This window comes from Phalaenopsis equestris, unplaced genomic scaffold (genome assembly GCF_001263595.1).
Source record: "Phalaenopsis equestris unplaced genomic scaffold, ASM126359v1 Scaffold000277, whole genome shotgun sequence".
NCBI classification, from domain to species: Eukaryota; Viridiplantae; Streptophyta; class Magnoliopsida; order Asparagales; family Orchidaceae; genus Phalaenopsis; species Phalaenopsis equestris.
In genome coordinates this window covers 19836-81019 of record NW_018164719.1, presented here as the reverse complement: position 1 = coordinate 81019, position 61184 = coordinate 19836, and the positions used below count along the sequence as shown (strand labels likewise).

Genomic DNA, 61184 nt, shown 5'->3' with positions numbered 1-61184 from the left:
ATATATATATATATATATATATATATTTCTAGGAATAGTTGGAGGCTAGTATACGAGCCCCGAACATTCCACATGCACCTGAGAATTTGAGTACTACACCCTACGCTCGGGGGGAATCGAACCCCAGGCCAGAGGGGACTAACAACAGACAAGCAGATGCCCGACCAACTGGTTCTGAGTACGCGCGCATATGTCTATATATATATATATATATATAAACCTCGAATGAAGTGTGGTTTGGTAATACAAAAGAAAAGGAGGTGAATATATTACTTGGTTGGCACTCTAAAACAAAGCTCGACCCAACGCATAGGCCAACCAGACATAAACCAGTTGATGGAAATGGACGCAAATTACAATCTCTTTTCTGAATATGATCATGAATGACATCAAATCATCACCTAATCTCTTAAGTCACCTCTATATATCACATACCCCATTGTCCCTCCTCTCTCCATTCTACCAAAGTCAGAGAAAACCCTAACTACAAGTACTGAAGAAGAGAGAGATGGCTTCCATGGTCGTCTCCTCGCCAACCTCCATTATTCTTACCCTCATGTGCTCAATGCTCGCACTGCCTTTGATTTCCAGCTCGAGCTTGACGAGACATTACAAGTTTGACGTAAGAATATTTCAGATATATATATATATATATATATATATATAATATATATCTGTTTGATGTACATATATTGTGAGTGAGAATTTTTAATATTTCAGATAAAATTGAAGAATGTGACTCGTCTTTGTCATACGAGGAGCTTGATCACCGTTAATGGCCAATTCCCGGGGCCTAAGATTGTGGCTAGAGAAGGAGATCGAGTGGAAGTGAAGGTGGTTAATCATGTCTCTAATAATGTCACCATCCACTGGTATACATTGCTTCCTTTATTCTTAATTTAGTGCTATAAAAGTTGTTAGAGAGTTAAGTTATTTGAGTTTCATATTATGATTACATTTATTACCTTGTCCTGAAACTATTATATCAAGAGTCTTTGATGCATTTGAACTTTATGTACAATATTATTGTACACCATTGTATGCACAAATATTATACAATAATATATAACAATGCATCCAGACTACACGCAATATTCTCTCCAGTTTTTACACTTATCTATATCTAACTTGTATTAAGATGTAAAGTTTAATATGTATATATATATATATATAGAAAAAGTAGTATTTAATTTTTGAAAATGCAAGACCAAATTGATCTCATATCTGCAATATTTTAAATGATCAAGCACAAAAATGCAAGTAATATATCTACCTTGAAGAAGAAAAGCTGAATTTCACATTGAAAAAATCTTCAATAATTTTTTTTTATGATGTAATAATAAAGATTTGAATATTAAATTTGTAAATACTAAAATTCAGATATTAGATATGTAATTATATAAGAATTGTGGTGCATGCAAATCCCCTTTAAGAAAAATATGACTCAGAAGTAAAATTCAATCACTCATTTTAATATGTGGCTATAACTTTAAATTATAAAAAATAAAATTTGTAATATTTTGGGTTGGTGGCTATTGACTTTTGGCGAGAGCAGGCATGGGGTCCGGCAGATTCAAACTGGCTGGGCTGATGGGCCGGCATATATTACTCAATGCCCCATTCAAACGGGCCAAAGCTACGTGTACAACTTCACAATAGTGGGCCAACGTGGAACTCTATTCTGGCACGCCCATATCTCATGGCTTAGAGTCACTATTTACGGACCTCTCATTATTCTCCCCAAGCTTGGAGTCCCCTATCCTTTCGCAAAACCCTACAAGGAAGTGCCCATAATCTTCGGTAACATTGATTAATTTTATTTTTGTCTTTTGTTCCTTTATAAAGTATAAGAAAATTTAATTGTTGTAGAAATTTTCAGGGGAATGGTTCAATGCGGACCCTGAGGCTGTCATAGCCCAGGCCCTACAGTCTGGTGGAGGCCCAAATGTTTCTGATGCGTACACCATCAATGGCTTCCCTGGCCCACTTTACAACTGCTCAGCAAATGGTTGGGTTTAATTACTTAAAACATGCTCAATTAAATCTAGTTTATTTTCAACTGTCACTTATACGAAGAATTAACCAAATGTAATGCCAAAATTGCAGACACCTTCAATCTGAAAGTAAAAGCCGGCAAAACCTACCTTCTCCGACTCATCAACGCTGCACTCAACGACGAGCTCTTCTTCAGCATCGCCAATCACTCCCTCACCATCGTCGAAGTCGACGCCGTCTATATCAAACCATTCAGCACCCAAACCCTCCTCCTCACTCCCGGCCAGACCACCAACGTCCTTCTCCACGCCCACCCTCCCTCTCCCTCCCCATCCCCATCCGCCCTCTTCCTCATCGCCGCTCGCCCTTACGCAACCGGACAAGGCACCTTCGACAACACCACCACCTCCGCCATCCTCCATTACCACGACCTCTCATCGCCACCAACCAACCATACCTCCCCTCTGTTACTCAAACCCATCCTTCCTTCCCTCAACGACACCGCATTCGCAGCCAATTTCACCTCCCGCCTCCGCAGCCTCGCTTCTCCTCAATTCCCGGCTATAATCCCTCGTTCCGTCGATAAAAATTTCTTTTTTACAGTCGGTCTCGGCACCAACCCCTGTCCCAAGAACCAAACCTGTCAGGGTCCCAACGGCACCAAATTCGCAGCTTCCGTCAACAATGTATCCTTCCTGCTCCCGGCTTCCAATGCTTTGCTCCAAGCTCACTTTTTTGGGCAGTCGAAGGGGGTTTACACGACAGATTTTCCGGCGAATCCTCTGTTTCCGTTTAACTACACGGGGACGGCGCCGAACAATACGTTGGTGAGCAATGGGACAAAGGTGGTGGTTTTGCCATTCAATGCGAGCGTGGAGTTGGTTTTGCAGGATACGAGTATATTGGGGATTGAGAGCCATCCCTTGCATTTGCATGGATTCAATTTCTTTGTTGTGGGATCTGGATTTGGGAATTATAATCCGGCCAAAGATCCGGCCAAGTTTAATCTGATTGATCCCGTTGAGAGGAATACTATTGGGGTGCCTGCGGGAGGATGGGTTGCTATCAGATTCTTTGCAGATAATCCGGGTAACTAGTCGCATAATTAATTAACATATATATGTAAATTTATTAGTTTTAGTTTGATTTATTCCTTTTAATTTATATATGTAAATTATATATAAATTACATAGTTTTTAAACAAGTTTATAGATTAATTTTAGAATTCATCGTATTCATGGGTGCCACCTAACTCTCCTATGTTTTCATATACGGAACACCCAAGTTTTACTTTTTTTACATTTATGCCATGCAAAGTCTTTTTTATTACATAAAAGTAATATTATTTTAATCTTTAAAAATAAAATACATCTCTTCATACATAGATATGGTGTCCTCTATGTAAAAATTAAAATTTAGGTGGTATGTCTGTAAATCTTCGAGCAACACATTTACAATTATACCACACTGCTATTTTGTATTTAATTTTTAACTTTTGTTTTCAATTAGCATTAGAAGTGCATACATGAAGGGCAATATATGTGACAGGTGTATGGTTCATGCACTGCCACCTAGAGGTGCACACGAGCTGGGGGTTGAGGATGGCGTGGGTTGTTCAGGATGGTCCATTGCCCAGCCAGAAGCTTCTTCCTCCACCGTCAGATCTTCCCAAATGCTGATCATTGACTTTTTTCTAGACCATTAATTCCAAGTGCAGGCTTCTCCGTTGACAGTTGATTTTTGTTTTTCTTAAATTTTTTTTGCGTATTAAATAATCTCTTATGTTTTGACCCTTGGAAGTGTGCTCAAGTGTGTACTGAACTGTAATTTATATATTTGGAAGCTAGCAGGAGAGAAGATATACTGTTTCCCATAATCCTTGAGAAGGTGTTGTTTGTAATTTTCTGTTTTGTTTTGTTTGCTTTTGCAATTCTTGTCCTTGAAGGTGAAAGAAATGTCGGCCAAGAACTTTTCACGTGTCACCTCTACTTTCTATTGTAAAGTGTAATTTGTTCGTAGATTCACGCCATCATATAAAAGCTTTAAGAGGAATTTAAGTGTACAGAAAATAGAGGTAAGAAAAAAAAATAAATAAAGAAAATAAGTGGAGGTCAAATATGTAAAAAGAAATTTACATTCATCAACACGTATAGTCTCTAGCTATCTTGCAGTAAGTTAATGAGCTCAATTAACAATTGGATTTGAAATTGAGCTTCCACTTAATGGTTGGAAAAGACCTATCAATAGGCATTGATAGTTTTAGCTTTTAGACAAGGAAGACTTTGTATCACATGGGTGCCTCAACTAATAATCATAGTCAATTTGTTTTCACTTATTACATGATTCCCCACTAATCATAGAGCTTGATATAAAATAATAGGTTGTAGGAGATCCATAGAGTTAGATTGAGCATCTAATCTAATCATGATCATTAATAATTAAATGTTAATTAAAAAAAAAATTTAGTATCAATTTAAACTTTATTAAATTTAGTAGAAAGGAATATATTTTATTAGTATAGGCTTTAAAAGTAGCTGTTAAAAGTGTTGGATTTAATTTTTGCCAATGTAATAATTGATTATAACATTGAGGATTTGATTATGGGTTGGCCAAACAAAAATTTCTTAAATTCAACTTTAATCATTATAGCAATATTTCAACCTTCGGGAAGGCATGGCCGATTAGTTTCCTCTTTTGAAATGAAATTCTTAAGTTTGCCAAAAAGAATAAAAAATCAATGCATATAATGACATTAATACATCATCCATAAATTATAATATGTATGAGCCTCGTTTGACATAATTTATTGCAATTAGATTAATTTGTTTTTTATAAATTTCTAATAAGTTGTATTAAAGGTTGTATTAATTTATTAGGTTTTTGAAATGAAGATGCATCATGAAATCTTTAAAGAAAAAAATTGGATATATATTTTAAATAGAGTGATTAATTATCACCTTTATTAAGTGGTAAGTATTAAAAAATCATTTTTAGTCCTATTTTGAGAATTTTAAAATTATTTTAAAGAAAGATATCTTATGACATGACTAAAAGTTTTATATTGAACAAATGGTTTGTCGTTGGAGAGACAATGCAAATAAATAAAATTAAATATAGGCCTAATAATAATAATATAATTTTTAAAAAATTAAGAAGAATGATTAAATTCTAAATTTGAAACTCTTTCTAAAAAATGTGATTACATCAAAAAATTTGAAGTTATAGTGGGAGACATAGTTTAAATCTTTCAAAATTGCATATATATGTTAGCTCATCTAAGATGAGCTAACATCTTTATAAAATCTTAAAGATGAGAGATATATAGTTTAAATCATTAAAGATGAGATATATTTCTTTATTATTTGGGAGTGTTGCTTAGCCATGCATCATCTCAAATACATTAGAAGTTTTTTTCTTTCTGAGGCAAATCTGTGCCACTCACAACTTCACATCATGTTAATAAAAAAATTACAAAATAGTTAACACAAGTGCAATGACAAGAAATAAGGATCATTGGATTTATAAGCTTTGATATATAAAGAGTAAACAAAAAAAAAAAGAAATAAAGTAAAAAAAAAAAAAAAAAGCTCAAAATGGACCAAATGTGAGCTCCTTGTAGAATTATATGAATCAATAAGAGCTTGTATGGCTATGTAGTATTATGTCTATCCTTGGACCTAAATGATGGCCGTAGAAAAGAGGGAGTTTAATAATTGTGAGAAGACAACAATATACTTGAGCTAAAAGGAAGCTCAATAATAGTGAAAAGACTAACATTTTTAGCTAAATCAGCACCTTTAAGAGATATCAATATGGTTTAATATTAGTTCAGAAGTAAAGGTGGAAGCTTAATTCACATTAATAGATCCCATAACTATAGTAATAGATTTAGGATAGTTGTTTAATTTTTCTCTTTTTTGGGTTATTCTCGTCGCTCCTTTAAAATTTTATAGAAACATTTTATGGCTTCACTAATTATTATAGCAGCCAAACAATAAATACGCCAACTCAGCTGTGTACAATACGAAACAAAATTTAGCAAAGCATTTGAGCTAAGAGAAGCAGTTCATTTCAAATTCAACCAAATAATCCAGAAATTGAGTTCCTAAAAGAGGCCAAGGTAAAGTAGTACATATTGCTCAGCCAAAAGCCTAAAACTATTGGAGCAATCACTTGACTCAAAATTTGATGTATAAAATCACAGTTAAATCAGCCATATCAAACAGTCTAAAGGAAGAGAATAGTAAACTTCAAAATTTGATAAGCAATATTAAAGCCAACATGTACAAACCAAATTGAGAAAGGTGATTTTAGAAAATATAACATAGTTATTACATCCATCATGTACCAACCAAATTGATTAAGAGATTGTCTTTACATTTTAGACGCAAGCTATTACAACATATTTTGTTAGAACCTCCTTTAAAATAGATCAAATTGCTCCAATTAATTTTAGTGTGGCTTTTATAGACATAATTGTAAAAAAAAAAAAGATTAGAAAAACATTTTTCCCTCTCCATAACTAATGGCAATGAGAATCTGTTGTGTTGTTGCCTTCACTGACTTCAGCACAGTCCTCTAAAATGCAGCTAGTAAAAGGAAGAGCCCTTAAATATCATTTATAATTAAAGTAGATGCTTTAGTGGCCGCGAAACCAATTAAACTTAGGGTTCGTTTGGGGCAGCTTGTGAGTTTCAGGATAAGCTGCTTATCCTGAAACGTGGCCCGTAGGCCGGCCGCAGGGGTCGACCCGCGACCCGCGTTTAGTGTAAAAACCCAAACGCAGTTTCGGATGAGTTGGTGAAACGCGCGAACCAAACGGGAACCAAACAGTACGGCGGCGTTTTGAAACGCTGACCGCACTTATAAGCTGCCCCAAATGGACTCTTAATTGACACATATAGACCATTGACATCCAGATTCGGAAGTGATATTACAAGTAATATATATAACATGAATTTTGTTTGTGTGCCAATCAAATTTTCCAATCTTTCCTTAGCAAATCCCACTTATTTTTTAACTGTATGCTATCATACCATCTGCATCTACTTTTCATTACATCTAACATCTCTACCATGAGATAAATCTCATGAAAAATTGAATAATAATAATAAAAGATGCCGGGGGGCTTCAGTCACCATCTTATCATAAACCCTAAGCCTGCAGAATCAGGAGGAATGAAGAAGAAGATTGAGCTCCATTAATGGCTCCTGCTGTTGAAGATAAAGCTCGGACATATGGTCGCAAGTCGTAACCATTCCCATTCACAAAAAACAAGCATCCAGTATTATGACACGTAGTAAAAGCAATAATAATAATAAACAATATGTAACATGCATGCACAAACAAGTCCAGTTGTTCCGTCGACCTTACAAGCAAAGATATAATTTGCAAGTTGAGGATAATGTCAGTATATGTATTTAAACTTTGGTTCTGACTTCTGATTAAGTGTTTTATACGTGCATTTATGATTAAATTAGCTTAAATATCTAAAAAATTAAGCTAATATGAAATTGATAAACCGATGCATCACAAGATTGACATTTTGAAGTGTTTTGAACCATGAAATTGATATATTTGTCTGTGTCATGATCATATTATTATAAAAATGTGAGTTGGGTTTTTATTGTAAATTTGGATAATAGAGAGTGGTTGATTTGTAAATAGGAAGTTTAGGGTGATTGCTCCTTTTGTTAAATTACACTAAAACAAAAGATTTCATTTTTCTAGTATTTTCTTAGAAATTAAATTAAATCTGACTCTCAACTATCGTCTCAACTGCTGCCGACAGGTGAAATAAATTTAAGCCAAAAAAAGAAAAATAAAAAAACAGAGAGAGATTATTTTATTTTTGTTATTTTTTCAGAATCAGATATTCGAATAATAAATATATTTTACGAACAAGTGCCGACATGATTCGGAGCGGTTCATTCGGTATGGCTCCCTCCACCGTGTGTTGACCGTTGACCTCTCCTCTTAAGGCGAGTGGGCCCCATTTTTTTTTTTATTTCGCCGCATATCTAGATCAGAGGGCAATTCCGGGAAGATAATGTATTAAATTTGGCCATAATAAATTTATAACAAGTGGAATTTATTTTCGTGATTAATATTTAAAATATGAGAAGTAAAATTATCATCTTGAAATAAACTTAGAGGAAATTAAAACTATCGAAATCACATTTTAATGTAAATACTACACATTTTAGTTACATATCATTACAAATAGTATTATTGAATATTTATTTCGTATGAAGTATAGTTTCAGACAGTTTCTTTTGGTGAACATTGAGTGTCTTAATGATGTCGGAATCGCGCGATCTTGAGCTCATTGGATTCATCTATCTGCGACGCTTGATTCAACTATAAGCTTATCATAATTGAATTACGTTTGACCTTCCAAATACGAAATATGTACCAAAAGCTTAAGAAAGTGGTTTGACAGCTTGATTTCTCATGGATTTGTCCAACTTTTGTATTATTGGTATGTCTATTCAAGTCGGTTAATTTAACTGCAAGTTTTTTGAAATCAAACCTTAGGATCATTTTTAACCAAAATCTGATGCTAAAAAAATATTCTCGAGATTATATCACATGATTCATGTCGTATGATAAATTTGTTGATGATGAAGAGAATAACCACAATTGAATTACAAATGAAAGACGCTCATATGTTTGTATAATAAGCTATTTTCACGAATATCTCATTTGATCTATCAATTTCGAACGAAAGATGCCCATATATATGTAACTCTAGTTTAATCAATTTCGTTCTTTTGTTGTTAATTCTCACTTAATATTGCTATTATTATTTATTTTACAAAAGAAATTTGTTGCTTAGTGCTTGTAGAGCAAACATTTTAATTTAATAGGTTGGATGAAATATTAAAAATAATTAAACATAGAAAATAAATAAATAAATTATAATGTACCAATATTTTTATTTAAAACCATTTTTAGTTAGCGTTGTCATGTGGATGAATAGGTTGTATTTGGGTCTAAGCTAAACTTGACTCAATGTTAAAATATATGACCTAAACCCAAACCATTTACTCCCACAAACTTACAATAGGGTTTTGGAGCCTTCCCCAATAAAGTAAGAATTTAAAAATGATACAAAGGTAGAGGCCTGGAAACTTTGAAATTAGATATTGAAAAAAAAAAAAAAAAAAAAAAAAAAAAACAATCATAGCTAACATCTTACTTGATCATAAAAGCAAATAAATGACATAAGTTAAAGTCACCCGAGCAAACTTAACCAACTGTGACTGAATAAATATTCATAAACTTGTGACTTGCATTGTCATTCATGCCCCAAATATTAAAAGAAATACTCTATTTGATTGAGATATACATGCTAGAAAGTAGTAGCACACCCATTTTAGTTTAATATTCTTAAACTTGGAAGAAGAAAGCAATCATTTTTGTATTAATTGTTTAATATTAGTGATGATCACATTAACAATAATAGTTCACCTTACAGTACGAAGCATCCAAAGAAAATCATTTTTGTGTTGGAAGGTAGCAAATTGTGTGCATGGATGATATTCATGAAAAAGATTTAAGCTTTGAAAACAACTTCCTGCTTTAATGAACATGGTCACAATAGGATTCATTCTTATTTGTAGGTGTAGTGTAGGAGGTTAAAGATTCAATCGATTAATTAAGAACCTCAGACAAGTAAGTGGAGGCATGAGGCATGAGATGCACTTGGGGTAGATTTGCGTTCATGTACAAGTTATTTTAAGTTTCCTATTTGCTAAACTTTTATATTCACATCCAAGTAGTGTCATACATCTGAATTATGTTTTAGATGAATCAAAATTTTTCCTCCCTTTCTAATTGGGGCCACAGATTAATCATTTCACTGCAATAAATTAGCAAAGCGCGGAAGTCATAATAATCCCAACAGACGCCGCGATCCGGTGGTGGCTTTTAATTCATACCAGAGCGTTCTGCGTGGCTGTGGATGGTGTTCCATGTTTGTTGTGCCGTGGAGGATGGGCTCACGTAGAACTGTGGATAACGCCGTGCTGCAGCTGAAGTGGGGAGTAGAGGACGATGGAAGACACGCGGATGGGAAAAGAATCGGGCCCGTATTACTTTTCGATGGACCCATGCAAGCATGCAACATAGCAGAGAGGACCAACAATAGGAAATTATTGTATTCGAATTTAGAAATTTGATTAAAAAATAAACATTTTATACTAAAATAGTAACAAAAATATTTCACTTCAATTGAATATTTTATAGTTCTCATTTAAAATTTATTTTAAGTTCAAAAGTTTAATAAAAACGTTTTCAATATTGTACTGAAGTGTAAATATTTTAATTTTACAAAAAAATATTTAATTTATGTATGTGTGTGTATATATAAATAAATTTTTTTTTTGGTAAGAAAATTAATAGGCAAATACAAATACGGTGATGCAGCCTTAAATGATTTAAGATAGTGTTAAGATTAAATTCCCAAAGAAGTAAATTAAAAGAATCTGAAAAATACTTTTCTTCCTTCTTCCTCACTCTGGTTCTCCTAGTTCTGAGGGAAGCTTAGCTGGGAATGGACAATGACGTTTGCATTGGGAATAGGCTCCTAATTTATAAGGACCTTGCTAGATTAAGAAATTGTAAAGAGATTAAAGTAAAGGACAGAAGATGCCACGGGTGAACCCCACTCTTCACCATCACACTTCACAGGATCTTCTGTGCTCCAACTACGCTCTCCTCAAAAACCACCTTTTTTACGCCTGTTATAAATAACCATAGCCGTGATAGGCTCACCCACTCTTCTCATCTTTCTCTGTTGTTACATCCCTCCCCGATCTAAAGCAGAGGACATAGATTAATGGAGCTATGCATGGATGAAAAATGGAAGCTTTCCAAGAAAGAGACTAGAAATAGTGCAAGCAGTCGAGATGCGCGTTGCGGCGGCGGCGGAGGAAGTGCTTTTTTGAAGAGATCTTCAAGCCTTGCTGCCGTGAGAACTGGCGGCGGTGGAATCGGCGCGCGTTCCCGTTCATTCACCGGACGCTGCGCTCACCTCGTTAAAGAGCAAAGGGCACGTTTTTATATCATGCGGCGTTGCGTCACCATGCTTATTTGTTGGCGCGACTACTCTTGAGAGATCTGATCCTCCGCCGGCCATCGCCGGAGCCCTCCCAAGATACAAGACGCCATGCAAGTAAAAAAAAGTTTAAACTTTGAAGAATGCTTGCATGAAAAGAGAGAGGAGAAAATTGGAGGGGTTCATTTGTACATAGTTTTTTATATTTTGTTATCTTTTTTGCACTTTCTTTTGTTTTTTCATGAAATTTTGTTCTCCGGTGATGGAGATGAGGGGCTGATCTGCAAACTCTAGTTTCAGGTAATAGATTTTAAAAAAAATGGAGGGGGCAGCGTCATGCTGCTTCTCTCTGAGCTTATGTTCATCGTTTTGGGTAAATTTTTCTTGCATTCTTCACCTCTTTTTTTTGCGTTTTTTTGACAAACTTTTCTGCAAGTAATCGATTTGATTGATGGATGGATGGGTTTGTAGAACGACCCAGACATGGAAACGAGTGGTTCTGCCATGATCGTCCTGACAAAGTTACTTGCACAAATATTGGTAATTTAGTAAAAAAATTATAATTTTTTTAAAGAGTATTTCGATTATAGGCGGAATTATGCTCTCTCAGTCTTCAGGAATCTAAAAATGTGCATTTCGGGAAACGATGTTATGATTTAATAAAATAAAAAAAATTTAATTTTTATGACATTATTAGTTTACATATCCAAATATAGTAGCATTCAGGATCTCCCAATATTTAGTTTTTTTTTTTATGGTGTGGACAACAATTAAGCCATGGGATCCATGACAAATATTTAAATAAAGTTTTGTTGGTACACATTTCATATCAATTTTAGTAGTGTTGTTAATGACTCATTTATATTGGTTCCTCTGCTTGTACTATTACTTCAACAAATCTTTGTACGAGCTATGCATGATTCCCCACCCCCAATTAAAAACTATGTAAGCCAAAAAAACAAAAAAGAAAAAAAAAAACTATGTAAGATTGTGTAACTTCTGCATAATTCTTTGACTGATTCATTGCTGAGTAAAGTGCCAAAATAGACTCAATTAGTTAAGTTTAATTTTAAAATGATACAGAATATTGGCTAATTTAAATTGGTAAAAGCTATTTTGATTTTTATTCTTTTCATTATATTGTTAATTTTACAAAATATTTTCTTCAAGATTTAAAATTAGAAATTGGTTTTTAAATTCACGATTAATAATTTTGATATTTGTGTTCGTAAAACAGTATTTAAAAAATACTTTTTTTTTTAAAAAAAGGACGTTTTAAAAAACTGTTAAAGTAATAGTTCTTGGAATGGGAGCTTGCGTGCAGCGAGATGTACGACGCAGCGTCGCTCATGACGTTGATCACGATGGATGCCAGTACTGCGTGGGTCCCACCGACATGGAGCGGGTCCCGCCGCCATGGGTTTAGGCTGTTGCTTTGACCTCTTTCTGCCGGCATTGTTGACCCTCACATGCTTCAGTTCCCCGCTCCTGAGAAGAAGAAAAAAAAAAAAAATGTATTTATTCATTTTTAAATTATTTTACAAATATAATTAAATTTATAATTGATAAATAATTAGTTTTCCCAGTTGGGAAAGCTGAAGGATGGCCTACAGATGTCAGATCAGCATGTGGTGTGTCTTCTCAGGACAAAACGTCCAATTACATATCAATTCTGATTGAGATTTTTCAAAAATAATAAAAAAATTCAAATGGGATTCAAAATCATTTATATAATTTAATCAAATATATATTTTTTTCAGTCGTACCAAAAAAAAAGGTTCAGTCGCCTAAACTTGGTAGCAGGATAAGACTTGAGTAGACCTGATCGATGTTGTTTGTAAGCAACTGAAAATGCTCTTAAAACAGGTAAGAGGAAAAGGTGATGTATTATTTTAAGTTTTATTTGATAAATATGATAAACATTGTAGCAGCAAAGGACATCTGAGATTGGTTTACTTGCGCACACTCGCAAGTCTGTTATGCTCGTGGATATGCACGTGTCTTGATCTTTCGCGGTTAGCCATGGAATGGTAGCCAATTTTGAGACTTTCGGCCACACAATTGAGAATATATGCATGCGTACGTGATAGAGTGAGGTGCGATGGAACCACTCATCTAATTCCCTGTTTTATGGTTTTGCTTCCCCTGTCTGCTGAAGGGGTTTTGTAGTTTGTTTGAGTTAAAAGAAAAAGGAGGTGGAGTTGCCCGACCTACTTATATGATCAATCAGACTCCTAGAAAAAAAAGAAAGCGGGGTCCCTCGACCTGTTTATGCGATCAACGGGCTTCCAGAAGAGAAGAGACAGCGTCCCCCGACTTGTTTGTGTGACAACAAGGTTCCCAAAAGAAAGAAGGCGGAGCCCCCAACCTATTTTGTGCGATCATCATGGCTCCTAGAAGAGAAAAGACGGAGTCACTCGACCTGCTTGTACAATCAATGGAGCTTCCAAAAGAAAGAAGTTCAATTCCCCTAGCATGTTTGTGCGGTCAACGAGATTCAGAGAAGAGAAAAGGTGGAGTCCCTGGGCATCAATAGAGCTCTCGTCTTGCATTGCTGATGAACTTTTCAGAAAGGGTTTTATGTATTATTCTAGAATTTTTCAGAGTGAATATTTCGCAACGTAGTCATGTTTTTTCATAGTAGACTTTTCACACTACTTTCACACTATTTTCAGGAGAATTTTTGTGTTGTTGAGATGCCTATATATGGAGAAACCAATCCCCTTAAAGATTAGCAGAAGAACCAAAATTTTGAGGAGGCGATAACAATAGAATCTTAAGTTGAGCTCACCCTTTCTTCAAGAGCACGAAAAATTGAAATTACAAAGATTAACTATATCCTTATCACACATAAGAAGAGCAACTCGATACACGACGGATTTACAAGGTTTTCAACAGAGGATGTTGGCATTTGAAGAAAAGAACAAGAAGTTGTACATATCTTAATGACGAGAAGGATGCTCTGGTTTGTCTGCACATCTTTATTTTGTATGATGCAATAAAAAATTTAAAATTGTTTATGAGGTTTCTTTTGCCTTTTCTTTTTGAGCTGTTGTTGTCCTTTTGCGATGCTATTAACCAACTTCTAGGATGATATCACACGATTTTTGTGTTTTCATTAAGAATGTTTAAATTTTTTTACTTTATTTTACCAGTGCACGTGTGCTCAATGACCATTGCCTGCAATAGAAGAAGTCAATTGTAATTCCTGAAAGATGCAAGTCATGTTCTAAGTTACATGGTCATTAAACAAATGCAGGAAAATGAGACATTAACCTACATCACAAAAGAGTTGAAGGAGAATCTATCAGGGATGCAAAAACTTTTTTAGGTTTTATAGTCGAAAATATTTGACCTCATTAATTTGTAATAGAAAAAGCCATATGAAATATGCTAAGGATGGTTGCTCTATCGAAGGTTGTTAGTTGGAGCTTCTGTTTAATGACCATAACCTAATTAGAAAGAGGTTGAAGGGAATCCAATTAGTACTTTTAACGTATTTAAGGTTGTTAATTGAAGTTTATGTTTGACAACCAGAGCATGTGATGGAAGAGGTCAATTCGAGTCCCCCTTAGATCAATTAAGCACGTAATAAAGTGTAAGAGACGCTATTTATTTCTCGTGATAGAAGTGTATTTAAATTGAAGCATACTTTTTTCTTGGAAATATGATTATACTCATAGTAAGGAATAATGTTTGTCAACTTATTAGTTATTACTTTTAATTTTGTTTTCCTTTATTGGGAGTGTTGTTTACATGAGCCAGTAAAACAACCCATTTATTGAATCTTGAAGATATCCAATTTTTGATCGAGTTAAATAATAACTTCGATATGGTGGGGGCACCAAGAAAGCATTATTTGTGAATCCCCCCACCCCCCCAACCCATCTCAATGTTGAAGTGATTCTTGAATACTTGTTGTCTGAATGACATGTGGGATGACCACCTCACCATATTCGTGCCTAAGACTTTAACATGAATAACTTTTAAAGGCTGCAATGAAGGTTGGCCTCTGGCCTGGAAAAAATTGTGATAGACTTTGTGTCCGAATATAATGCAAGCCTACACCACTACAATCGTACCTAAGGTATTAATGTTAACAAGTATTTGAGATTGCAGTTAAATTTGTACCCCACATCAAAGATTCCTTCAGAAATCATTTTCAAGAGGTGCAAAGAAGTCTCAGTGCGGTAGAGTAATGAATTATCTCCGTAGCATTGTAAGAAGAACCAAAACACACTTGGGTAGTTAAAGAAAAGCAAAAGGAGACACCTCAATTTTTACGGATAAACTTCTAGAAAAGAAAAATAAAACTGGCATTACCCGATTGACATTATTTAATATGAGTGGTGAGTACACAAGTTCACTTTTCTCTTGAATTAGGGAAGGTAGAGTTACAATGTTGATCCTTATAAATATACGATAGTAGTTGATGAGCCGAAACTTACGTCGAATTAAATCGATTCTTCAAGCAAATATATGTGTCAAGTAATAATGTTGTTAAAGAGTACCACATATCGATCCCTCAAGAAAATGGTAAAGAAGTATTATGATAAACGAATCACTTATTTACTAATGCATAAACCTAGTTTAACATGATCACAAACGAAAGCTGATTTTTCATAAGATCCTACTCAAAACCGAAAACAAAAGATAATGACGTTGGAAAAAACAGAAAATAACAGTGGAGAAATCTTATAGTTTTTCAATGGACATAAAGCTCACGATCTTGTAATTTATGTAATATGGTGGTTGTGGACATCCTACACTTTCCTCTATGTGATAATTGTCAATAAGAATAGAAAGTCCACATTATATCTATGTTTAGATCAAAAGAAGACAGAAATCTGTGAAGTGGAGGTCTTCTCATTCCCTATGACATGCCACAATTTTGTTTTGACCCCTTTTTAGATTACAAAAACCAAATAGAAACAAAGAGGCACTTCTTGATCAAATTATTTTATTTTTATTTATGCAATCGCACATATACATCAAGTTCATGCGTCAGATTGTGTTTTATTTACGCTACTCTGCCACAGGTTTCCCGCACGAGCGCACCGTTCAATTAGCCATGCACGTGCCGATCGCATACGACTCCAAACACCTTTAATTCCAAAGTGCACCACGTCACATCCTGACGAGCATACTGCGTGCGCTCCTTTCACCTTTAATGATTGCATAATTAACCTTTTATAGAGAGCGCTCGATACCCCGAGAAAGGATTGATTTAGCAAACTTAATCGACACTCTTTACTTCCTAACCATAGTTTAACAAGAGTTCGTACGGTTTCAGATGGCAGGGGATATGGGCATCCCTCGGACGTAGTGACTCGCACGTGGGAAGAAGACGACCGGATCTGGTGTTAATAATTGTGATTCGACTGGAGGTGAAGGTGTGGGGTCTATGTACTTTAGATTGGGCCGACGGGCCGTGCGATCTTATATGGTGGACTGGTACGTGGTTTGGTCCACTGTTCCATGGAGGGAACAGTGTTGGGCTGATATGTACTGTCCGAGAGATGAAGATGTGTTCTTTTCTACGTTGGGCATAGATGTATATCGTTGTTGAAATATTTTTGATATAATAATATCTTGTCGGACTAACTAAAATTAATTGAAGCTTTTGATGAAATAATGTTCAAAATCTTAAAGAAAATATCCGCAAAATGCTATGCAGCATTTATTTTAAACCTCCAAATTGTCAGCATTTGTTAAGCATGCTACCATCATTTAATATATTAAATAATATTTTAATCTCTCCTATTTTCTAGACTTAAAAAGAAGATCAATAAATCTTCGTATAATACAACAAATCTTACTGAAGTATTTTCATTGTAGTTAATCACAGGACCTTAGTTTATTCTTTAACTAATGGCGTTAATCTGGTGAGATAATACAATGATAAGATTATTATAGTGACATTAGACCCCCATTCATTTTTGTGGTGATGAGAAATGTTTAATAACCTTAGTCATTTGGGCTAACAAAATCTGCAAATATAAGCTTTTAGTGAAAAATTTATAGAAGATGCACATATAAATAACTAAGCATTGCAGAATACAGTTGGTGAAGATCATTATCTAATGCGAGCAATTTAAATGTTTAGGACCAATTAAATAAATAAAATTAAAAGAGATTTGACTTAAGTTGGGCTCTTATAATAAAATATAAAAGTTGATTGGACTATAATGTAAAGGCCCAATGCTAGATTTGTAGAGATCCATATGAGTTAAACTCGTTAGAGGTCCAATTCTACTTTTGTAATGGCCCATGGATGGGTGATCATTTAGTTACGTTAGTTTAACACCTGTTTGGTGGAGAAAATACATATGGACTACAATCCGGGTAGGTTTCAATGTGATCCACGATAGCATAGTTGTATTCAGACTGTTGTCTAATCGTACAATCAGCCGCATGTAATATTTTTTTCCATTTCATTAAAGTATTCTATTTAGAAAAAAATTAGAAAAAAGAGAACAATTTGTGATACAAAAGTGTATGGACTAAACAGGGTTGTGAGGTATTTATTGTAAAGAAAGCTTTATCTAAAGGTGCATTTGAATTAGGACAAATACATTAATAGTAATTATAAAATGAGAACCCTATTATATTTTTTAAATCATATTTAACTCAATGAGAGCCCTATTAGCAAAATATGATTTAAAAGTTGATATAAAATAAAAAAAAAATGTTGTAAAATACCTAATTGGAAGAGTGAATCTATAAATTTAAATTTCGAACAGTTTCAAATAGTTTGTTACAATAATTAAAAACATAAAAAATGATAAAAAAAAAGCACTACAAATTAGATTTAACGCTTTGAAGCGTACTTCAGTGAAGTATAATGAGTGGCAGTTCACTTCATTTTGCACATTAAAAGCATCTTTAAAAAAGATAATCTTAGAGAATATTTTAATAATATTTTCAAATCATGGTTATAAGCCATTTTATTAAGGCTCCATTTGGGGCAGCTTATGGGTGAAGCGGGACGGACCTTCATGGGTAGCACTGAATTCGTATGCAATTACTTCGTGACTAAACACAATTGTGAATGATATGTGTAGCAAAGAATTCATATGGAAACGCCGATGGGATATTTCTTTTTCGTGGGGGACGGGCCTTGCGTTCTGCATCTGATTATCGTGTTAGGGTAAGATTTCCTCCTCTGCGCTTCGTTCGCCCTCCCGATCTCGCTCTCCCCTTCCCGTTCTTCCTTCGTCCTTCTGCAACTTATTTGTTACTGAGATTGAAACCGAGGTATATTTTTGTACCGATCCAACTCTCTCCCTCCCCGATCTTCGTACTGCTCCTTCTCGCCTCAACAAATGAGGTAGGTGGATCAACACAGTTGTGCAAGTAGAGAAAATGCTAGAGGGATTCATTCCCTCAAAGTTCGTATGAATTTTTTGGCACATTACTCTTGCTAGAGGGAATTGTTATAACTCTCATCTTTTTCTCCTTCTCTTATATCAAGCTCATAGGTTAAACATGGTTTTTCATTACCGTTGGAAATTTTCATGGGTAGCACCGAATTCGTATGCAATTACTTCATGACTAAACACAATTGTGAATGATATGTGTAGCAGACAATTCGTATGGAATTATTCATGACTAAACACAGTTGGGAAACAGATTGCTTTTGTTTGTGTGTGCATTGGCAAAACATTTTAGTTCACGAGTTTGCATTTCAAATGTGTATGGTTGCCTAAATAATGCAGTTGAACTATTGTTACCATGCACTTGATATCGAATTTGGGTTTTAAATAACATTTTACAATAGAGAGCAGTTGGGAGGAGAATTGCTTCTGTTAGCATTGGGAAATCTACATGCAATGTACCTGTTAGCTTTTGTTTGTGTGTGCATCAGAGAAAACATTTTGGAGCAGCTTGATTTTGTTTGTGTGTGCATTGGCAAAACATCCAATAGTTGCTGCAATGAGTGCTCTCAATTTTTCGATATTGAGAGTTCATGACTTGGAATTTTTCGATATCCAGATGCTTAGAACACTGATTATAATAATGTTTTGATTTTGTTTTCCCTGTATAGGCACAAACAAAAGCAATCTACTCCCAATATGTTTGTTACTTGGAATACTGTTTCAATTCATTTGAATGTTTAGTACTTTTGTACCCTTACAAATTTGCTTTATAAAACTATCATGGATTGTCTTCTGTGGATGTAGGTCATTGGCCGAACTTCATAAACCTTTCGTTTACTTGTTTTTTTTTTTTCTATTTGTAAATTGCAACGTTGTGGAAATTATGTTGGTGTCGGTGTTTATTTATAATTTATTATTTCTTAAAATTGCATAGGATTACTTTATAATTTGTGGAATTTATCTCGATAAAGTTGGGCTATTTTTTTACACATTTAGAAAGTACTTATTTTCTTTTGTTCTCTATAGTTTCAACATGTCTAAGACGACTGAAAGGGGGTCTGTTCGCAATGTGGGATAAATAAGTAATAAATATTTTTTGCGATCTATGTATTAAAGAAATTGAACTGGGGAACAGACCAACCACATATATTAATAAGAAATGTTAGTAAAATATTGCTAAGAGGTTCAAAGAATTGACTATAAGAGATTACGATAAGCTTAAATTAAAAAACAAATGAGACCAATTGAAGAAGAAATGCAAAATATGGAAGGAGCTGAAACATAGATCTACCGGTTTGGGTTGGGATCCCGTTAAACAAACTATCGATGCTCCAGATGAATGGTGGGCTAAAAGATTATGGTGGGCTAAAAGATTGGATTGGAGGTAATAAATACAAACTTGTATTGTTAATTCCATTATTTTTGGTTAATTCCTAAACCTCTCTAATTCCACTCAATGTTGCAGGTCATGCCAACAACCAAAAAATATAGGTAGTGCGGAATTGTGCCAGAGTTCGAGAAAAAACTGGACATAATATTTAAGGGGGTTGTCGCGATTGGAAAGAATGCATTCAACCCAAGTAAATTGGAATTTGCAGGAATGAGTTCTAGGATTATGTTTAAAGGATTGTTACGACTGGAAAGAATCATTTATTTTTATATGTGAAGCTTAATTTAATTTTATAATCTGACAAATTATATTTTTGATTGTTTTATCTCAGTAGCAGTATGAGCTCTAGGATTTCAGGGACCTCCTGAGTTGTGTTGTGTAACTGCGGACTACCGGCTCCCTTACTCACGTCACGCCAGCCACAAAACAGTGAGAGATAGTTCTATAGTTGTCAGAGGGGTGTTTCAACAAGATGCGGTTTCTTCCGTTGGGCCGACATTCCGACATACTCCCATGTCGACAGTGATCGTGTTACGATGGTTTCCCAAGAGGACAGTGCTGTTGAGGATAGACAACGCCAGAGTTTTAAATTGAATGTTTTAACATTTTTACTTGTAATTGTGAATGTCTTTCTTCTTATTTTATTTGTTTTGATACTCATGAAGTGGCGAACAATGTATTTTAATTTGTTGTAACTGAACTGTAATATTTTGAGACATCTGTTTTATCTATTATTTTTCATAAACAGTTCTGTTGCAAACAACTTAACCAAACAGGGGCAGAATGCAAACAGGGGCCAAACAGGGGCAGAATGATCATTTATCCAACAACAGCTCCCATTAAGCTGTTCTGAATAAACTGTCATAAACAACAAGCCAGTTTATTTTGATAATCTGCAGATTATCAGCAAATTATAAATAATCAACAGCTATCCCAAACAGACCCTAAACCACCGAGTAGATCTCTCCTAATTTTTAAAGTTAGTAGAGCTTAGAAGGAATTTAAACTTACGTTTGATTCGTAGGCCATGTTACTAATATTACTATGATATAGAGCCTAAAGTGAGGATTTGTAGAGGTTTTATGCTCTTCATTGACTATAAAAAGAGCCTCCCTCTATTTTTAAAATTCAATGAAGCTTCACTTTCCTCCTTATATAATTACCTAATCGCCTCACCAATGAAAGTTAAATATATCTTGGTAAAAGGAATAAGAATCATGATTACCCAACTTTTCTCCATTCAAATATATTGGACTTGTCCATGGGATTATTTTTTGGCAACAGTTTTGAGTTAAGGGATCACTCACTTAGCCTCTTAAAAGCTCAAGTGACGGAGCCATCGATTCAAATACCATAAGCCAGTTAGACAATAGTTTAGAGGTGGGAATCAATAAGGACAAGTTGAAAATATTAAGGCTTCAAAGGAGGAGTGCAACCAAGTGTTGGTCACTCATCCTTGACTTTAATTGTGATCGTTAGCATTGTTCCACCCTCTCCACCAGAAGAAGTTTCAGCACTTGCAGCAGGCACAATGATGCTACTCATGCGGTCAAAGGACCCGAAATAGTGCAAGTTCATCAGCAATATGGATGAAGTAAATCGTTTTGATTACCAAGAAGCTGAGAAGGACAGTAAATAGCCAACAAAAAATAGATCTATGCCAAAAAGGCAAAACGATTAAGCAATATGATTGAGTTGCAAACTCCGTAAAGTCTCATCAACAAGATTTTCATCATAAGCTAGTTGCATAAAAAGTCATGCTAGTCACAAAAAAGATCATCATTTTAATCTTCATTGACTGCCTATAACTATTAGAAAGCCGCTACATTTTGATTGGTGATATTTTTTACTAGCAAGATAGAAATGTTATTAGCAGTTTTCCGCTGGAACATTCAAGATCTAGCAGTTTTCCGCTTGAACATTCAAAATCTCACATATCGAGAGCTAGAGCTCAAAAATTGGGCAAAGAAAGAACGAAGAGGATTAAGTGCTACATCAAAACAAAATTTAAATTGAGTCCCAACAATGAGATCAAAATTTGTCAGACTTGTGATCATTTGAGTGCCATTCCTACAGCCACCAATAAAAGGGTGGATCGAGAACTCTCAAATTAACATGTGGATATCTCTAACACCAACACTTATTAGATGTGGAAAAAAGAATATTGTCGACCCAATCATTAGAATTAATCAAAAAAAGATGACAGCATAAAAGAAATTTGTTAGCTGTATTAGCTCATTAATATATTAAGAATTGATTTTGATGAAAAAAAAGAAATAAAATGGAAGGCTTTAATATTGAAAAATATATTTTTAAATGATTTAGAGTTGCAAGGATTACAATGAACATATTGACTACCGAGACAAAATGTTAAAAGATGATGACATTAAGCTCATTCAACATTCAACATTCAACATTCAACATGAAGAAATAGTATTTTGAGTATTATTATTTTTTTTTATATCTCAACTAGGCGCGCGCACACATACACGCGCATTTACAGACATATATACATATACATGTACATCAAAGCTTAAAGAAAGTTGACATAAAAATAAACAAGAGTATGAGGTCGCCATGAAGAGACCAATAAAGTAAATCAAAAAAATATTGAAAACATGGTGTAGGAAAAGGAAATAAAGTTAGGAGAAAAGCAATTCAAAGTTGAGGATGACGATTAAAGTGTGAGGAAACAAAGAATTCGATTTAATTCCCATATGAGACATTAAGCCAATTGGTTTTCTTTCTTTTTTTTTTTTCCCTCACACACTCAAGTAAATGCGCGCACACCACATGTATAAGATCTTGAACCCAAGACCTCTGGATTGAAAGACAGCACCAGACCAAGGCAGCCTTGTATTTAAGCAATTTGGATGTGAGCCGGTGTACGCATATTTTCGATTAATTCTCTTAAATGTCCAAATAAAATAAAAATTAATTGTCATTTTCAAAAAGGTAGCCCCACCTCTCACCACTCTACAATAATGTTAAGTAGGACAAAGTGAAATGTGTCATTTACAAGTAGAAGATTCATTGGACGTCAAACATCACCTTTATGGAGCATGAAAGAGTGATCAAGAGACTGTTATTGTGATGAGAATACCAATGACTTGTTGGCAGGTTTCCACCAAGTGATTTCTTATCTTAAAAAATAAGCAAAAATAGACTAATAAAGCAAAGAAAAATAAATCTCAACCAAAGTGGGCGTCGTTATTCTTCATCTTTTGTTGCGAACATTGGAACCTCCGTGTTTTAATGAAAGCTCCATTTCACACTTTTCAACTATCTTATTCTTCTCAGATTTTTTTAGGATGATTTATATATACACCACTCAATCTCTATGTATTTAAATATTAAATACCTAAACTTCCATTTTTAGATACATGCCATATTACCTATGCATGAAGAAAATGCATTTAACATTTCAAAATTTAATTAGTGGTATATTTGATTTGATATGAAGAATTTAAGTAATAGAAAAAAAAAACAAAGTTTTTTAAGTATTAGATATGTAAAAGTTACCTAAACAAGAGAACTGAATCCTCCTGTGAGGATTAATGGGTTCAGAAAAAGAGTGGTGACGGCTTAATCATGCAAGCTTCATATGAAAAAAGTGGTGACGGCTTAATGGGTTCAGAAAAAGAGCAAGGAAAAGATAAAATCCTCTATCAGAAAGATGAGCCTATAGAAAAAATAAATCCCTCCATGCTTGAATTCTACTAAAATTTGCGTCTTTTAACCAAGAAACATACACCAGCATGTAAACAACAACCAAAAAACAAAAAAAATCTGAATTCAAAAGTTTAGATAAAACTACTGTTTGAACATAATTGAAGCAACTTTTGAAGTTATCTGAAAGCACATGGAAGAATCATGCCGCACAATACCACAAAGCATAGTTGCAGCTTCGTTCAGCATAAAGTGAAATTAAAAGCTGATAAAAAGGTTTAAAAGTTAACAGAGACAAGATAAAGAGATCATCAGCGCACCTACACCATCCTTTCCAATTCAACCATCATAAAAAAAAAAGACGACTACACAGCAATTTTAGATTAAGATTCAATAATTGGAACGACATTTTGTTTTAAGAAAACAAAATGGATAAAATGAATACCTTTAAACTTCACGGGTAAACTGGAAAGCTTAAGTTTCTTCAAAGCCACCAGCCACATTTATAGCAGAAAAAAGGCGCAACTTTTTTCCAGATTCTTTGTATTTACATTAGATTTATATAGAAAAAAAGATCAGGCGTTCTGCATCTTCTACACAATGATTTCTCCTCTCTACTGAAATTGAACAAACAACTTGAATAAAGCTTATCTAAAATAATGTGGTTCTCACTAACGCCTCACAGAAAACTCACCTCTGTTAGACCTGAAAGGCTCTGCTTCTCCGGGTCCTATCAGAAGCTGAAGAAGCAAAATCTGAACTGGGACGAGAAGGTGCAGATCGACGTCTGCCCAAAAATGAGAACATATTACGAAATATCCGTCCAATTCCTCCTCTCTGTTGAGACCTATTATCTCTGGAAGCCCAGGAGATTCTCCTCGGTGCAAGGCCAGAATTAAACCCGCCGTCCATCTCAGTATAAACAACCGGCAGCTGTCGCTCCCCCGCCCTTATCCCCCCAGTAAACCTCCCAACTGCAAACCCTCCACCAGGAAGTCTCCATATAGTAAGTCCCATGGTTTCATCCTCGCCGACGGCTGACGGACTTCGGTCATCTCCGTGGTGCTCCGTCATTCCTCGCCCCCTTATATCAGTGGGCATCTCATGCCTGCACACCGGGCAGGAATTCCGCAGCGAGAGCCACGGCAAGATGCAATCTTGATGGTAGATGTGCTTGCAGGGCATCTCCCTCGCTTCAGCTCCGAGATCGAACGGTTCCATACAAACGGCACAGTTGCAATCTTGCGAAGCAGTGATCTCGATCGTCGGCATAGACTCGATAGCAGCCTTGGAAGCCGGCGGCTGCTCAAATCCGCGACCCGTAAGGCCATTAATCTCGATCTGCGCAAGCTGGTCTAGTAGCCGCTCCAAACCGGATCCCATCAGAAACCCAGACATATTCGCTGGAAGAGGACGAAGGCCAGACCCCGCCCCATCGTCGTAGTAGAGTTCAAAGCTGCTGTTCAAAGGGCGATCAGCGTCGCGGCCTCCACCGCCGTCAGAAGGGCCACGAAGAACGATCACAGGATTGAAAGGGGAGCGGTCTCCGGTTCCGTTTCGTCGGTGGCGGCGTATTCGAATGGGCTCGGGGTGGTTTTCTGGGGAAGCCCCATGGCCGCTGAGAAGATAACGGCGTGCGAGACTCGGTGAGGACTCAACCTCCTCGAGAAAACCACCATCGCAGTCGGGACAGACGATCGCATCCTGCGGCCAGACGCTGATGAAGCGACTGCAGCGGTAACACCAGTATGAAGATCCCGTCGCCATTACCGGAGAAGAAGGCATCTAAGACCTAGAACCGTTCTAAGATCCGAAACTCGATCCACTAGAATATCTTGATTTGTATAAAAGAGTGATAAAACTTCGGAATATAACCTAAAATTGATCGAAAAATATCTCCTTTATCGCAACTGATGATTGAGTATTTGAAGACGCAACACTGAAGAAAATAAATGGCGGCCGGAAGAAAACGAAGAGGCGGTGACAGAAATCAAAGAGCCACCTATCGGTTTCTCGAGCCGAAAAGAATTTGGAGAGAGAGTAATGTCTTGTGAAGAAGAGGGAGGGGTTTTTATGCGACTGCTCAGTACGGCAGGCCTGGCGGCTCGCTTAACGACGTTATGACGGTGCCAAATATTATTTGATATTGCGCTGAGACTTAACGGAACTCAAGGTCGGTCTCCGCCAGTAATCGTCGGCTCATTTGGCAGATAAAGGGTATAATCGTAGTTTAACGTTTAATAAATAAATAAATAAATAAATAAATAAATAAATAAATAAATAAATAAATAAATAAATAAAGCGCTTTTCCACTTTTCCATGCTTCCTCCCACGTTATGTCGGAATCTGCGAGCCTGGCGCACCCACGCGGTAGTGCGGGTCAATCATACGTAGATGGGGAAAGGAATTTCTTAATACTTTTTTTAATTTTTATTTCCTAAATAACACTCCAAAAATTATAATTTATTTATACCACACCAAAATTTTTTTTTTTTTATATAAAGCACATTCTATTTATCTTGAAGAATTGCATGAACATACTATCCTGGACTCATTTCTCCCAAATCTTTGTCATCATGGTCAACACTGGCATGAACATACTAAGTGTTGGGAACTTATTTCTCGGATTTGTGCTTGAGTTGACCTTAGGGTGTTTCTCTCGCAGCCACTTGGGCTCCTCCTCCATGCACGTCTGCCATATATATTGATCTTGCAGGAAGTCTGAGCAAGTGTTGATGATCTTATCCATGGTTGGGCCAACAATCCAGTATTCCATGGCACCGAATGTGGTAGAAGCAGGAGGGATGATGGAAGAGAGGACAAGAAGAAACTCGATAAGTTAAGGGTGATTTCCACCTCCCGGATCAATGGCAAAGAAAATTGTAGGGTTACGGAATTTGCTTTACATGTAAAAATCAAAGTTCAGATGTGACATAAGTAAATTTCAAAGTGTTTAGTACTATATATTTAAAAAGCTCTTAATTAAAATAAACTAATAATAATAAATTTGTATATATTTCGTCTCTAATGTATTTCTATTAAAAAGTTTAAGCTTTTTAACAATAAGTATAATGTTAATAACTTTAATATTGCTAATAACTGTCCCATTTGGATTAAATATAATGATGAGATTCTTTTTTTTTTCCTATTTTAGAAGTTAAATCTCAATACATTCATGGATATGTTAATTTCTCTTCTTCTATTAAGTTTTTTGTTGTTTTTATTTATGTTGATAACAGTGCTATTGTTAGAGTTTAGTTGTTAATAGTGCTACTAATATAATTGATTCATGGATTTTTTGGGTGATTTTAATTGTATTCTTAGAGTTAGTGAAAAGGTGGGTTGTTTTCCATCAATTACTTCAAAGCTAACTGAATTTAGTGATTGTTTTATCAACTCTAATATTTTTAAAATATAAAATACTAGTCACAAATTTAGTTGATTTAACAATCAAATCGATAATCAAATAAGGCGCCTTCTTGATAGAGCTTTCAGCAATGCTTCTTAGGTAGACTTGCGTCCATTTTTTTTTTTTTTGAATAATTCTACTTCAGTTATTCTTCTATTTTTATATCTCTGAAAGCTTCTTATGTTTTAAAACATAGATTTTAGTATAAAAATTATTGGAGTAATTATTTGGTTTTTAGGATGTTATTCATGAAGCTCGGAATGTCCACGCTAAAGGTGATCCTCCATTTTTCCTTTGCAATAAATTGAAGAATGTCAATGATGCTTTTAGCATTGAAATTGGAATAATTTCCATTACCTTTCAAATAATTTCAATGATTTAAAGTCCAAACTAGGCAATCTTTTGAATAGATTGAATATGATATTACTTACATTTACTTAATGAATTAAGCCTTTATCATTCAAGATAAACTTCATAATGCCATTTCTCTTAACTATAAATGGTTAAAACAAAGGAATAAATGTGAATGATTATCTAAAGGGAAAGATGAGGTCAAATTTCTTTACCAAAAGATAAAGAAAATGAAATCTGATATTGGAGCTGTAAGGGAAGAATACTTACCCTATTTATAAAGATTTTATAAACACAAAAAACAAGGAAGTAATTATTGTGCTTTGATGAGATTTTATTAATCATTTTCTTGTCATTTTGTAATGACCAATGAGCAATAAAATCGGAAAACTAATATATATATGAGAAAACTGTCAACATGAATCCTAAAGAGATCAAGCAGTTTGAGGGACTCCATTATCTTTTATAGATTTTTTTTTTGCAAAGGGTTATCAAATGACCAAGTAGTTTAGCTTGCTTGTCAAAAGAATCGAAAACCCTATAAAACCTAAACAGCCGGTCGAACCATCCGACCAACAAAATTGATCAAACAGAAGATAGCCGACAATTAGAACTAAAAGTCAGTCATATATTGTGCCCATTTGACACAACGATTCTTAAAAGTGACAGCTATTAATTTATTTGTATTAGAGAGGTAGTTATATTAACTATCATAGTTATGAAAAAAATGAGATACCCTCCAACTGTTGAGATAAATGGGACAGTGTTGTAATTGTATACTCAAGCTACTAATGGTTATAAATAGAGATCATTTTATGAATAAAGGTTGTAGACTCTTCTCTATGAATTCTCATTGGTATCGCGTATTTGTCTCCTTTTCTTTTTTCTTCTCTTCTTTCTTCATACTCCAAACTCTTGGAACGTGCCCACTATGACAATTTAGGATTCAACAATTTTATTATTATTATTATTATTATTAAAATGAGGGCCACGCCCTGCTAATCAATATGAAAAAAAAGATGCAATGAGAGGGTAACTAAAACACCATCATACAACAAATTAAACTATAACTTGACACAAAATGGTAGAAACGCACCTCAACACCTAAGAAAAAATGAGAACAAACACAAATTAAAAGAATAACCAAATAAAAAAAGTAAGACGATAACTCCTACTAACAAGATTAAAAATAAGCAACAACTTGTAAATAATGAGCCTCAGAAGCCTACAACAGAGATAAAAGCTTAAACCAACAAGAACTCCAAAGAACTATATTTGATCTAACCAGAGGTAGTCTGAGCAAACAAGAGTCTCTTTAGAACATTAACTTGATTATAAGAAGCATAAAAAACCAATTCCAACTGAGATCAAAGGAACATCTCCAAAAAGTAGGAATAACAAAAAAAAAAAAATATATCCGGGAGTTGGGAAATTCAATCAACAACTATAGGCTTTCTACGGTGGCGTAGGTTTACTTGCCTTGTCTTCTCTCCAAAAATTGCTTTGAAATTTCACTTCATCTCCACCAACGGTCTTTGTTGATCTCTCTTTATTATGAGTTGTTTCTTTTTTTAGGATTGGGTGTCTTAATGACATCGGAAATTAGCAATCTTGGGCTCTTTAAATTTATTTTGTTGAGATGCTCAATTCAATCATAAATATGTCAAATTTGGAGTTCATTTGACATTTTAAATAATGATCTAAAGCTTTCAATTGTGCTTCCATTTTTGATAACATTGGATCGTCTTGTAAAGACGATTAGTGTCCCATGTTCATAATTTTAATTTGAAAGAACTTTCGCAAAAAAACTTTATAGAGATTCATGCTAAATAAAATTTGTTTGACACATCAAAGATAAAAAAACATTGTTATTTACAAAGTCTAACAAGTAAATGATATTTTTGAATTGCTGAACGAATATATTTATGCGTGTTGTGATCAAATCATTGAGAAATTGATAAAAATGGAAAACATGGATTTGAGTTTTATCATTAATTTTGATGTTTGATGAAAATTTGAAAAATGAATGAAAGAGGGTGATAGATTTGTAAGTAGCAATGTCTCGAGTGCAATGTATGTAATTGTCCCAAAAATTATTGCTATAACATGAATGCATACACAAGTAAGAGACGGAATATAAAAGCTTAGAAATTTTTTGTATGATTATGAAGATAAAAAATCACAATGATAAGCTCATTTGAAAGTCTTTCTTTAATGCTAGTCAAAGATTATACATTGAGCGTGTACACATGAGAAGGGAAGAGATAAATATAAAGAAAAAAAAAAAATCTTTAAAGAAGAGAAGTTTGGGGATAATTCTTATTTTTAAAATTTATCTTTTAATCTAGTTTTATTTTTTTAACACATATACTAACTATATTTAATATAATTTATTTTTATATTTGTTGAGTGCTAGAAAATTCGCGGCAGAAAAGTAACATATTATCATCTTAGTATGGTACGAAGATTCAACACTTACTTAAAATGAAGAAAAACAACTAGAATTGACACTTGAAGTTTTTACATGGAAAACTCGTTCAAGGAAAAATCACGGGACCTAGCTGATGATTACACTTACAATTACTTCTTTTACATCTGGGAAAAGAGTTTGAAAATCTCTCAAGTTACAACGTTGACGCGTGAATGAACTTTTTGCTAGGAACTGATGGCGACCCACAAGGATTAGCGGCGGCTGGCAGGTGGCGGTCAAGAGCAGTTGACGACAGTCGGCGGTTGTCGACGACAATCATTGGTGCTTGATGACGGCTGACAGTGTTTGACGATGACAAGAGTGATATCAGACTTCAACTCATTCTCAAAGCTTCAAGATCTCTCTTCAGAGTTTATGCTTTCCTCCGACTTCAAGTTCTCTTCACCCCTCATGAAAAGAGTGAGGATCTATTTATAGATTTATGAGTGCGATTAATGTAAAAATATGAATTATTTTGATTACACGACTCAGAGGACTTCCTTCAATTAGACGATATTTTTATGGACATTTGAGTTTCTTAATGATGTTAGAATTGAGTGATCTTAGGTTCATTGTATTCGTCTTGTCAAGACGTTCGATTTTGCTATAGACTCGCCATAATCAGCTTCGTTTGACTTTTGAAATGTGTACAAAAAATCTATCAAAATTAGTTTAATGACTTGATCTAAGCTTGATTTTGTTTAGATTGGACTAGTTTTGGTAATATTGGGTTCTTCTCATTGAGCCGATTAGTTTGATTGTAATTTTGCAAAAATTGACCTCATGATGACTTTTTTATCGAGGTTTGAATAATCCTTGCTCAAAAAGTTGCCTTAAGATTCGTGTCATGTCTCGAGATTCGTGTTGGATGATGAAGATTTGTTGGAGTTGTATCAATATTTATATAATATCAAACAATTTGATTTATCTAAGTTTGATGCAGTCGTTAGTCCGCAAGGAAAATGACAGTGATGGTGGTGACTTAAAAATGGTTTAGGCTTGATTTGAGAAGACGGTGAAGGGTTGTCCCGTTGCAGATAACGTCGACTCGTCATTTGGTGGAGTAGCTTCGCAGGCAACCGCCTCCATTCCACTAACTAGGCTTTTGAATGAGCTTTGTCGAATGATGAAGCTCTTTAATTTTAAGAAGTGGCTATGATAAATCTTTTATTAGAATAATTGAAATTATTCAGAGTTTTTAAAATATTTTTATTTTAAATTAAAACTTAAAATATTTAAGGCACGTTAATATATATATAACCCGCTAAAATTGAGTTAAAAACCTCAATTTTACACGTGTTAACGCGCGCCGGCCGCCTTCTTGCTTCTAGAACGGCGGCCCGCGGCCGGTGGTTCATTAAAGTCCCCACAAGGTCAAAACGTAATTTGTACAATCTTAGAGGGTATTTTTGGAATCTAATCGATAGGTGCATTTCCCGGAACCCGCGGACACAGAAGACCGGGTAGGTTCCCGCTGGCCTAACGCGGAATCCCACGTGTGCATTCGCTATTAGCCGTTGGATGAATGCCACGTGTAAAGTTGGACGAAGGATTTATCTACTTGGCCTAACGAGGCAGGATTATTAATGAATTGATTAGCTCAAAATCAAAGAGAAGATGGCTTAAAATATTTACAAATTACTAAACTAAAAATTAATTAATTATAAAGTTGGAAGCTTGATTTCGAGGACTTACGTAGGATATCCAGCTGGCAACTGATTGGTCGTTTCTCACTTCGACTGGGCGGCTGGGCCCACTCTTTAGTCTTATCCGGCTGAACGTGAATTGAGATGGAGAAAGCATTACATTACCTTTTCCTTACTAATTGCAGATTCAAATAACTTAATTATGAATGGGTCCTCCAAGGGTAGTTCTGCAATTGCATAGAACCAGCTAAAATTGAGTTGTTCCCATGGTTGAATTAGTTGCCCTTGAATTAAATAACTGAAAATAGAAGATCTAATTTTAAAAATGTGGAAACTAATTAAAATAATGTTCCACAATATCTCGATTTGAAATCATATTCAAAATATTTAATAGTGAATGAAGTTGTTTTGGCATGTTACATGTTAAATTGATGAAACCAACATGGATGCATCATTGTTATGCATTTAATGCATATTCAATTAATTTTCATACTTGATGCGTGCCAGAAAAATCGCGGCAGTAGAATAATGGATTGTCGTCTTAGCGTTGCACGAGAATTCAACACACATAGATAAAAGAAGAGAAGTAAGCTGGAAGAGACACCCGACTTTTATGTAGAAAACCCTTGAAATGAGGAAAAATCACGGGGTCTCTTTCAGTTAAAATAATCTACTATAAATAATGAGTACACTGGTCAATTCTTCCCCTAAATTAGGGAAGATAAAATTACAAAGTTATGTAACTATGATCTGTCTACAGTTCTTGGTGACAACATGTTGCAAAGGTCCTTGTTGATTGTTGTGGATGTAGTATCCACCGTGAGAGTTGTAGATGGTTGCTCCAGAAGCGTTGATTGACTAGAGAAACCTTAGCAAGCAGTTGTAGGAACTGTGGACCACATAGACTGTAGTGACGGGTATGAATGACGTCCGTAGGCCGTGGGGGCTGGAGTCGGGAGCTGCAAGAGTTGTGAACCACATAGACCATAGGGGCGAGTATGAAAGACGTCCGTAGGTCGCGGGGGCTGGAGTCGAGAACTGCACTGGCTGTGAACTACATAGGCCGTGAGTTTGAATGACGCTCGCAGACCGCGAGGGCCGGAGTTGGAAGCTGCATGAGTTGATGACCACATAGGTCGTTGTTGGCACATGTACCGTAGTGATGGGCTCTTGTCCCACTGACGAGAAATGATTACTAGATTTTCCAAGTTATAACAATGACTGACGATATCCGGTTTTGGTGGTCGACAACGGTCGACAGTGATGGACGAAGGTCGACGTTGGTCGACTACTATCAGCAATGGTTAATGACGGTCGACGGTGGTCGGCGGTGATGCTAAGCTGCAGCTTCTCCTCAAGGCATCAGACTCTTTCTCTAGGCTTCAGTCTACTCTCATGTGCGGGGTGGGGGGGTCTATTTATAGTGTTTTGGGTGCAATTAATGCAAGAATATGAATCATTTTGATCGGATGGTTCAGACAGTTTCTCTCAATTATACAACGTTTAATGGACATTTGAGTGTCTTAATGATGCCAAAATTAAACAATCTTGGGCTCGTTGGATTCATTTTATCGAGACGCTCGATTCGAGTATAAACTTATCATATTCGACAACCATTTGATCTTCCGAATATGTCCGAAAATCTTCCAATAGTGGTTTAATGACTTGATCCGGGTTTGATTTGACTCAGATTATACTAACTTTGATATCATTAGGTTTGTCTCATCGAGTCAGTCAGTTTGACCATAAGTTTGCTAAAATCGGAGCTCTGGATTACTTTTAATTGAAGTTTGAATGTTTCTTGTTCAAAAGATTGCATCTAGATTTGTGCAAGATGACGAAAATTTGTATTTATTATATATTTTCATTCAACCTTCCAATGAACTTAAGAGCATTAAATCTCTCATTCTTCTCGCTCAATATTTTACTTGATTCCCAAAACTTTATTGGCATAAGCTAGCAAGGAAGTTGATTCTTATGGTAGAAAAGTTATGACTCTATTAACTTAAACTAAAAATCATTTATACCTAAAAGAACAGAGTTGTAAATTTATATTGCAATTAGAAGTTCAACAACTTCATTATAATCAGAGCATCCTTGGCCTACGTGCTTCCATTTAGACAATTTTGGGGAACTTAAGACTTACTTTTTTTATTTTTATTTTGTTAATATTAATATTAATATTAATATTAATATTAAAATTAATACTATTATTATTTGCATTGTGGCTATCAAGAATGCATTCACAAATCATTTTGAGCATTAAATGAAGATGATATTTGTTAATTTTAATAAAGTCATATTTAATAAAGAACAAATTAATCTGAAGCTTTAAAAAAGAGCAAAGTTAAAGTTTAAAGATTGATCTCATCTTAAAATTTTTCTTAGTTAACTTCAAATGGAAAATTATTAAGTTATATAGAACAATTTAACTTCATGTAACTCATAGAAAACTTCCATCTACCATGTTTTGCCTAACTTCTATAAACTTATAATATATCATCCTCTTCTAAATATCTAAGTTATGTTACTTACTAAGATATATTAAAAAAATTCAAGCTTTTTATATCTTACCATTGGTATTTCCTCCTTTTAATTTTTCTCAATATTCTATACATATATCTTAATATGAGATTATCATCTTAACGCTGCATAAAGCATTTTCTTTTATATTGTGATTTGGTATAGAGAGTAATTTGGTCGATGACTTGTTAGTCATCCGTGAAGGTGATCTAAGACTTACTAACAATAACTATACTTAATTTCATAATTGTACTATGAAAAATAAAATTCATAAAAACATATTTTATAGGTCCTTATCCATTCAAACATTTTCTAATATCTTAAGCCATCTTTAGATCTATTCACTCAAATACAAAAGGCAATTATAAAGTATTTGAAGTTTCTATATTTTAAGTTAAATTAAATTCATTAAAAAATCTCACAAAATTACATAAAACATTAGATATATATGAAAATCATTTTTGAATATTAAAACATTCATTTTTTGTTAGATAAGAAAATATTCTCGGATATCATATTAATATAGATAGTATCAACTTAAAAAATAAATTTTTAATTAAATCGTTCATTAAATATTATTGCATGTTTTAATATTTAATTTCAAAAGCTTATATATTCAAAGAAATAATTTTTTAAATATTTTTTTTTGGTCACAAATAAATATTCAATTATATTCATTTTAAAAAGACTGGACACATTTTAAGATTTGTCAAACTTAAGGAAATGATAATTTCTTAAAATTCTGCGTACTGTTAATAATTGTTTTGTAATATATTAAATCCTTTTTTGGCAAAAATATAAATCCATTTAAGTTAGAAATAATGCCCTTGTTGACTATCTCATTATTTCATGAGCAATATATAATTGATTAAAATTTACCAGTTAACAATTAAAATGCAAAAAAAAATATTTTTATAATGAATATATTATTATTATTATTATTATTATTTTACTTTAAATGTTTATTAATTCTTGAATTCTATCTAGAAAATCATTTTTCTTTATATTGTGTCCTAAATTTAAATTGTCAATATCTATAAAATTATTAAGGAAGATTTACATGCATACCAGCCAATTTTTATGCATTTACATATCCACCCCTAAACTTGCATTTTCACATATATATCACATGCCTATTTTTTATGTGATAAGAAAGATATGGGTGAAATAAAATTTGAGTTGTATATGTAAATGCATAAGAAGTCAGTGGTATGTATGTAAATCTCCAATTTTTTAATTATAAAATTATTAATTTTCTCTAGTTTTATCTTCTGTCATCCTTCTAGAAGGTCAAATCTTTCGGAATTTACCAAAAATAGCTACTTGTTAAAGTCAACGCATGCTCAACAAACCTGGTCAGAGATGGATTAGAGTTGGTATTTGCTTCTTCTGCTCCCTTCCACAAAATAACTTCAAGACTTCGCCTTTTGATTACTATATAAAATAAATAAATGAATAAATAAACTTTTGAGAAGAAAGCTTACGCATGATAAATAAAAATGCAAATGGCATAGAATATTCTGTATTATTCCTGCTGTATATTATAAGGGCAAGCAATGTAATTTCCTATTCCTAAAAGCTTCACCTACTCTCATAGGTGTGTCATGCCTCTTTCCGTGGAAAAGATAACACGTCCGGAGTCCGGACTCAAGCTAGGCCCTGACAACGGCTGTCATCCACCAGAAGGAGCGAAGGTGAAAAGAAAAAACCACTAGGTATTCATCTTCATGATTTCTTCCTATCGCACCTTCTTCTTGCTTTGGATAGCTCTACTTTGTCTTCATGGTATTAGACCTTTAAGCTCAAGACTATTCGAGCACATCTTCCTGCTTCCAGCCAAATGCTACAAGCGACGACATCTGCTCAGGTTGACGCAAGTTCGAACCTCCAGCGATGTCGACTTCCTAGACTTCAAAAAATCTCTATCTATCAGCAATGAAGATAAACACGCTGTCTGCATCTCTCTCTGTCTCAATTTCTGATGAGTAACCTCAAACATCTTACCCAAAGCCCACTATCACTTGAGAACTATCATATATGGAAGACACAAGTTTTAATGGTGTTCACTGCAAATGAGAGTTTAGGGTTCTTCGATGGCAACACACCATGTCCGATCCTTCCCCATTTCTTGCATCTCTCACTCACCGATGAGATATGACATATCATTATTAAAAGACTTCAACCAACGAATCGCTCCAGTCTCATCCAACAAATGAATGCACTTCATACTCTCTCACTGAATAATCAGTCGATGACGCAATAGTTGTACGACGTGAATACTTGTACAGCGTAAAAGCTCTAGAAGATAACATCACTGTTGGTGGTGAAAATCTATAAAATGAGGATATTATCCTTTATACGCTCAACAGACTTCCCACAATTTATCAAGGCTTCAAGACGGCAATTTGTACTGGATTACAACTCATGGAACTATATGACTTCTACCCTCTTCTATGTATCGAGGAGATCAAAATTATAAGTGACAATCAGAAAACTCGACAACTCCCATAATCCCTAACTTGCTCTCAACGCAACTTGCAGTCGCTCCATCTCCAATTCTCACAGTAGGGCCAAGCTCAAAATCATCCTCGCAGGGGTTGGGGTAAAAGTCCATCAAGTTTCTTTATTACTTGCTAAATCTATACTAAGTTTGGTCACTCGGTCGCGACAAGTTGGCATCAGCCAAACCTTGAGTACATACCAACCAAACAAGCTTTGCAAGCCACGACCTCTTCGTGGGTCCTGGACTCATGTGCTACAACTCACCTCACATTAGATCTCAATCATTTATACCTTGCCACACCGGCAATCGGTACTAAACAAGAAGTGGCAGTGGGCACCGATCAAATAGTTTTAGTGGCACATACGGGCGATGACATCATTCCTACACCCTATAATAAGCTTTGCCTACCTCAAATTTGGCATGTTCTACCTCTCCCTTGCAATCTATTATATGTCCATAAATTGTTTCATGACAACAAGGTCGCTATTCTTTTTGACCTGACTGGTTCTACCATCTTTGATCACAAGATGAGGCTACCTTTATTTCGGGGAACTAGTTCTTACGACTTATATTTGATCACCTCCACTGCAACTCCAACTCATGCTCTCGTCACCTCCACAACAAAGTCCTCCCTTTGGCTCAAATGTCTTGGGCATCCTCATTCAGATGTTCTTAAGCTCGTTTCGAAGCATCAACCAAACTTACACATAGAAATACATATGCTTATTTGTAACAGTTGCAGTTGCAAAAAAAGTCATAGACAACCTTTTTTGTTTCCTACTTTTCATACATATGCTCATTTTCATTTATTACATTCTAATGTATGAGGTATTGCCCCAATCTCATCTTCTCAAGGCTATAAATATTATTTCTTTTTATCGATAACTTTTCTTGCTTTGTTGGGTGTTTCCCATAATAAGCAGGGTTGAAACTGCTCACATATGTAGTCAATTCATTATAATGCTCCACCATCAATTTGAAACCACTACTTGTATACTCCGTTTTTATGGTATTGAAGAATACAAAAGTACTATACTCCAAAACTCCCTGCAAAACAATTGAATTCTTCATCAATTCTCGTGCCCCCATACCCCTAAACAAAATGTGGTTGTTGAACGTAAGCATAAACATCTAATTGAAGATCGGTTAAACTCTTCCCGCTCCTACAGCCGCCGCCCACCTTTGGCCACCACTTGCCGTTCGCCATCGGCCGTCGTCAGTCGCCCCTTGCTCGTTGCAATGAAGCCTCTTACGAAATTGCGATGTGTGTTGCTGAGTAAAGAGCAACCCTTTAGGTAATGAAGCATTCTATGGAGCAACACACTTCGAAGATGATATAACCATGCACCCGAATATAGTGTAATAATTCCCCAAAGATGGTGCAACACACACTCTGTATACAGTGAGTGTTTGTTTTTGTACTCACAAATACGTAGTGAATTATTTAAATTGGGTTAGACCTTATGGATTTTTTTTTTCAATATTTTCCAAGTAAAAATTTCAGATATCTCTACATCTTACTTTAATTATCTTAGAGTGTGCTGAATTTTTTTGGAGCACTAAAACACTAAATAATCACTACATCACCATGAATCTTCCGATACACATCAATAATATTGTTTCATATGTATATAAAAATTTTTATAACTAAAAAACATGGAGTAAGTTAAATTATGTATTTATTGATAACTTATCATTGTGATTAATCATATATATGAATGATTATTTGTATAACACAAAAATAAGTCCTGCCAAGCAGAAGGATCCATCGCCGAAGAAGAACCAGGAGACGCACAACCGTCGAGCCAGCCACCTGCTTGCCACCCTCAATCGGTCGGCCAACATGAGTCGTCCACCTTATGTCGGTCGTCCACCTCCTGTCGGCCGACCTCTTGCCGAGTGAGGGTGGCCGGAGGTGGGTGGGTGGCTGGCAGGAGGTGGTCGACCGATTGAGGGTGGCGGACCGACAGAACATGGTCGATTCATGTTGGCCACCTAAGTGGAGGTGATCGGCCGGGTGGGCGGCTCGACAGTTGCACGTCTCCTGGTTCATCTATGGCGACGGTTCCTTCTTCTTGACGAGGAGTATTTTTGGGCTATATATGAAACTCCCAAGTTTTTTGCTTCTTGGAGTCGAAGCAGCAATAAGAGTGGAAAACTCATTAGTGCCAAAAACATCATTTTCTTAAGCTTCTACTTGGACTTAAACTTGTAACAGTCCTCTTGCTAGCCTTTTAGTGAATTTTTTTTTTGAGAAAAATCATTAGTTGAGGTTCAGATCTCTGGAGAATATAATCAAGGTTGCTTTTTCGATTTTTTTAATAGAAAAATTCTAACAATTTGTGGTTGCTATTTACCAATTTTTCTTGCCTTTGTAAAAACATCACATCCCGCGGGCCTCGCGTTATGCTAAGTCTTAAGCGGTATTGTCGCTGCCTTCACGGGAGTAACTGTTGAGGTGATTTGCGACATACCCCCTTACAGATTTTGTCGCTTCGGTGCAAGGAGCCACCTCCATCGATTCTTCCGACTTGAGCTTTGGGAGAGGGTTTTTGGAGCTTTTTTGAGAGGGAGAGGAGGCCTTGTTTGCTCATCTCGGAGGAGAGACTCAAGTCAAGGTTGGGACTTTGAATGTTTGTCCCGGAGGAGAGACTTAGAGAGTGATTTTTATTTTTATTTGGAATGCTCTCCCGGAGGAGAGGTTTAAAGAGAATATACATGTTCAACACGGGAAAAAGTATTTTGTTGTTCATTTAGAACACTCTCTTGAAAAAAAGGAAGAGCGAGAAAAAGTATTTTGGTTATGAAGAGAGAGAGAGATTATTATATTTTATTTCTTCCTCCCTTTTAATATTTTTGTTTTCTTCTTTAATGAAAAACAAACAAGGTAAGAGAGTGTGCTTATCTTTCTCTTGTTCTCATGTAGGTGTCCTTCTAGCTTTTGGGGTATGAGAGGGGTCCTTTCCCTTTTTTAAACTTTATAATTCTTTTTTTTGTTTTTTCATTTTTTTGTCTTTTAGGATGCATTTGGGGCAGCTTGTGCTTATTCAGATAAACAGCTTATCTCATATTTAGTGTAAAAATCAAATCGCGTTTTCAGATAAGCTGCCCCAAACGGGCACTTAATCTCTTTACTTTATGTTTTGTTATTTTTTTACTTTTTATTTTTTTGTTTTGTTTGTCATTTTTCCTTTGACTTGTCACAATACTTTATGTATTGTCACTTCATGTCTCTATCTTCTTCTTCCCTTCTCTTTTTTTTCTTTCCATCTTCTTCTTCTTTCTCTTTTTTTTTTCTTATTTCTTGTTTCTCAGACAATTGATTTTCTCCAACTGGGAAAGCTTTTCGTCTTGCTAGAGACAATCCACGCTCGTCACACCTTTAAGATGTTGAATTCAAATCATTTAGATCGTGCCTAAGAGTTAGAACCAAATTCCGAGAGGTGGAAAAAGTGAGAGAGAAAGAAAGAGAAGGTTGCCCCTTCAAGCGTAAATATGGGTGGTCATCAGGTCCGGTGGTCCCTTCTATTTCACTCAGACTATATTATAATGTGAGGGTGAAGGGGAGCAAGCTCCATACCTAAGGGGAGAGAGAGAGTTTGAAGAGACATCTTCTACATCCAAAGATTCCTTTATTGAGAAAAAGAGAGGTGAAAAGAATATTACATTTAAACCCTTGCCATTTAGGACAGTTGAGACTGGGTATACAAGTTTTTTTGTTTATTTGAATCGGTCCTCCTAGAGTTTACTACTAATGTACTTCTCGGCGTTGAGCGGTGGGTTTAAATTTCAAATTAATCAAAAGATATATTAAAACTGCACTAACCCATAATAAAGCTTTAATAACGGAATAGATGATTAAAAGCCCAAATAATAATCACAACGAAATAAGGGCGACCGGCCCCAAGTAGCAGCCCAATCGAAGGCCCAATATTTAAACAACGGTTTAATTAAGCAGCGAACTAGATAACTCTTAACATATTAGGAAGATTGCCAGACAAGTTCTATGAATTTATGTATCTAAACCTAAACTTTAATATTTACATTAATACCACTTTATATATGCATGAAAATGTATATTGCACGTGTGGATTAATCTCATGACGGGCAACTCTTATTTTGTGACAGTGCCATGATACACCATTAAAAAAAACTTTAGAATTATTTCATCTATTTAAAGAAAATATAAATTGAAAGTAGTAAAATAAACAATATATACAATATTAGGAAAAATATTTTGAAGTATTTTAAGTAGTATTAATAAAGTAAAAAATTTTGTAGCTTGTGGTACGGCCGACCAAATACATGAAAATTTAAATATCTTGCATTTAATTTATTTTACACTTCAAATATTTCGTAATAAACATTTAAACTGCTTCATATGTGATGTATGTCGAAAGATTCACTTTGATAAATTGATTATTTAGCATTTTAGTGTTACTTCGTTATGAGCGCCAAGTTTCCACATTGTATGTTGGATTTCACAAGGTGTTTTGTTTCAATGAGCATGGTCCGACCGACAGCAGACGACGACCGACAAGTGGTGGTCGATGATTGTAAGAGTGCGAATGTATTTGTGAGGTTTTTCTGTTAAGATCGAAATTGAAATTCAATTCCTTCTTTGCTAATTAACTCTAGATTCAGTTCTTTTTCAATTCAATTCATAGACCTGTTTTTCACTAAAGAGATATGACTCTATTTATAGAATTTGAGAGTGGTCTCTTTGCGAATAAAAAATGAATCTAAACAAAATTCTTATAATCAGATGACATTATATGAATCTAAACACTCTGCTATGAAAATATCATTGTTAGATCCATATTACTTTCAGTCATCTGAATATAATATTTTTTTCATTACAGGATCATATTTTTACATATGAGATGATGATTTGAGGATTGAACATTTTCTCCCTTAACAATAGTTCAATCTTACTTACCTTTAAAAAATAATAATAATAAAAAAAAACAGAAAAAAAAAAAGAGAAGAACTTAGCATCTAGTAAATCCAGAGTCAAGTCAACGGTTCCTCTTAGCAAGTTTGCTGGCATCTCGACCGTCATTTAGCTACTGCATTCTTTAATTTCAGCTCATCGTCATCGAACAGCGAACAGCTTTTCTCCCCAACAAAAAGGAACCTCCGCAGGCCACACAAGCCATACTATTGCGACACGTTTTCATATTAACTTATTCCCTGTCTACCGGTCGAGTGGAACCGCGTGAGCCCGACACGTAGTGCACATAAATATGGTGTTGCAATTCCTTATCAGCGGTACCAAGCTATCCGTGCGCCACGTGCACATTTGAACCGCCCTGATCTTTCAAAACCGGCCCCACTGATGTGTTCTCGGCCCTTTCCCCCTTAAATCTCTGTTCCCCCTCCATCATCAACGAGCCGACAAGTTGCATCCATCAACCATCATCCCCTTCTTCATTGATCGAAACCCTCGAATTTCTGATAGAAAATCTCAGCAAGAAGAAATAATTAACCGACCGCTCTTGATCGGATTGATCGATTACAGTTTGGGATGGGGGAGGAAGCCGGAGCAAGTGGCGAGGGTAGGGTTTTGGATTGGGAGGACGGGCTCCCAACTGGAGATCATCTTACTCCTCTCTCAACTCACCTGGTTCCGTCGGAACTCGCATCCGCCTTCAGTATTCCCCCTGCTGACCCCAAAACCATGCTCGACGTCGATAGAGCTAGTCAGCACACCATCTCCTGTCTCACAGCCCGCCGTAAAGCCGCATCCTCTTCTCTTCTCGATGGATTGCCGAAGCCCTTTGCATCTGGTGCACCCGATGGCGAAAACTGCTTCATAGTTGTCGAGGCTGAAGACTCGGATGAGTTTCCTCTTTCGGAGAGATTAGGAAGGCTGCCCCAAATTGGAGGTGAGGAGGATGCTGATTCCCCTGCCCTTCATGGTGAAAACTCGTGGGACGACCAGCGGGTGCTTAAACGGCCGCGATTGGTGTGGACGCCGCAGCTTCACAAGAGGTTCGTGGAGGTGGTAGCTCACCTGGGCATCAAGAACGCGGTGCCCAAAACCATTATGCAGTTGATGAACGTGGATGGGTTAACTCGGGAGAACGTTGCGAGCCACCTCCAGAAGTACAGGCTCTACGTCAAGCGGACAAGTGGGTATTCCAATGAGGGCCTTTCATCTTCTGATCATACTTCTGCATCTACTACGGTTAATCAAAATTTCCACGAGCAGCAGCCGCCAGAACCTTCGTCGACGCCGCCGCTGCCACCGCCAACGCCGCCGAAGACTAATTCGATGGCGATGCCGTACACCGTCCCGGCAATGATCCCGATGCCGATCTACGCCTTTCCACTTCATCATTCGCATGGAGTAGTTCCATTAAATAATCATCAGGGAGGCACGCCTTACCATGGATTTGATACTTCTAATCGTTATTCGGCGAATAATTAGTCAGGTAATTTCAGTTTTGGTTTCATTGTTTCTTACCCGCATGCTTTGTAATACTATAAGTACATGCAGCAAAGAAAGTATATAAAAGTAAAAGGGGAAACAAATACAAAGAGAAGAGAGATGGTTTTTGCGTCATTGCGATTCTTCTGGAGCAATGATGAATTCAAATGCTATTATCGAAAAGTCTTGCTTTGTTCCATGTGATTAAATTTTGGTGTTTCGATTATGAATGCCATGAAACATTTATTCACAGTATTTGCAGGTGGATTTTCATGTCTTTTGGTAACTGAGTAATGATATTAACCTGATTGAGTCAATGCAGACATTTATATATTCATGTAATGACGTTTATGATCTCCAAAAATGTCAACAGCTTATGTTGTTGGACTGGTTTTGGGGTTTGTCCGACCTAATGAAATGCAATTAATAGGAAAATTTATAGGTAGTCCTAAAAGCTACTTATAGTACGTTTTCCCTTGAGATACTGACCTAATGCAACACATTGTAGAAACTGATTGTTTTCTCAACAGCTTATGTTATTAGTTCTTTTAATTGCCCCTACTTCAAAAAGTTTTAGATTTTCTTTTTTGACGTGGTGGAAATTGATTCGATTCAAGCATATTGGAGAAACTGATTGTTTTCTTTCATTCATATCAATAGTATTTATACATTAAGAGTCCTTAAAAACATTGTTGAAATTAATAATGATTATGCCCTGTAATTTTCAGGGATTGTATTGTTCGGGCGCCTCTGAACACAATAATTAAGTGTATTTGAAATTGCCTCTTCATCAAAATGCTTACTTAAGTTCTAATCATGAATGTTATACTTTATTTAAAGTTGATGCAAGAGACCATACAAAAGAAGATATAGGAAGACAGGAAGAACCAGAATACAACTTAATTCATGTATCAGATCAATTGAAGAACATTACATATGCCTCTTTTATATATATAAGTAGAAGACAGGACAATGAGGCAATATTACCTGCTATGGTTGGTTAGTGTTGAGAAATTAGGGCGAAGAAAAACAAGAATCGACACAAATTCAGAAGAACACACAAAGATTTAACGAGGTTCGGCAAAGATGTCTACGTCTTCGGGAGCAGAGCGGCGAATTCCTTTTAATATTCAGAAAAGAGATTACATAAATAAGGGATACCTCATGGGGTTACTAACATGTCTGTTTATAACTCCAGGGGTAAACCCTAAGTACAATATGTAATTACAACATTACCCCTGTACCGTACTGCGGGGCGTTGCCCACACCCCTAACTCATATAACGTAACTTCCCGATTTGGACAGATTATTTTGCTCCGCTCCGTTCTAGCGTCTGTCCCTATATGGTATATGAGTCATACCATAACAAATCTCCACCTTGGCGAATATCCAACCCCTTAGGAAAAAAGATACCTGAGAGTTACACCCGCACCACTGTGGGTTGGGCCATCATGCTTTTCTAGCAATTGCACACATTCAACAGGTCCAAACAATGCAAGAACTTATTGATAATAACTGGTTTGGTCAACATATCAGCTGTATTTTTTTCAGTATGAACTTTCTGCAATAATATCTCACCAGAAGCAATCAATTCTCTGATCTTGTGATACCTGACATCAATGTGCTTGGTTCTCGTATGGTACACCTGGTTCTTAGCCAGATAAATAACACTTTGACTATCACATTGCAACTGAACTCCACCTTGCTTAATGCCCATTTCCTTTTACTAGCCCAACAAGTCATAAGACTTTTTTTGCAGCTTTAGTTACTGTCATGTACTCAACTTCAGTTTTAGATAATATCACAATAGACTGAATTGTTGATTTCCAACATATAGACCCTCCACCAAGATTAAACACATACCCAGTTGTAGACCTTCTGCCATCCAAATCACCAGCATAGATATAATCGACGTACCACACAACTGAAGGATCATCTTGCTGATTGCCAAAACAATTCCATGTCCTACAGTGCCCTTCAGATACCTGAAAATCCACTTGACTGCTTCCTATTGTCGCCTTTCAGGTTTTAAACATGTATTTGCAGACTTGACTAATAGCATGAGCCAATTCAGAACGAGTACATATCATTGCATACATCAAGCAGCAAACTGCACTGACATATGGAACATTTGCCATATATTCGATTTCTGTATGTCTTAAGACACTGTTCTGAATAAAACTTAAAATGATTTGCCAAAAGAGTGCTTACAGACTTTGGACTTTGCTTTGCTCATCTTAAACCATCTTAAACCTGTCCATCACTTTCTCAACATAGCCTCATTGAGATAAACATAATCGTATTGAGCTTCTGTCTCGATGAATCTTCATTGCAAGAATTTTCTTCGTAGGACTCAAGTCTTTCACGTCAAATTCCTTGTTCAATAAAGCTTTCAAACCACGGATATCATTCATATTCTTTGCAGCAATCAGTATATCATCAACATACAACAACGAAAAAATAATAGAACGATCATCAAGTCTCTTCACATTAACACAAAAATCATACTCACATCTCTTGTAGCCGATCTGAATCATGTAGGAGTCAAACCATTTGTATCATTGTCTTGAAAACTGTTTGAATCCATATAACGATTTATTTAACTTGCAAATCAAATGCTCATGTCCAGGTTGAGTGAACCCCTTAGGTTGCTCCATGTAAATATGCTCCTCCAACATGCAAGAAAGCAGTTTTAACATTCATCTGCTCTAAATGCAAATCCCAAATGACTACTAATGCAAGTACTGCTCTGATTGAAGTATGTCTGACCACAGAAGAAAATATTTCATCATAATTTACCATCATAATCTATCCACTTCTGCTGTGAAAATCCTTTTGCTACTAGTTGAGTCTTGAACTTTTCCCCATCTTTTTCAGATACTGTTGGTTTCCTTTTGTACACCCACTTACACCAAATAGTCTTCTTTCCCTTAGGAAGTTGAACTAGTTCCCATGTGCGATTTTTTTGCCAAGACTCCATTTCCTCAACCATTGCACCCATCCATTTTCTTTTCTCTTGGTTAGTGATAGTTCCTTGAAAAAGTGGCTAGATCATCGCTGCTGATGAAAAGTGCACAAGAGACCAAGTCTTCATAACCTAATATGCTAGGAAACCTTATATTGGTGCGTCTCTGTCTGTCTCTGGCTAGATTATAATTCTACAGATCATCTAGAATGAAATCACCAGGTATTAGATATGAACCTTCAACTCTCTCAGTTGTTTCTGAATGTTGTTCTAAATCCATCTGCACTGTGTCTGAATTAGAATTATTCTCTTGCACCTTGTCTTGTTTTTGCTGTAACATTGACTGTTCATCAAAAACTACATCTCTACTGATCACCATCTTCTTCGCAATCGGATCCCAAAACTTGTATCCTTACCTTTCTTGTAGCCCAGAAAGATGCACTTCTTGGATTTTGCGTCAAGTTTTGATCTTTCATCTCCAGGTACATGCACATAAGTCAGGTACATGCACATCCGTAAATGATCGAAATTAACTGGATTATCTGTCCATACCTTTTCTGTGACCTGATTATCTGTCCATGCCTTTTCTGTGACCTTGCCACCCAACGATGCCCAAGGTGATCTTTTGATGAGATAACATGCCATATTCACAGTCTCTGCCCAGAAACTCTTAGGAAGCCCTGCATTCAGTCTCAAACATCTTGCCCTTTCAATTAAGGATCTGTCATTATTTCTGTCACACCATTCTGCACCATTCTGCTGTGGTGTCTTGCGTACTGAAAAATACATCTGAATCCCATGCTATCTGAATCCCATGCTCCTCTCCCATGCTCCTCACAGAACTTCTGAAACTGCGAATCTGTGTACTCTATGCCATTATCAGACATGAAATAGTTGATTTTTCTGTCAATTTGATTCTCCACCTCAGCTTTCCATAGCTTGAATTTAGAGAAGACTTAAGATTTCTGCTTCAAGAAATACACCCAAACTTTCCCAGAGAAATCATCAATAAAGGTAACAAAATACTGAAATCCTCCCAACGATGATTCTCTGGTTGGACCCCATAAGAATCCTTTCAGTTTTATGTTTTTCAGTCATAAATCATAAAATTGACTCTAGTCTGTTTTTCAAGAACACGGAACTTACGAAGATCGAGCTTGCAGCTTCTAGCACCACGTAATAGGTTTATTCTATGCAATTCCACCATCCCACGTTCACTGAGACGACCCAGACGCATATGTCATAGCTTTGTATTATCATCATTTGACTCCACAGAATGAACTCTACCTGCAACTGTCTCTCCAACAGTTTGTAGATATTACCTGCAGTTAACTTTCCTTTCATCACAGTCAGTGCACCCTTAACTATTCTGATGGTTTCCTTATCCTCATCTGCCTTAGGAATGAAACCATTTCTCTATAAAATGTCGAAGGAAATCAAATTCTTCTTCAGATCTGGAATATGCCTGACACCACATAATGTTCTAACTGTGCCATCATAAATCTTAATTCTGATTTCTCAAATACTAATAGTATTGCAACATCTATCATCTCTTAGATAAACTGAGCCAGAATTAGTTGACCCGTATGAATTAAACCACTCTCTGTTAGGTGTTATGTGATAAGAGCATCCTGAATCAAAAATCCATGCATCCGTGAACTGAGTTGAGGAAACTGAAAGCATATCGCGATCACTGCAATCTGAATTGTCACTCTGCACCACATTTACAGACTTCAATGCATCATGATGCATCATCGTTCCCCTCAGTCTACTTCTTCAGCTTTGGACAATCTCTTTTTATATGACCCGACTCCTTGCAATTGTAGCAATGAATTGTCTTTTTTGTCTTTCGACTTGAATCTAAAATTTCTCCTTCTATAACCCTCATTTTATTTCTTCCTTCCACAAACCTGCTAACCCTTCACATATAAACTGTCACCATGAGAGCTTTCCCCTGCATCCTGCGTCCGCTGGTTGTGAGCCAACAATGCTGCAGTGATCTCATCAATTTTGATAGTTTCTTTCATATATGTAAGAATAATCACCATATGTTCATAGGAAGAATGCAATGAACACAACAAATTCATTGCTCGATCTTCATCCTCAATATTCTCGTCAAGTCGTGACAGGTCTGTGATTATTTGATTGAAGATATTAATATGGTGCGTCAGATCAGAACCTTCTTGCATTTTCAGCCCATACAATTTTTGTTTCAGATACAATTTTTTCGTTAGAGATTTAGCCATAAACTGAGTTTTCAATTTCTTTCATATCTCCCCTGGAGATTTTAAATTCATCACGTGATACATAACTTCATCTGCCAGACATATGTGTATAGTTTTTGCTGCTCGTTATTGCAATTCTTCCCAATCTTCATCCTGCATGACATCTGGTTTTGCTGCCAGCAAAGCTTTTAAGATTCTCTGTTGAACCAACAAATCTTTTATTCTTGTTTGTCACAATCCGAAGTTATCAGTTCCATCAAACTTCACCACCTTGAATTTTGGACCAGAAGTTGTCATATGAAATTGATCCAGCAACAAATTATTCTGCAAATTCCTCTGCAAATCTTTGCTCAGAATTTTTCAAAAAAAAAGGAAAGATTGAAAAATTCTTTTAATTAAGTTGCCTTAATTAAGTTTTCCAGAAAAACAACAGATTTTTTTTTAAAGAAAAGATTAAAATATTTCCTTAATTAAACTTCTTTAATTAAGTCCCCATTAATTAAAATATTTTTTTTAATTAATTGAATTTCAAAAACTTTACTTTTTCTCGCAAAGGAATAAAATCAGAACTTTCAATTTCCTTCTTCGTTGCCTCCAACAAAGAAAATCTTAATTAAGTTTCCTTTAGAGATTCTCTGTCTTTCTTCACGCAGCTCCAGCAAAGGAAAGATTTACTTTTCAAATTTCACCTCCGCCTTCAGCAAAAGAAATAAAGATTCCTTCTATTTCCTCTCCGCCTCCAACAAAGGAAATAATTTCTTCTCCAAAAGATATCCCAAAGGAATATTCTTCCAATCTTTCTTGGTTTGTCCGCCCAGCAGCTTCCGAAGTGCGAATCGAGCCTCCCGATTACACCGACTTCTCCCGCGAACCGAGCCTCTTCCGCCCAGTGCCTCCGCCTTCGAACACCAACCATCCGAAGCTGCGTGCAGAACCAATCGCGGAAGTTCCGTAAAATCGCACCTTCCTGAAGAAGCAATGCACTGAATTCGAAGCCCCCGATCCGGAACCTATCGCCAAAAACTCCTCACGCTGCCGCGAATAGTATCGCGAATTTCCGAGATTCGCGAATTCCGCACCTTGCTCTTCCTTCGCCGTCGAATCTTCTTCCCGCGCCGATCTCTTCTGCCATAGAGCTTGTCTCTGATACCACTTGTTGAGAAATTAGGACGAAGAAAAACAAGAATCGACACAAATCCAGAAGAACACACAAAAATTTAACTAGGTTCGACCAAGATGCCTACGTCCTCGGGAGCAGAGCGGCGGGTTCCTTTCAATATTTTAAAAAGAGATTACAGAAGTCAGAGATACCTCCTGAGGTTACAACATTACCCCCATACCGTACCGCGGGGTGTTGCCCCCGCACCCCCAACCCATATAACGTAACTTTCCGATTTGGACAGATTCTTCCACTCCGCTTCTTTCCAGCGTCTGTCCCTATATAATATATGATCCATACCGTAACAGTTAGGATATTATACGTGTACATTTAGTCATGAGAGGATTTGGTGGTCCTACCATACAACAAACAATATTAACCGTATACCAACATAACGGATTCTGATATTACCCCCTTCAAGCTGAGGGGTCTCGTTAGTGAGCTGAAGCTTGGAGCAGAGGGCTTTGAATCATTTGCTTAAGAAGTAATTTAGGGTCCGTTTGGAACCGAATTTTTCGGGCGGCGCGACTTGAGGCCGCGACTTTTTTTTATTTTATTTTTCCGTTTGAAAGAAGCGGTGGCAGGGTGGAGAAGTTGAATTCGGCAGAAAGCGGGCCGCGGGTTCGACTCTGCAGCTCGCGTCCTCGAGCGAATATTATCAGCTTTACTCTTCAATGCTTCTGTCCTAGCCTCTCCCGATAAGATTCGCGGCTCCATCGACTCTTTTGCCTCCTGCCCGAGTGTCTCGCATCTCGTGTCGATCTCTCAATGGTAGAGTGCTTCATTCTCCCCTTTCTTGCGTCGATCACTCACGTCGATCTCGCCGGCTTCCCCAAGGTGATTCGAGTGCTTCTTTTTCCCCATTTTCACTATTTCCAGCAATTCTCCTCTTCCCTTTTCCCTGTTTCGATCACTTCTCCTCTGCCCTAGTTGATTCGATTGCTTCGCCGGTTTGCTGGTTTGTTTTTTTTTTTTTTGAGGGCAACTCATCTAATGCTTCAGGATAGTAGAAACTTAACAAGCATTTGTTCTTTTGAATATAATTTAATTCACATGATGTAAATTTTATTTGTTAATTTCATTTGAATCTTTTTTCACCCACAGTGAGCAAATTTAAATTTGATTGTCTGATTTTTCAGAATGCATTGCTCCTTGGAGTATTTGTGGAATTTATTGAAAAAGCTTAAATGAGTTGAGAATTGCAGGCACCTGCTTCTCTAGATTCTCTTCTTACTGGTTCTATCATGGAGAAGGATACATTGGTGATGGTGAGATTGTGGTTTGATAGGCAAGATAATCATTTTTGTTTAAATAGGGGATTTAAGGTAACAAGGCACTTCTGTCAGAGGTGGATGGATGAATGGCGGCAAACTAGTTTAAACATTGACGCTATAACAGGACAGCTTAAATTCCAAAGCGCCTCTAACTCCGAAGCCTGAAGGACAGCTGATTTTTAAAATATGTTTTCATGCATTTTTAATGGGGAATTGGTATGTGCATATTTGAATGTTCATGTCCAGTGAGTTTAGGCGTTGGTGGCAAAGCAATCAATGGACCATGGAGTCTTTCCATCATTTGCAGTAGTGGTGCAAATTTTATTTTGTAAAACATAGTTTCCACGCATACAGTGATTTTTAGAAAGGAACGTAAAATTTGTTTTACCTGATGATTGTTGTAGTTCATAATAGGTGGCTAAATCTGTGTGTGTTATTTTGCTAGTATGAAACATGTGTGTTATACCACTTTATACATTGGTTGTTAGCCGGTAATATGTTATGGTTATCTACAGGATTTTTAAAATGCTCTATGCATTTTGTTTTGTGTGAGTGCTATATTACCTTGTCTTATGAAAACATAATGATTTGTTCAGCATTGTGATTGCTTTTGTGTTATGAATGAGATTTGGTGTGATTTTCAATTGATTCCAATAGATTACTCTTATTTCAAATTTTTGCTGTTACTACTTCAAATTTTATATTTATTCGCAACATTTCTCTCTAATTTTAGTGTCTTGTCTAATGTCATAATTTAAGGAGGTTTTATACACAGATTTAAGAAGTTTTTAAATATGTAAATATAGAATAGTGTGGTAGGCATGTAAATTTCCCTTTTCTGTTAATATAAGCCGTGTATATTTGTAAGAACTATTTAAGTTTTGTTCTAATAAAAGGGGGTTAAAAACTTGACAACGACAAGATCAGTAAGTATTTTGAATCCTAGCTAGTGAAAAATTATATTTTGGTATTGAGTCAACTATGAAATAATATAGCCTACTTTTTGAAGTGATCTTTTGCTTTGTTGAATTTCATTTGATATGTAGTTAAACAAGTTTGACTTGATTTGTGCACCATCATGCGTTCATGATATTGGAAGTAATCAAACTCATGATTATGGAAGCAAATTTTATTAATCAAATGAGTTATCTCCTGTTTGTTTATCATTGTTGCACCATCCAAGCAGTAATCTCCTATTTTATACATGACTGACAAACTAACAAATTGTTTATCAATGAAATGAGGAACATAGCCTGCTTTACTGATCTTTCTATACAATAACTCTTTGGAGCAGGTACGAAGAGAGAGGAGTAGTGAAAGGATGAAGTTTCTTCAAGATCTTGTTCCAGGCTGCAACAAAGTAAGCATTATTTCTAATGCTACAACTCTTATGTTTGCTTCGTAATGACTGTTTAGCCGCATCTTTTTAAATATTTATAGACGTTCTTTTTAAGATCGTAGGAAATTCCGCATTTTTCTTGATGAGAGTAATCTACTACGTACAGTCACCGTGACGACAAGTCGAGGTAATATGATCTCATGAAGCATTATAGTTTTAAGTTTCCTTGTAAATTTGAATGTGATTACCAGTTTTTGTCGATGAAGCTTGCAGTTGTGAATCCAATGTTGGACTTCAACATAGAAGTCTCTAAAGATGTAAGATATAAATTGCACTGATCAGAATTTAAGGTACATAAAATAAAAGTAAAAGCAGTCCAAGTCACTTTGATCAGTGCTTTTCAAACATGACTCTTAGAATTTATTTTGTTGAAGGATATTAGTCATCCATTGGCACCATTAAGCTCAACTTTTGCATATTAATTTTGATCATAAATAGGTGACTCACTTGGTCTCATTTCAAAATATTTAAAGGGTTACTTTTTGACCCTTTTTAACATCATTTTGCATACAATTCTTTGTATCCTATTCCTTTTATTTCTGCTGGGAGTTGCAGGCTATACATTTCACAGAATCAACCTTTTAATGCGTTTCATTCTTTTTTCTGATCCAGAAAGAGGACTCTTTCTCTCGAGCTGAATTAGACTCAATTGCTGAAAAACTTGATCATGATGATCCTGACAAAGGAAGATGGACTCCACTTTCCGTAATTTTTAAAACTCACCACAACGAATTAACAACGCTCGAGACACGAAACACAAAAGCTGGTTTGGCATGATCATCGCAATAGTTCGTCTTCAATCAACCTTTCTTCTGCAACTTTACTCGGCATTGTCCTTAACATTCTTGTGAAGCGATTCGCCGGACTTTGGCGAGGCCGGCATTGGGTTTCGATACGGCGCATCGATGGAATCTGGTATAACTTGGACAGCGATCTTTCTTCGCCCAAGCCATTTCGAAATTTGGATGAGCTGACAGGATTCCTGGACCAAGTCATGGTCAGGATGGCGAGTTCTGGTTGTCTTTCATGACAAACTTTGAAAACCGTCTCGTGGTTTTTGAATTTGCACTTTTAACTGATGCAATTTTGGGTAAGCGTACATGCCTGAAAGAGGTTGTAATTCCTAGTTGTTTAGTTTTTCTTGGAGAAATATTTTGCTTCTGGGGTTTCTAATGCAAATTTGTGTTGGCTTGAGGTTTGTTAGGCAAATAATCAAAGCAAAAATTTGCATAGTTTTATGGTGCTGTTTTTGATTGTATATTTCTTCAAAACCTTGTCGGTGCTTAGTTATAGGCATGTGATGCAAAGCTGATGATATATTGACTTCAAGGTTTGATGTAAACTCCCTTTAATGTATATGGTACATTGCATTTGTTGTTTAGTGTGAAAGTATCATAATCTTAAGTTTAGGATAAGTTCTACATCTATATTTTGAACAAGTTATTTATGAGAAATATTATTTCATGATATGAGTAAATTGTAGAGAAATTTAGTATATTTAAAGAAACTTAGGAAGTTTCTTATCTTTATATTTAAAGTAAAGAATAGTCTTTTTTTTCATACTTTTAAAAAATTAATTTAAATAATAAGAAGTTATTACAAATTTAATGGGTTATCTATAAATTTTCTAATTACTATTGTCATTGTTTACAAATTATAAATCATAAAATAATAAGTTCAAAATTTTTTTCAAGGTACAAAATAATTTGAAAAGATGAATAATGCATCACTTTTTGAAATATTATTCTTTTACAATATTTTAGAAAAATTATATAGTTTTAAGTATGTTTGATAAGAGGTCAATATTAAAGTTTGTGTTAGATATGTAAATACATATGAATGTGTGGCATGTGTGTAAATGTTCCAAACAAAAATATTTAGCACTTTCGGTGCTCACATTTAAGCAAGTGATTTATGTATCTAAATTTTTGTTCTATTTTGAAATGAATTTCTGCTTCTGAAGTATTAAATATATGGTTATCACAGTTTTATTTAAAACAACTTTAGTAAACGGGGGCAAAATGATTATTTTTCCAGAAACAGTTGCCCCACGATTGTCACATAGCTGCAACAAACATACAACCAGCTTCCCCGCAGCAGTTTTCTGGGGCAGCGCAGCTATAGCGGAAAAGCTGAGAAGTTGCAACTGCCCCAAATAGACCCTTAGTGAAGATATTTGTCAGTTGATCCTGGGTATGAATGTAATGAAGTTGAAGAGTACTGGATTGAATTTGTTCACGAATAAAGTGGTAATTACTTTCTATATGCTTCACGTGGGCATGAAAACCGGGATGATGATGATGACCATATTTGAAATATTGTCACAAAAGAGATGTTGGTTGTTCCTGCAGAATACTAAGTTCAACAAGTAAACGACGAAGCCAAATAAAGTCAGCGGTTGCAGCTGCCATGTCCCGGATTCGGCTTCGGTGGAAGAAAAAGTAACCGTGGTTTGTTTCTTGACAGTTCATGAAATTGGCGTATCACCCAAGAAGGTGCAAAAACCCGTGACTGATTTTCGGACTAATGAATCTCCAGCCCAATCCACATCAGAATAAGTTCAAAGGGTGAGGGGAGCACACAAAATTTTGAGAGCCAATCCAATGGAGCCTTTTAAGTAGCGTAACAAACGTTTGAGGAGTTGGTAGTGATAAATCTATGGAGCATGCATATGTTGGTAAAGATAGTTGACAGCAAATGCTATATCTGCTCTCGTGATTGTAAGATATTGAAGTGCGCCAATGATTTTTCTGAATTCAGTCTTATTTGCATAGGGTTCAGTACGAGCATAATTTTCATGCCTCTTTGCGGGGAAAAAATATTACCTCAGGAGTACTGATGCATCAGTACTCCAATGAGGGGGTGCCACGTAGGCAATGGTCCCACCGTGGTGCCTACGTGGCACCCCCTCATTGGAGTACTGATGCATCAGTACTCATGAGGTAATATTTTTTCCTTTACGGGAAGTGGGTTTGCAACCAGTTTGCAATTATGTCCTGTAGAATGCGAAAAAATATTACCTCAGGAGTACTGATGCATCAGTACTCCAATGAGGGGGTGCCACGTAGGCAGCAATGGTCCCACCGTGGTGCCTACGTGGCACCCCCTCATTGGAGTACTGATGCATCAGTACTATTGAGGTAATATTTTTTCGTAGAATGCGGTTTTGGTATTAGTGCTGAGACAAATACATAAAGTCTTGTGTGCGATTGATGTGGATGCCCAAAAACTTTGAAACTTCACCCAAGCACTTAATTTGGAACAGAGATTGGAGCTATTGGATGAGGCATTCGATATCTTTAGTGTTGTCCCATGTGATAACCATATCATCTACATAGATTAGTAAAAAAGATCTTGTGTGTGGTTGTCGAGGAGAGCAGCAACGATGGGTATGATTTGCTGATATAAAATCCCCATTGGATGAAAAATATATAGATGTTCGCAAACCATTGACGCGGCGATTGTAAAGACCATAAAGTGCTTTCTTTAGTGAACACACATGGTTGAGAAAATGTGGATCTTTGAAACTTAATGGTTGTTCTATATAAATCGTGTCTTCAAGATTTCCAAGTAAGAAGATATTAACAAAGTTGAATTCGAGTAATTACTAGTGTTTGTGAAAATCAAAGGTAAAACAAGTGCGGAGAGTAGTTGACACCGAATTCAAGGTTTATTTTGTGATGGATGGATATAAGAACAAGTTATTCCATGATGACCTGAATAAAATAAGTCTACATGGAGCAAGCTTCTTATATTTCAAGTATTTTACCACCAAAGGTGTATGACAACCAATGTGTTACCTTGGACTGGAATTTGCTCAAATAAAAAATTTTTTTTTTCCCAAAAATTTATGGGGGGCATTGGAGCATTATGTAAGCAAATATTTGAGCAACATGTTTGACCGTTCTTATTTTCTATGTCTCTCTCTTTTTTGGCCATTGTTGCTACGAGCAATGTTTCTGTATGCAAAATTTTGATTACATTTTTTTCTTCAATTTGGACTTGGTTGATCAAGTTAGTAAGATTGTTTAGTTGGGTTATGTAGGTTTAAAAACATCGTTTACATTTTAAATCTTAAACCTTTAAAGATAATAGCCAATGTATAACTTGTTTAAATATTTAAACAATGATCTAATATGTTTGTAAAGATTGTTAAGATTTGATTGAGGTTGGAGCATAATTGGAGGAAGATTTGAGTTTGATTCTAATATTAGTTAAACACTCTTTAAATATAAATTTAGCATGATTTAAGTTTAGGGCTTGTTACATGAGCCGACTAGAATGCCATTTAAGCTCTTGAGCCAGATCGATCCGGCTCGAAAAACTAGCTTGAAATCCCGCCTGAGCCGGCTCTAAAACTTCATTCGAACAAAATTATTCATTGATATGAAAAACAAAAAGTAAAATAGTCAAAAATAGGAATAGAATATATATTTTTTTATTGAATAAATTATCCAAATACAAATTTACAGATTACAATAAAGCAAAATAAATATTGTTTGTTCCTTATAATCAGAACTCATAAATTGCAAATTACATAGTTAAAATTTATAAATTACAATTGACAATTTAAAATATCAAATATAAGAAATTACATATAAATGCAAAAAAAAAAAAAAAAATCTTAAATTTTGATTCTTGATAATTTTTACAAGTTCTCCGATCTGCGCCAAGAAATTGATTGTCAATATAAAATATTTTATGTTTTAATTTAGACATTTTATCAATTACTTTTACCGTCATGAATCTTCTAGCACATCACAAGTATTTTGCCGTTAAAAGAGATTATTTTAGTTTTGAGTGAATTTTTAAGTGTATTTCTTGATAAATAAAAATGTCAAATATATTTCTCTAATTTTAGGTATTATGAGCCATATTTCAGATATTTTTGTATTCTCATTACTTTGCCTTTTATATGGGTAGGGGGGTAAACGAGCCGATTACAAGCAAGTCGGGGCTTAGCTCGTTAAAAAATACCATTGTTCATTTTTTCAGTTTGTTTATATTTCAAACACAAAAAATTTGTTTGTATTTAACTCGTTTGTTTAGCGAGCCGAATACAAGCATTTCGCGAACAAAATACCGCTTTGACTATCCTAATAATGCAGATGTTATGGTTGTAATTGAGCCAAGCTTGAGTGAGTCCAAACTCGGCTCGTTAAAAAAATATCGTTGTTCTTTTTTGGCTCATTCATTTATAGAGCACAAAAAGATTTATTCATGTTTGACTAGTTTACTTATTGAACTGAATATCAATTATCACGAATAATGAGCCATTTTGACAATCCTAGTCATGAAGATAAGAGCAGGGCGATATTATTTTATTATTTATATTAAATATTCATTTAAATAAAATTTAATGTATTTTTATTCTATTTTAACTAATAATTTTGACTGAATATATATCTTCGCATATATATAATATATATATATATATAATTTAATTTCAAATCTTTGATTATGTTCGGCAACAGTTCTCATGGCCTCTAAAGACTGGATCTCCTAAAGACTATCCTCTAAGAAGGCGCTGATCACGTTCGTCTAGGTGGAGGTGAACAAGCCGAAGAGAAAATGGTGGTACGATGCTCCGGCTTTTCTCTTCTTCTACCCTTCTTCCCCGCCTCTTACTCCTCCTGCCGGCGCAACAAGCTTCCGCAGCATCTATTCCCCTCGTCATTCATGTCGATTCCGCTCCCCAACAGCCCAATTCGCTCCTCCCCGCTTCCCCCTATACCTTCGTCAAGCTCCTTTCCGGAGCCGTCAACTCTTGCTCTATCTATACAGGGGAGCAGTATCATTCCGCCATCATCAAGCTCGGTTTTTTATCCAACGTGTTCGTCACCACTGTTCTCCTTGATCTGTACTGTAAAGGCGGCAATTTTACCATCGCACAGCAACTTTTCGACGAAATGCCTCACCAAAATGTTGTTACCTGGAACACTTTGATTCACGGGCTTTCGCTTAGTGACCGTCCCAATGATGCAATAGAGGTTTTCTACGAGATGATGGTTGAAGGAATTTCACCAACTTCTTTTACCTTCTCCACTGTTCTCGCCACCTTCTCTCATTTGAGAGACCTCACTGCTGGGATCCTAATGCATTGTATTGGTCTTAGGCATGGATTTCTCTCCAATGTGGTTGTCGGAACAGCTCTAGTCAATATGTACTGTAAATGTTCCGATTTGACTGCTGCGAAGAAAGCGTTTGATGAAATGCCTCAGCCAAATGTGGTTACTTGGACATCTCTGGTTACTGGCTATGCTCACCATCAGAGACCAATTGATGCCATGCTGCTGGTTGTAGAAATGAGGCAACTTGGCTTTTTGATGAACAAAATGACTTACAATAGTTTACTAAGCTCATTTTGGCGGTTCAGTGATTTGGATCATGGAAGGCAAGTGCACTCTATCGTGATTAAAGAAGGCCTAGATTGTGATCCATACATCACTGTTTCACTAGTGACCATGTACTCGAAATGTGGAAGCTCGGTGGATTTCATGAATGTATGTTTGAGTGTTTCAGATTGGGATCAGGTCTCATTCAACTCCATAATCACGGGATTTTCTCACCTGGCAGATGGCTGGGAGGTTCTTGCAAGGTTTGTAGAGATGAGAAAGGCAGGCTTGGATACCGATATCTTCACTTTTATGAGCATTCTGAGAGCTGTTTCCATTGTCTCTGCTTTTAGAGAAGGCAGGCAAGCTCATGCTCTTATACTGAAGTGCAGCCATGATTCCAACCTAAGCATTCAGAATGGATTGGTCACAATGTATGCTAAGTGTGGAGATATCAATGATTCAAAGGAAATATTTTTCTCAATGGATAGTCCTGATTTGATTTCATGGAATTCGCTTCTATCAGGGTGCGCCGAGCACGGTTATGGTGAAGAGGCCATAGAAATGTTTGAGGAAATGAGAAGGATTGGAGTTAAACCAGATGGGACAACTTACTTATCAGTTCTTTCAGCCTGCAGTCATGTTGGGTTAGTGAAGAAAGGAATGGAGTTCTTCCATCTGATGCTGGAAGCAGACTCCATGATTGTTGCAGGCATGGAGCATTATGCATGTGTGGTGGATCTTCTTGGTAGAGCTGGATTTCTTAATGAAGCTTACGTTTTTGTTACCAGAATGCAGATAAATCCTGGCGTTTCAGTGTACCGAGCGTTGCTTAGCGCATGCCAAGTTCATGGGAATGTTGAGATGGCTAAATATGCAGCTAAATGTTTATTGGAGCTATGTCCCAATGATTCTGGTGCTCATGTTCTGTTGTCAAATGTGTTTGCGGCTGATGAAAGTTGGCATAATGCGGCCGGAATTCGTGAGGTAATGGAGGGGAAGAGTGTGAGAAAAAGACCAGCATGGAGTTGGATAGAAGAGGGTAATGTGGCAGTTCAACCAAGTGTGAAGCTTGTAGCTGACGTTTTGTAATGAGATACTGAGCTGTTGATTTGTGATTTGGTTTGTAAGTGTTGTTCGTGATTTATGTTGTTTTTTTTATGGGTATTTACATGCATACCACACAATTCTTATGTATTTACATATCTAACACCTGAACATTCATATTTACATGCATAGCATTCAAATCTTTAACATCACATAAAAAATACCCCCATTACTCTTTTTGAATGTGATGCACTATTTTTTATACATAAGTTTATGACACCAAGGTGTGATAAGTGTAAATATTAAAAATTTGAATGTTACATATGTAATTTTTCTTTTTTAATTTATTCTTTAGTTAAAAATATTTTCTTGTGAAGTTGGTAATTATGTGAGCCGTGGGCTGTAATCGTATCTGTTTTGAAATTGAAAAATAATGAGTTTATTTTGTCACCTCATTTGACACCATTTTATTAGTGTTGGGAGTAAGGTTCAGAAAATCGGACTTGACATTGAACCGGTGGAAAAAGAGTTTTAAGGTTTAATGGATGAATCGGATGTTGAATCGGGTGACATCATAAATATAAAAATGATTAAATATAACTTAAATGACATAAAAATTAGAAGAAATTCAGTATAAAAGGTAAAAAAGAAGGAAACATAATAAAAAGAATATTTCACCAAAGGTAAGGCAGAAAATGAAGCTAAAAATGACTAGAGCAAGTTACAATCTTCATGACATCGAAAATTCAAGCCATTCTTTATGAAATTCAATAAAAATGTAAAAAATTACATTGTAATATGTTGATTGGTTTGTTCGCCGGTTCCTTCCGGTTCTTTTCGGTTTGAAGCATGGCTGGTTTTCAGCCCAACCAAAATTGGATCACCGGCCGGTTCATGGTCTAATCGGTCGAATTGGTCAGCTCCATCCCGTTTTTAAAGCATTGGTTGGGATCCGGTTTTTAAAGCATTGGTTGGGAGTGTAAATTACAGAGGATTATGTTGATGTCCTAAAACTGAAATCTTAGAGTGAGTTAACCATTACTATATAATTTTTGTATAAACATAATTTTAATTATACTGCAAAATATATTGAAGAGCAAATACATGTCTTAAGATCAGTTCGAAATTTATTTCCACTAAATCAAAAAAATTACAAAACAAAGAAGAAAAAAGATACAATACAAGATCATTGTTTTCCATTGAAATAAAAAGGTGACCTTACAGTTGGTGGACTATGCTGCTTCTTCATTTATATTCAGGCAACATAAATATTATCGTTATTCATGTCAATAATAAAAGAGTATTAATATCTCTAAATAAAAATAATTTAATTTGCTTCTATCAGCTTGACGTCTTTGACTGCCCCTGTAGACAAATCCATCACTTTGTAATTGCAAAAGCGTTGAACAAAATCTTGATCTTCAATCATCTCTGTGCATTGTGATCCTCAACTATCTTTGAACAAATGTCAATTTTTGCCTGCAGTATTTCTGAAGATTTTCAAATATGACATCATTTATATATATATATATGAATTTTGATTGAAATTTACCTTGCAATCCTCAGAAATCAAGGAGTCCAACAGTGCGAAGGAAACACACAATCCCGTTGGAGCAATTTCCTTGACAGCATATTTCAACACAGACACTGCCACCACACTCGGATTGTGCTCTAGAAACTTGGCATCTGTTTTTTGTTTTTATGTTCTATATATATCAAACTATCAAAGAATTCCATGATTAAAATATATAATTCTTACCGTAAAGAGCATGCATCAAGAGATCAGTGATACGCGCCATCAATGCAGAACTAATACCACCAGCAAGAAGCTCTAAATATGAATATGAAGTCACACAATTGAGCTTCCAATCCAACACCTTAAGAACCAGAAATTCCATCTGTTTTATTGTACCCGAATCGAACTTTCTATCTGGCTTCATTAATTCCTGCT

The 61184-nt window shown here is 35.8% G+C and overlaps 4 protein-coding genes across 9 annotated transcripts; 3 read left to right on the top strand and 1 right to left on the bottom strand.

The window, feature by feature from the left end:
- The first annotated feature begins 473 nt into the window (after positions 1-473).
- Positions 474-4015, top strand: LOC110024874 (laccase-10-like). Its single transcript, XM_020725059.1, has 6 exons — positions 474-622; positions 721-872; positions 1556-1800; positions 1880-2008; positions 2107-3084; positions 3544-4015. Exons 1-6 carry the CDS (start codon positions 509-511, stop codon positions 3672-3674), a joined length of 1749 nt encoding a protein of 582 aa, XP_020580718.1. The 5' UTR covers positions 474-508; the 3' UTR covers positions 3675-4015.
- Positions 4016-23808: 19793 nt separating this feature from the next.
- On the bottom strand, positions 23809-25520 carry LOC110024895 (E3 ubiquitin-protein ligase RDUF1-like). The gene has a single exon (XM_020725086.1). It carries the CDS (start codon positions 25277-25279, stop codon positions 24194-24196), a length of 1086 nt encoding a protein of 361 aa, XP_020580745.1. The 5' UTR covers positions 25280-25520; the 3' UTR covers positions 23809-24193.
- Positions 25521-41643: 16123 nt separating this feature from the next.
- On the top strand, positions 41644-53193 carry LOC110024869 (transcription factor PCL1-like). Of its 6 annotated transcripts, none has more exons than XM_020725052.1 (5): positions 41644-42833; positions 51747-51812; positions 51907-51978; positions 52065-52108; positions 52464-53193. In XM_020725052.1, the coding sequence occupies exon 1, from the start codon at positions 41924-41926 to the stop codon at positions 42827-42829; it is 906 nt and encodes a 301-aa protein (XP_020580711.1). In that variant the 5' UTR covers positions 41644-41923; the 3' UTR covers positions 42830-42833; positions 51747-51812; positions 51907-51978; positions 52065-52108; positions 52464-53193. The 6 variants fall into 6 exon arrangements, with proteins under 6 accessions (XP_020580711.1, XP_020580709.1, XP_020580710.1 ...); XM_020725050.1 differs by having other exon boundaries at positions 52065-52141; XM_020725051.1 differs by having other exon boundaries at positions 52058-52108.
- A 4129-nt stretch (positions 53194-57322) lies between these two features.
- Positions 57323-59363, top strand: LOC110024877 (pentatricopeptide repeat-containing protein At1g11290, chloroplastic-like). Its single transcript, XM_020725063.1, has one exon. The coding sequence runs from the start codon at positions 57434-57436 to the stop codon at positions 59276-59278; it is 1845 nt and encodes a 614-aa protein (XP_020580722.1). The 5' UTR covers positions 57323-57433; the 3' UTR covers positions 59279-59363.
- The last annotated feature ends 1821 nt before the right edge of the window (positions 59364-61184 follow it).

Excerpts from the sequence above, each read along its gene's own strand:
- LOC110024869 (XM_020725053.1), top strand. The coding sequence starts at position 41,924 with ATGGGGGAGGAAGCCGGAGCAAGTGGCGAGGGTAGGGTTTTGGATTGG.
- LOC110024877 (XM_020725063.1), top strand. The coding sequence starts at position 57,434 with ATGCTCCGGCTTTTCTCTTCTTCTACCCTTCTTCCCCGCCTCTTACTC.
- LOC110024895 (XM_020725086.1), bottom strand. The coding sequence starts at position 25,279 with ATGCCTTCTTCTCCGGTAATGGCGACGGGATCTTCATACTGGTGTTAC.
- LOC110024874 (XM_020725059.1), top strand. The coding sequence starts at position 509 with ATGGCTTCCATGGTCGTCTCCTCGCCAACCTCCATTATTCTTACCCTC. Across the intron at positions 873-1,555 it reads AATAATGTCACCATCCACTG|GCATGGGGTCCGGCAGATTC; the intron begins GTATACATTGCT and ends TGGCGAGAGCAG. Across the intron at positions 1,801-1,879 it reads GGAAGTGCCCATAATCTTCG|GGGAATGGTTCAATGCGGAC; the intron begins GTAACATTGATT and ends AGAAATTTTCAG.